The sequence below is a fragment of the Oncorhynchus mykiss genome, chromosome 12, assembly GCF_013265735.2.
Source record: "Oncorhynchus mykiss isolate Arlee chromosome 12, USDA_OmykA_1.1, whole genome shotgun sequence".
NCBI classification, from domain to species: domain Eukaryota; kingdom Metazoa; phylum Chordata; class Actinopteri; order Salmoniformes; family Salmonidae; genus Oncorhynchus; species Oncorhynchus mykiss.
The window spans coordinates 41,672,762-41,744,850 of NC_048576.1; the positions used below are offsets into that span (position 1 = coordinate 41,672,762).

At 41.3% G+C, this 72,089-nt stretch overlaps 1 protein-coding gene and 1 long non-coding RNA gene across 2 annotated transcripts; one reads left to right on the top strand and one right to left on the bottom strand.

Annotated features, from left to right (window-relative positions):
• Positions 1-6,781: 6,781 nt before the first annotated feature.
• On the top strand, positions 6,782-59,255 carry LOC110537617 (junctional adhesion molecule 3B). Its single transcript, XM_021623792.2, has 9 exons — positions 6,782-6,886; positions 54,737-54,805; positions 54,978-55,091; positions 55,310-55,462; positions 56,277-56,479; positions 57,142-57,241; positions 57,393-57,516; positions 57,721-57,775; positions 57,870-59,255. Exons 1-9 carry the CDS (start codon positions 6,802-6,804, stop codon positions 57,903-57,905), a joined length of 939 nt encoding a protein of 312 aa, XP_021479467.1. The 5' UTR covers positions 6,782-6,801; the 3' UTR covers positions 57,906-59,255.
• Positions 59,256-65,959: 6,704 nt separating this feature from the next.
• Positions 65,960-67,566, bottom strand: LOC118937883. The gene is made up of 4 exons (XR_005035295.1): positions 67,374-67,566; positions 66,911-67,007; positions 66,505-66,719; positions 65,960-66,171 (listed from the first exon to the last, which is right to left on the bottom strand). It is a non-coding gene; the product is annotated as an uncharacterized LOC118937883 (long non-coding RNA).
• Between the last annotated feature and the right edge of the window lie 4,523 nt (positions 67,567-72,089).

The following is a 72,089-nucleotide window of genomic DNA, read 5'->3' on the forward strand; positions in this document are numbered from 1 at the left end:
GCTCCAGAGTACAGGCCTCAATGTAACGCTCATTCCTTCGACGATAAACGTGAATCCGACCATCACCCTTGGTGAGACAAAACCGCGACTCATCAGTGAGGAGCACTTTTTGCCAGTCCTTTCTGGTCCAGAGACGGTGGGTTTTTGCCCATAGGCGATGTGGTTGCCAGTGCTGTCTGGTGAGGACCTGCCTTACAACAGGCCTACAAGCCCTCAATCCAGCCTCTCTCAACCTATTGCAGACAGTCTGAGCACTGATGGAGGGATTGTGCGTTCCTGGTGTAACTTGGGCAGTTGTTGTTGCCATCCTGTACCTGTCCCAAGGTGTGATGTTCGGATGTACCAATCCTGTGCAGGTGTTGTTACACGTGGTCTGCCACTGCGTGGATGATCAGCTGTCCTTCCTGTCTTCCTGTAGCGCTGTCTTAGGCGTCTCACCGTACGGACATTGCAATGTATTGCCCTGGCCACATCTGCAGTCCTCATGCCACCTTGCAGCATGCCTAAGGCACGTTCAAGCAGATGAGCAGGGACCCTGGGCGTCTTTCTTTTGGTATTTTTCAGTCAGTAGAAAGGCATCTTTAGTGTCCTAAGTTTTAATAACTGTGACCTTAATTACCTACCGTCTGTAAGCTGTTAGTGTCTTAACGACCATTCCACAGGTGCATGTTCATTAATTGTTTATGGTTCCTTGAACAAGCATGGGAAACAGTGTTTAAACCCTTTACAATGAAGATCTGTGAAGTTATTTGAATTGTTACAAAGTATCTTTGAAAGACAGGGTCCTGAAAAAGGGACGTTTCTTTTTTTGCTGAGTTTATAATTATGATGGTAATAATGCTTCTTGACGGTGTTATAAAGTGTATTTTCTTAGACCAAGTAAAGTGACACAATAGGGTCATAATGCTTCATGACAGTAAAGTGTATTTTCTACAAGTTATGTAAAATATGATGGAAAAAAATGACTGTAAAGAATTCATTACAACAACAAATGATTTAAGAAACAGACTTTCAAATGAAAGGAAACTTCTTAGCGGGGAAAAAAAAAAATTGAATAAACGTAGGAGTCATAACCAGCCATAAAATAACGCAATATATGTTACAACAGGTGTAAATATATGTGTTATAACAGTGTTATGCCCATATTATGACAGGTTAGGATAAGTTATGTCAGCTGTTATGACATATTATGACATGGTCATGACCATGTCATAACGTGTTATGAAACTGGGTGTTAAGTAAAGTGTTACTTTTTTTTATATACGAGATGCCTGAAGATAATTTGGATGACAAAAGCTTTCAGTTGTCCTGTCAATCACATTCTAAATATAACACATGAAACATCGGGGATATAAATACATTGACTGACTTGTTACCCTTGTCTCCACCCTTCGCCAATAAACTGTCACATTGGGCCCTGATTGCGTGCCTGCTTCCACGGCCCCTTGTGGAGACTGGAGATCCGTCTGAGTAGTGAGTGTTGTGACGGTTTTCAGATTTCTCCTTTGAGCGTCCTTGACTCTGATAAAGACTTCAAATGACGAAAGCCTGTAACGTTCGCACATCAGCAGGGTAATGTAATGGTTTTGCTGCTGAACACCAAGACCGAGGGGACATATTGTTTATACACACGCTAGTTGAATTACAGGGGGAACTGTTTTGAAGCCACTGCACCGACATCTTGGCACTCTCCCACTGTTGTAAAACATATTTTGGAAGCTATAGAAATGCATTTATAAATGTCTACATTTGTTTTGTAACGTTTATTCTATTACAGTCACCTTAGTGCATACTTTTAAATTATATTATGTAAGCTAAACATAAAACATTTTTTGAACCCATTTTTTGAAATGACTAATGTTACTATCACCACTACAACAACAAAATACTTAAATATATGTAATTATGTCTTTGAAACATTTAAATGAAATACTGTAGAATTCCATTAATTCCTATGAAAGACTGCTTTTCTGAGGAGTGCCAATATGGCTGATCGGTGACTTCAAAGCCTCTCATTGGCCAATACATAGCAATACAGTGTTCATATATATCATTGGAAGGGACAGATATGGCTCTTTTTATTTGATTATACTTTTCCTTTCTCCTTCCCTCTTCTACTGTCTTTGAGGATTTGTTATTCGAAACCGACCATTACTAAGGTGTCATCTCTGGGAGCTAATGTTGAGTCTCAGGCGAGGTTACTCACCAAACCAACTACTTTACACTGGAACTGTTGAATTGATTATGTACACTGAGTGTACAAAACATTAGGAACACACACGTTTTCCATGACAGACTGACCAGGTGAATCCAAGTGAAAACTATTATCGCTTATTGATGTCACCTGTTAAATCCACTTCAATCAGTGTAGATGAAGGGGAAGAGACAGGTTAAAGAAGGATTTTCAAGCCTTGAGACAATTGAGACATGGATTGTGTATGCGTGCCATTCAGAGGGTGAATGGGTAAGACAAAATATTTAAGTGCCTTTGAACGGGGTATGGTAGTAGGTGCCAGGCGCAACGGTTTGTGTATGTCAAGAACTGCAACCATGCTGGGTTTTTCACACTCAACATTTTCTTGTGTGCATCAAGAATGGTCCACCACCCAAAGGACATCCAGCCAACTTGACACAACTGTGGGATGCATTGGAGTCAACATGGGCCAGCTTCCCTGTGGAACACTTTTGACACCTTGTAAAGTCCATGCCAGATGAATTGAGGCTGTTCTGGGGGCAATAGGGCGTGGAACTCAATATTAGGAAGGTGTTCCTAATGTTTATACACTCAGTGTAAATAATGATTTGCTAATTTGACATGTGCCTTGAGGGATTTTACAAAAACTATGATACAAGAGATGTTATCCATTCACCTACAGCAGTGGTATTCAAAGCCGAGGTAGCGACTCCTCGGGCGATCTGCAATTGGGTTGCGGTTGAACTGCAGTAGGGTCGCCAATCTAATGTCCATATACTAGTATTAATATTATTATTATTTTTATTTATTCATATATATATATATATTTATGTATTTATTATGAACACAACAAATACAAAAACAGAAATATACAAAAAAGAGTACATAAACCTAACAAGAGGTATTACATACCGAGATACATTTTCAATTTGTCAAAACGTTTTATTGTGCGTTTTTTGTTTTTACATTTACAGATCATTTCAAAATGATATTTATTAAATTATATCTTAAATCATGTGAAGAGGGGATTGTTCTCTGCCCACTTCATTTAATTGATAAAGAATCTTCCATGAAAAATAAACAAATTAACAATGAAAGTTAAGGGTATTACTAGTATTATTACTTAGATGCAGTTGGAAATGCATAAATCCATGTAACAATCCCTGACGATGGCTGTAACAACGCTGAGTAGTAAAATCTAACCTGACGCATTACACATTTCAACATCAATGGTGAAGATACACAGAGTATACCAAACATTAGGAACGCCTTCCTAATATTGAGTTGCACCCCGCCCCTTTTGCCCTCAGAACAGCCTCAATTCGTCAGGGCATTGACTCTACAAGGTGTCGAAAATGATCCACAGGAATGCTGGCCCATGTTGACTCCAATGCTTTCCAAAGTTTGTGTTAAATTGGTTGGATGTCCTTTGGGTGGTGGACCATTCTTGAAAAAAAAGGGAAACTGTTGAGCATGAAAAACCGTACAGCGTTGCAGTTCTTGACTCAAAGGCACTTCAATATTTTGTCTTGCCCATTCACCGTCTGAATGGCCTACATACACAATCCATGTCTCAAATGTCTCAAGGCTTGAAAATCCTTCTTTAACCTGGCTCCTCCCCTTCACCTACACTGATTGAACCGGTTTTATCAAGTGACAGCAATAAGGGATCATAGCTTTCACCTGGATTCAACTGGCCAGTCTATGTCATGGAAAGAGCAGGTGTTCTAAATGTTTTGTATACTCAGTATATAAACAAAGTACACTGAAAAAAAATATAAACGCAACATGTAAAGTGTTGGTCCCGTGTTTTATGAGCTGAAATAAAAGATCTCAGAAAATTTCCATAGGCACAAAAAACGTATTTCTCACAAATTGGTTAATATCCCTGTTAACGAGCTTTCCTCATTTGCCAAGATATTCCATCCACCTGAACAAATGTGGCATAACAAGAAGCTGATTAAACAGCATGATCATTATTACACAGGTGTACCTTGTGCTTGGGACAATAAAAAGCCACTCTAAAATGTGCAGTTTTGTCACACAGCAGAATACCACAGATGTCTCAAGTTTTGAGGGAGCATGCAATTGGCATGCTGACTGCAGGAATATCCACCAGAGCTGTTGCCAGATAATTGAATGTTAATTTCTCCATCATAAGCCACCCCCAACGTTGTTTTAGAGAATTTGTCAGTACATTCAACTGGCCTCACAACCACAGACCATGTGTGTGGCGTCATCTGGGCGAGTGGTTTGCTGATGTCAACGTTGTGAACAGGGTGCCCCATGTTGGTGATGGGGTTAGGGTATGGGCAGGCATAAGCTGTGGACAACAAACAGAATTGCATTTTATCAATGGCAATTTGAATGCACAGAGATACTGTGACAAGATCCTGAGGCCCATTGTGAGGCCCATTTTCTTTAAAGTATCTGTGACCAACTGATGCATATCTGTATTCCCAGTCATGTGAAATCCATAGATTAGGGCCAAATGAATTTATTTCAATTGACTGATTTCTTTATATGAACTGTGAATCAGTAAAATCTTTGAAATTGGTGCATGTTTCTGTTTATATTCTTGTTCAGTATAAATAGAAAGTGTCTAAACCTTCATGGGAGGACATTCATTGTGAACTTTTTAGATAGCCGCCTCATTTTCCCCTGACCTTGCTGACTGCCACATAAGTGACTTGGAGCAACAGCCATGAGTATATAAAAATAAAATAAATCTGTATACTTGCGAGAGATGGAAAATACAGATTTTAAAAACATTTTTTGACCATGCAAGTCAAAGTTTCAGTCTGACTGTATACGTCCCTTCTGCTTAAAACATGCCCTGAAAGAGGAACCCAGGGATAAGAATGATGACCGTGAATACAATATGGGCTCAGAGCCAAAAGCTTGGACTTAAAGTGGATGGCAACGAAGAATGTTGTTGTCTTAAGTGCTGAAAGTAAACCTGAGAATTCAGGAAGTCTCTAAATGACTCAAGGCACCACCTCTATTATTCAAAAGATAATAGAAACAATGGAAACAAAAGAAGCTGTTACATATTGTTTGTGTGTGTCTGGGGGTAGGGGTATTTAAGGGTTACTTTCCAACACTGTACATTAAAAAGGGTGGTGCATTAGGTGCATATTTGTCACCTTTTGACCTTAGTTCCTTTGTTTTGTCTTTGTTTTAGTATGGTCAGCCGCGTGAGTTGGGTTGGGCAGTCTATGTTTGTTTTTCTATGTTGTATTTTGCGTTTGGCCTGGTATGGTATGGTTCTCAATCAGAGGCAGGTGTCGTTAGTTGTCTCTGATTGAGAATCATACTTACTGTAGGTAGCCTTTTCCCACCAGTGTTTCGTGGGTGATTATTTTATGTTCTGTGTTTTGTATTTCACCATTCAGGACTGTTTCGTTCTCGTTGTTTTTGTTTTGTGTTCATATAATAAATACAATATGGACACTTACCACGCTGCGCATTGGTCCTCCTTCTTACTTACTCCTCCTCAGAAGAGGAGGACGAGAATCGTTACAATATTGGGAATGCGTTTTACATTTGAGCGTTATTCACTGAGTGGACCTTGACAACATGGAACACATTAAACTACTAGTAAAATGACCAGTACTGTTCCATTTTCTGTATTACTACCTAGTACTTACATGGTCTGATATTTAAAAACCATACGAACTCATTAGGGGGAAGCCACCCTGACAACCCGAAAAGTGTAATGCAATTAATAGTTTTTATACCCTCCAGTTCATCAAAGCAATACACATTTAATCTGATATTGTCGCAATAAAATTGCAAGCAATATATTTGAGGCACATAAATGAGTGTGAATAAAAATCATACTTAAGGTGTTAACACTACAATCCAGACAATGTTTCCTAGTCCACACACCAACACACACACAAGCACGCACACACACAGAAGCAGGCACGCACGCACATGCACACACATTCACGCAATCCACACACATCCAATCAAATACTTTCTAGCAGACACTATTCCAATGGTTGGTTGAGCTATCTAAAAGCAATAGCGATTGCATGCAACCTCAATTGAGATTGACTAGGATAAGTAGCAGATTCCTTCAATCACGATCTGCTTGATGATACAGCTGTGGGGTCCTACTTAAGAGCAGTTACCACTGACAAGATTAGGCCAGTAAAAAGAGCCTCCAATCAATGCACATTAATCCCGTGTTTACTCTACACAACATGAATAGTCAACACAACATCTCAAAGTCATTTGTTTTAGGAAGGATGCCTATTGTTTATTTTTTATTTTTTAAGAATGGGATTTGTTTGGATATCTGATAATCATTTTTTTTATTATTGTCCATTTGTAATTTGTATCTTAATCTCACAGCAGAGTTTGTCTGATATAATATAATGGGTAGAATGGGTAGCCTAATACAGTAGTCTTCAATCACAGCTTCCACCGTTGTAAAACGTATGGTCCTCCACGTATTGTCAACCATTAATTCTTGACTGTGTGAGTGATGCTTTTGGTAGCCATGGAAACCTGATTCACCGAAACCTGATTCACCCCCGCCTCTCTCTCCCCGGCCAGTCCTCCTCTCTCCATCCACTGAAAAGCTCTTAACTTTGCGCATGTACGGCCAAACTGAACATTGCATCGACTCCAAGATGGCGTTAACACGTCTGGCTTGCATTCTGGTCCTGCTCTCAACTCACTGTAAGTAAATGCATGAGGACCACGCTTGATTTCCCTAGCTCAGATACATTCTGGACGTGACATTCGCAATTGTTATTCAGAATTAGCTACTTTGACATTTTCGAGCTACAATGTGATCTGCGTTAGGATATAACCTAAGTGATTGTTCCTGACCTAACTAAACTCAGCAAACTAGCTATAGTCAACCAGCTATCTTGTTATTCATGGATGATGTTCTGATTAAATGGAGATATATTAATGTATAAATGAAGCAATCGAAGACAAGAAGTAGGAAATCGTTTGGTAACGCACGAGGCTCAAGCGTTGGAATGTTTGATCCGTCGCGAGCCTGACAGTGCACCGTTATCTGAATGGCATTTGGAGGCATGTCTAGCTTCTCGAACTCTTCAGAGATAGAAAGCCCCGAAAACTGCTCTACATACAGTTAGTTTTCGATAGCGCATGTTTATTTGCTACAAACCTTACACTATGAAATAGCAAGAAGATATAAAATGTATACATTATTTTAGAGGCGTGTTGTTTCAACGGGACGAGTCGAGTCCCTTTTGTCCGTCTTACTTTCAAAAGTTGTCACCTATCAATTCAACTCTAAATGTGTTATTGTGTTGAATAAATACGTATTTGATAGTAACATAGGTTTTATCAAACGTTGTTTTAACGTGTTTGAATTGTGGTTGATAAAAGTTCAGACTGGCAATATTCAGTGATGCGAGATAGCGTTTTTCCCATTCGGGAATAAAGACAGTCCGCGGGAGGAGCCTGCCTGAAAGCAGCATGCAGCGCGCTTTGCAAGCGTTGAGAACTCATTGAAGATCGGTTCTAAAACGGTGATTTGTAACTTTTTATTAGCCATCTCAGATCAAGCGATTTGTCTCTGCACCTGGCCAAATTGTGGCGTTTTTTCATGTTTTGATTGGGCTATGTTTCTGAAAGGGTATGATGCAATTTGTTCCGGAAAAGTGTTCCCACGTGTTTTAGACAGCTCATGCATGGTCAGATCCTCCTCGGAAAGAACGTTTAATCATTATGTTGACATTTTAGAATTACGTTTGTATCAACTTTCACAACGGTTGTCATTGATGCTTAATGAAACCAAATAGAACTCAGATTAAGAAAAAATTTAACCAAAACATTTAGAATTGTTCCCAAATGGCTCCTAATAGCCTGTAGCAGGTGTTATAGTATAGCCTATGTCAAATTGATAGTGTGTGTATTGTAATAAGAAGTATAATCACTAAAGTTAATGATAACTAAGTTAAGGCTACTCGCATACACAATAAATAAGACTAGATCATAGCAGGATGCTATTAAACAGCACCACATGTGATGGACTGGTGGTGCTCATTTGCTTTGAGCAAGGGCTTGACTTAACTGTTTTCCTGGTGTTCTTTAAGCCTGGTTGAACCCTTCATGACGACAGACACACACAAGAAAAGGGGGGTGGGGGGGGGGGGGGGGGGCAGACCTCATTGTGCCTTCAGCCCCTCTGATCATCCAAGTGTGTGGATTGGCTTAATTCTATGTGGATTTAATTAGGAATAGCAAGAAGGCTGCTTCCTAATATGTTGCTGATGTCTTTTTCTGTTGCTCTGGATTTAGGCCTACTGACAATCTGATTTAGTGTGCTTTAAGTGGTGTATGATTTTACAGCTTATCCAGTTGTTATTGTCTGTAGGCTATATAGTAAAAGCTGGTTGACCCTGATTGTTGTTGGAAATACTATTTACCACAACATAATTAAACATTTCTGAGGAAAACAACTTTAATCAGCTTTGTACATTTAAACACTTTTTAATTTATTTTTGTTGCTTGAATCTAAAATTAATTAGATCTCTTGCTATGCATATTCTTTCATTTGTTTTAGGCTACTCATCATTGGCTTGTTTGTTCATTGTCAAAGAACTGTTTTGAACTCATGTCATAGTTTATATTTATTTTGAATAGTTATAAGAAATGTAGCTATTGTGTATGTATCCATTACATATCTTAGAGAACAGGCTGATATTTCGCTGTTGGATTTACATAAGTTATTTTACATCACATTTCCTAAGAAAGGTGTAAGTACTCAGGAACGCATTTTGCCTGAGAACTCCTGCCAATACTTAGAAGTGCCAAGATATGTGGGAGCTGAACAATGCTCTAAGTGGAAAAGTGCCAAGCCAATATAAACGTTGATCTTTCCTTGATAGGCACAGAAAAAGCGCCTGGGCAAAACAACCCTTTAGGTCCAGTCACTCCTATTTGAAGTTCGAGAATTATTGTTTTCTAAAATGCAAGTTTGTACATTGATTGCAATAAAACATGTTTCCAGTCTGAATACATGTGAAAGAAACATGCATTACAATCTACCATGTATTTCTTAAAAGCATGGTTGTGGCAAATGTTATTTCAGACTTGATAAATGACCTTTTAGCAAATAAGTGGCTACTCGTGGAGGCTTGGCCAACTGAAATGATTGACTCTGGTCTAGTTTTTTTTTGTTGCTCTATGGCAGCTCACAGTAAGTCTGCTTAAGCCTTATGCCTCGTTGGGTGAGAAGAGAAGTTCCTTATTTGAGGAGATAATGTAAGTAAAGAAAATAAAACACACACACACACAATGAAGGATAAGACGTCTGTCTTCTTTGAATTAAGGCGTCCGAGTGCTTTCCAGCCAAAACAGTTCAGAACAGTTTGTGCGTATACTATGATGACATTTTGTGATGTTTTGGACTTTGGCAATGTTTTTTTCGGCTGTTTGGGCACACAACATTTTTTCTCGAGGCAAACCGAAGACAGTAGCCGAAGATGGTAGCCAAAGTCTCCGCCCCCCTCGCCGGTGATTGGTCAAAAGTAGGGATTATTCAATGAAGTGCCTGTTGTCATTCAACGAGAGACGACTCGTCCTTATGCACATTTTTTCACTTGAGAAATACTGCACCAGACATCCTAGTCAGATGCAAAATTGCACTACAATTTTTTTTATTTAACCAGGCAAGTCAGTTAAGAACAAATTCTTATTTACAACGAAGGCCTACCCCTGCCGACGCTGGGCAAATTGTTCGCCACCCTATGGGACTCCCAATCACGGCCGGATGTGATGCAGCCTGGATTCGAACCAGATACTGCAGTGAGATGCAGTGTCTTAGACCACTGTGCCACTCAGGAGCCCTAAGATCTCTTCAAAACCGTTAACTCAAGAAATCTGTCATTCATTTTATCTTAGATTAATTCGGACTATTTTGAGAAAATGTATACTGGCTACGGCGTCTCAAAATGGACAAACAGTACCATTCCTGATTTTTTTATTTTCAAGCGAAGGTATTTTAAGGGAGTATGCGAGCGCACCCGTTCGGTTCTGCTAGCTGAGCCCGGCTAGGCGCCACCCGAACTGAAGCATGCTGACGACTTTAAGCACTACAAGCATCCATTTAAACAAGTGCCAGATGACAGGTGCTTTCTTCATTGTCTGAAATGTGTGGCATTACTGGGGTAGGCAGGAGTTAGTGAGCCCCAGGGAAAGTGCTGCTAGTGCTTCCCCCAGGAGGTGCTTGTTATCAGGTGCTTCCCTTCCCACCCACAGGTTGTGAGCAAATGTTTGGAGCACTGTAATAAGGCTTGCAGCTCTAGCCTACATTTCTATTTTGCATGTAAAGCTGTTTACAGTTGACCTATTCTTGGGTTAGGTTTTGACAACAATCTGAAATGTCATTTTGAATTATGTGATGTGCACGAAACATGCAGATTAATTTCAGCATTTAGAAGTTACACTCAAGTTGGAGCTAATCCATGGGCAACAACAAGATGATAACTGCGCTACAAAGGTCTATGCGTGGGATAAAAGGCAGCGCAGAAAATACCTCCTACATTGGAATGGCCTGAAACAGCTGAGCAGGAGTGGGTGGAGGTGTTTGGTGTGAATGCATGGGTGACCAGAAATATCTGTGGCGTCCCTCCCAAACCTCAGACGCCGTATGTTAGCACATATGGCATTCTGAATCAAAAGCATACGGAGGGGGGAAAAAAACATTCTAATGTACAGTGAATTACAATACCCCTCCCACTCAACAACAACGTCAGCAAGACAAAAGAGCTGATCGTGGACTACAGGAAATGGCAGGCCGAGCATGCTCCCCATCCACATCAACAGGACTGTAGTGGAGCAGGTTGAGAGCTTCAAGTTCCTCTGAGTCCACATCCCTAAGGAATTAACATGGTCCACACACACCAACACAGTCGTGAAGAAGGCACGACAATGCCTCTTTCCCCCTCAGGAGGCTGAAAAGATTAGTCATGGGGCCTCAGATCCTCAAAAAGTTCAACAGCTGCACCATTGAGAGCATCTTGACTGGCTGCATCACCGCTTGGTACGGCAACTGCTTGGCATCCTACCGCAAGGCGCTACAGAGGGTGGTGTGTACAGCCCAGTACATCACTGGGTCCGAACTCCCTGCCATTCAGGACCTCTATACCAGGTGGTGTCAGATGAAGGCCCTAAAAAATGTTAAATACTCCAGCCACCCAAGTCATAGACTGATCCTCTTGCTACTGCAAGGCAAGTGGTACAAATCCATCAAATCTGGAACCTACAGGACCCTGAACAGCTTCTAGCGCCAAGCCGTAAGACTCCTAAATAGTTAACCAAATAGCTACCCGGACAATATGCATGGACCCCCCCTTTGCACTAACTCTTTTGACTCATCACATACGCTGCTACTACTGTTCATTATCTATCCTGTTGCCTAGTCACTTTATCCCTACCTATATGTACATATCTACTTCAATTACCTTGTACCCCTGCACATCGACTCGGTACTGGTACCTGTGTATATAGCCAAGTTATTGTTTCTCATTGTGTATTAATTCCTCGTATTATTCTCTTTCTATTATTTATTTGAAAATGTCTCTCTTTATTGTTGGGAAGGGCCTGTAAGTAAGCATTTCAGTGTTATTCTACACCTGTTGTTTACGAAGCAAGCATGTGACAAATACAATTAGATTTGATTGACCTGTTTTGTTAAGAGATAGAAGGAAACCCCTGCGGATAAATTGGGCTTAATGAAAATGAAGGGGGAGTTAACTAAGAAAGCATAACAGTTGTGTTAGCTGAAGGAGTTACACATAAAAGCTGGATAAAAAAATGGAATGGTCTTTCATGAGATACAAATCCACATGAACTTCACACAAAGAGCTTGAAAGGTTATTGAAGTCGGCTCTATCATGCTTTAAATAAAAAATCTCCTCTTGGTAAGTAGTGGCAGATGCTGAGGGGAAAGTTGAAAATGACATGCTTACTGTGCGCTCCAGGAATGGCAAGCATGTACATTCTTCACATGTCAATAAGACTATCATGTGGAAGAAGCGCTGATAAAAAGAACAGGCCTAGTGCCTGGCTGTATAAGCTGAAGTACTGGCCAAACCCCACCATAAATATATATATATATATAGTAAATCAAACAGCCTGCTACAGCCTGCTATTGACAAGGGGAAATATCTCTTCCAGACGTAATGTTGACATATCTCACGACAGACAAAAGTGCAAGAAAGAGAAATTCCATGAAACTACATTGGGGCCTACAGTACCAGTCAAGTTTGTACATATATATATATATATACAGTACCAGTCAATAGTTTGGACACACCTACTTATTCAAGGAGTTTTCTTTATTTTTACTATTTTCTACATTGTGTGCCAAGAGTGTAAAGCTGTCATCAAGGTAAAGGGTGGCTACTTTGAAGAATCTCAAATATAAAATATATTTAGATTTGTTTAGCACCTTTTTTTGGTTTCTACATGATTCCATATGTGTTATTTAATATTTTTTTTATGTCTTCACTATTATTCTACAATGTAGAAAATATTAAAAATAAAGACAAATCCTTGAATAAGTAGGTGTGTCCAAACTATTGACTGGTACTGTATATATATATATATATATATATGTACAAACTTGACTGGTACTGTAGGCCCCAATGTAGTTTCATGGAATTTCTCTTTCTTGCACTTTTGTCTGTCGTGAGATATGTCAACATTACGTCTGGAAGAGATATTTCCCCTTGTCAATAGCAGGCTGTTTGATTTACTAAGACATTATTATGTTTATTCTGTGTCTGCGGGATAATCTTTGAAATTCTCTTCAATCGGCTGTCTGAGCAGTGCATGGCTGATTTCCTGTTTGGGCTATCTGTGGTCGCATGATCCCTAGGGGAGGAAGCACCAGAGGATTTTTACTCCCTGTGTTCAGTCACTGGATTCAGATAGAGCCAGCACATCAACAGGTCAGGAGGAACTGCCATTGATCACACAATGGGATGCTGTCAAATTGGTGAAATTATTACAGAATAATTGATGACATTGCACAGATAATGAAGTGAATGCTGCTGAAGAACTGCCTGTCTGAAAAGGCAAGGGAAGGCTGAGCTACATGCTGGGAGTCATAGCCAGATAATCGCTTTGGATTCCTCCTCTATTTACCATACTGTCACAAAGGCAATTACTCTCTCTATAAATAGCCAGATGCCAGAATCATGAGACACCCTCAGGTGTTTGAACACTGTTTATTCCGAAGCATTGGGCTTGTAATCAAGCAACTCTAAATATATGATTCAACTTGAAACATATGCATAGTGCTGACATCTAAACCATAATAAAACTACTATAGAAACTATTGGCATTATCAGACAAAATTGAAGATTTTGAACATCATTTTCTCCTAATTGTTTCTCCTCTTCAAAATTGGAGAATAGATTTGAATCATATTAGAAATTCCACTTGACCAAAAAAATAATTTATCAAAGACACATTGACGACAACTGGCTAGCTTCAGCGCCATCATCACTGCTTTTCTACCCTCCTGAAAATGCAATTTGTCTCTTTCAGAGAGAGCGGTGTTAGGCCCCCCAAAACAAGTCTATCACCAACAGCCAAGCTGACAGGCAAAACACTCTCCTTCCTGTGAATTGCAGGTGTGACGACGACTCCAATCCCTTAGAGCAGTGTCCTTAAGTGTCTTCTATGAAGGGCATACGACACCAGAATTGTGATAAAAAAAAGACATTCCAATAATTGTGTTGACCGTAACTAATCCACGCTGAGGCGTTCTCTTGATGTAGTGCCTTACCCAAAAAGGTCAGTGTGCAAGAGCCATGGTTGTACGGCCTCCAGGGAGGGATGTGCAATTCTTGTGTTCATCCAAAGGGAGTGTTGGGAGTTTACTGTGACTTCTCTTTATGTTTCTATCCAAGGTAATTGGCCCAGATGCTTTATCCACCCAGTGACACATTTGCCACAAATTATTCATCATCAGGGAGAAACCCTTCTTTACGACCATCTCAAGCTCTGGAAATGTACAGTAGTCACTGCAGACTACCATGCCATCGCAAATGAGATTTTTGATCAGATAACGCTTTGGTCCATCAAAGTTTGGTATTACACAGTTTTAGTAATTTTGTCCCGAGGTTCTTATTCACAGGGCTCGACATTCAGGTACAGGCCAGTGGCAACTGGCATACAGACAGTGGCAAGTCAAATTCAAAGATTTGTAACCTTTTTAAGCACTTCATTCTAATTCAATTACCAAATTTCTATGAATTGTTGTCATAGACTATAGGAAAAAAACTCTCAAAAATGTATGCAAAAAAGTATGCATTACCACTAGGGTTGCAAAGGGTCAGAAACTTTCAGGGAAATGTTCTATGGGAAGTTAAGCCCCAGAATTTGGGGAATTTTGCTTAAATTCATTAAAAAAAGTTAGCTTATAACAGTGACCCTTTTTTTGTGGGATACACACAAGGCAATTCTAGGTCTTGTGGCATATTTTGGTTAAACTATCCCCAATTCAATGGAATTGCAACCCTCTGCATGCACAGTGCATTCTTCCATCACATGTGCAGTGATCTCTGTAGTGCACAGCTGATTCTCAAGATCTTGTACACTAATGAGATGCTATTGAGCCCACACTACAACACTGTCTGAGCCAAGGACTATATGCTTTCTGGTAAGTTTTGATTACAATACTGGGTGGGGTGAATATATTTTATATGACATGCATGATTTTTTGTTAACTAGTAAATAGTAGCCTACAGCGAAGTGTGTTTAAATAATTTCTAACTTGTTAACAATTTCTGATAGTGTTTGCTACCATGTGGGTTTTAATTTGCTTGAGCCTGCTAACTGAGGGGTGTTAATTCACCAGTTTCCAAACATGTTTCACTTTAAAACATTTATTTTACAAAGTACTTGTTTAATCTAACTACTTTACTATTAATCTGTACATGGAAGTGTATATTCTTACTCGTTTATTTTCTAATCTTTACAGGAAAATGCCACGGTGTGGATGTGTGGAGACATTTCACTGCAGCTAATGTAGAAGGAAAAGCTGTGTACATTTGCAAATACTGTGCCAAATCACATGTGAAGAATAAAACAAAGATGCAGAATCATCTGACCGAGTGCATAAAGTTCCCTTAGCACTCACAACAAGCAACCACTGACAAATGTCCCTCTAGTTCTTTTCGAGGTGAAAATGATGAATCAGACACCTTATCCATAGCAACAGCTCATGGTCCTCCTAGAATCAGATGTTTTTTTTTTACTCAATGGAGGAACGTAGTCAGAAATGCTGATGAATGTTTTGCTCAAGCTGTGTATGCAACAGGTTCACCTCTGATGCTCACAGGCAATGTGAGTTGGAAGAGATTTGTGAATGTTCTTTGCACAGCATACACCCCTCCAACCAGACATGCTTAATCTACTCGTTTGCTGGATGCAGAGTTCAACAGAGTTCAAGTGAAGGACAACCAAATCATAGAGAAAGCAGACTGTATTGCAATCATCTCTGATGGGTGGTTGAATGTTCTTGGGCAAGGAATAATTAACTACATAATCTCCACCCCTCAATCAGTATTCTACAAGAGCACAGACACAGGGGACAACAGACACACCGGTTTCTACATTGCAGATGAGCTGAAGGCAGCAATCAATGACCTTGGACCACAGAAGGTATTTGCACTGGTGACAGACAATGCTGCAAACACCCATTGGCTGTGCTGCTCATGCATTGAATCTGCTCCTCAAGGACATCATGGCACTGAAAAAAATGGATCCACTCTAAAAAAGAGAGCCAAGGAAATGGTTATGTGTGTGAAGGGTCATCAAGTTAGAGCAGCAATCTACCTCAGAGGAAACTACAGTTCCGAAATGCGTCAAAAAGCTGGAGACTTCTGCCTGAAGCCCATACACACCGCAGCGTACACGTTGGACCCCAAGTATGCTGGCAAGAGCATCCTGTCTGCTGCAGAGATCAACAAGGCCTATGGTGTCATCACTACGGTGTCTCGCCACGTTGGCCTGGATGAGAGCAAGGTTCTTGGCAGTTTGGCGAAGTACACTTCCAAGTAAGGGCTTTGGGATTGAGATGCAATATGGCAGTCGTGCCAACATATCTCATCAGCCACCTGGTGGAAGGGACTTTGTGGATCTGAGGCCCTTTCCCCTGTTGCCTCCATCATCCTCCAAATCCCACCAACATCATCCGCCTCAGAGCTGTCTGATTTTCAAAGTAGGCAATTACATCGTAACTGAATTGCGCATTGCACATATTCAACCAACAGATTGAACTTTTTAAATACCTGGTTTGCATTCCCATTCTTGCCTTACCATTTACTGGTAGAGATCATAACTCCATGCAACAACCAGCTGTTTCAGATCTGCATGCTCTCTCTGCCCGACAGATATAGGCCTGTACGGCGTGCTGGTGAATAAATAACCGACAAAAACAAAATAACAGCTTTGGGAATCAGTTTTTTTTTAATCAATTATATAGCCTAGATTAAAAATAGCATTATTACCATATTGTTTTTACTGGCCCAAGTGGGCCACTGATTGGCCCAGAGAGTTTCCAAAATCTCCCCGGGCCAGTGGGCAGCCCTGTATATCGAGCCCTGTATTTGGGCAGCTGATAGGTAGGCCTACAACTACAGTACAGTTTCCAATTGAATATGGATGCGTTCGTAAATTCACTCTGGTTGTCCACCCCGATTTCAGAGCACTCTCGTCTGAGTGTGCCAGAGTTCAGAATAACTGATGAATTTACGAACCCTCAACACCCGTTGAATATGGGCGGTGTCAGTTAACGTCAGCAAAAAAGCATACTTCAATTGTTGCCAGCAGCACGGTTACAGTCACCAATGATCTGGATAACATGAAAACACATAAAATAGTGATAACATAAAATGGTCAGAGGGAGATTTTACTCTCATTTGTGTCTGGAAGTAGCTAGCCAACGTTAGCCAGTTGGCTTGACGACCGTTGTGAGCCCAGAACGCTCTGAACGCTCAGAGAGCGAAACGCTCTGAATTTACGAACTGACAATCTGGCAACTCTCTGAATTTACGAGCGCACTCTGAGCACACTCTGGCACTCCAGATTGAATTTACAAACACACACTATATTTCACATTATAAACTGGGTGGTTCGAGCCCTGAATGCTGATTGGCTGACAGCCATGGTTTATCAGACCATATACCACGGGTATGACAAAACATGTATTTTTACTGCTCTAATTACATTGGTAACCAGTTTATAATAGCAATAAGGCACCTCGGGGGTTTGTGATATATGACCAATATACCACGGCTAAGGGCTGTGTCCTAGCACTCCGCGACGCTTCGTGCATAAGAACAGCCCTTAGCCGTGGTATATTGGCCATATACCACACCTCCTCGGGCCTTATTGCTTAAATAATGCCTATCTCCATTAAATGTTAAAATGATGGTGAATAGGCGACAGAGAACAGACAAAGCTACAAGAAAATATTAATGATTTGTGTTAAACAAAGGAAGGCCTTAATAGCCTCAATAGCCTTTTTTTTTACTGTTGAAAATCCACCATTAGCATCTGACTTGCAATGTTAATTTAGCTGACTGGTCAGATAGTGTTGGAAGATTGTAACCAGACCATATGGTGTCCGGGCATTAGGGCTAACACTTAGGGGCTACAGTATTAACTGGTAAAAAGGATGATTTGATGCGGCAGAGGTACCGCAGTGTAACTCAGCAAGTATGACCTCAGTAATTACTTTGTCCGATACTCTTTATATTACAGTATGCTATTTACCTAGTACTTACTTAGAAATTACATGGTGAAATGGTAATAAATAATCAATAATAGCTTAATAACTTTGTTTGGTTTATGTGGGATTAATTGAAAAAAGCACCAGCATTTGGGCCCAGGTAATAGTGTTTTGAAGTATTGCTTTATTTGAATTAAGGACCGAAAAGTATTAATTGTCATCACATAATTTCATTAGTACACACCAGGTAAATATAGACAGAAACAGGACTGTAAGTATAGCCAGTAATAATATATTCACGGTGGCTTTCAACTGACGTAGTCTGGAGCACATCCATTAAAAGCTCATCAGTTAAGTGGGGAAAAAAGCCTGAGAAAAGTGTTCGGACAGAGTATATATACAGTAAATACTTAATGAGCACTGAAATATTTGATTAACATTAATGGCATTTTCTAATCCTGTCAGAATGTATCACAGGGACGTAGGCGACCCATGTTTTCAGGTTTGCCATGAGTTGTGCATGAGAACACGGTAGAAGCCCAGATACAGTATGCACACAGTACAGCTGCCACACGTGTGTGAGTGCATACCTTGGGTAAGTAAGTGCCTGAGATATTTGTCGACATGCCAGAAATTGTTGACGAGTTTGTACCATGGTGGCCCTCGACTGAGCTCCGGTAGAGGGTGTATATTCTGTAGTATTTGCCTGTCAACCATGTTACAGCAAGCTATACAAAAATAATAACAATTTGGGTCATTTTCATTGTGACAACAGAGCTTTGGCTGACATTTGTCATGGCTGTAACCGGATGCTGGACAAGGCCGCAGCCTCAGAGCTGGAGAAAGAGGGTTTAATCAGTCATGTGTGAAGCTTGCTTAAGAGTCCATTTTAGTAGCAGAGCTTATATGGGCTGATAAGGGTGCTTGCCTGAACTGGTGACGTTGGCAAGTTTAAAAAAAAAGACCAACGCATGGAAGTGCACAGTCATTTGGATACATTTTCATAAACACTGCTGCATCAGCCAGGGATGAGGGGGGGGGGAAAGAAAAAGCAAATAGGAGTGAAGAAAGTAGACAACTGTCGTCAAATGTGTCACATTTAGCTCAGGCATTTCCCGATTTCTAAAGCAAGAAGTTTGTAATTCAACTAAATTGTTCTAATGTGAAATGCAACGGAGACATCCCAAAATGACCACGCTATCTCATCTGCCATTTCCTCCTGATAGTCGCACTTCCCGAGTTGAACATGTTTACACAATGGTCCTGATCAACGCTTACAAGATTACCTTAAAAGGAGCCACCAAGACCTTGGAAGGGTTTTACACAGGCAGAATAATAAGACAGTATTATTGGAGGGGATTATGTAGCTTAAAAGAGATCCTCACAACGTGGAAAGATACCACAACAAAGATACTGGTACATTCACCATAGATAGCCATGTAGGTTGGACACGAGAAGAGTAACGCTGGAAGGAATTCAAGACCACTAGATGAACGGCTGAGATATAGAAATTACGACTTCTTGTGAGCAAAGCAACATGGGAGGTGAGACAAAAAACAGATTCAATTTGTCCCTCTTAAAACCCCTTTTTTCCTTTGTTTGTTGAAGCGCGAAGGCCCCCAAACTTTCCCCTTAACCTATTTGTTGTTGAATGTGTCGAATTGCTACGCTTTATCGTGGCCAGGTCGCAGTTGCAAATGAGAACTTGTTCTCAACTAGCCTACCTGGTTAAATAAAGGTGAAATAAATAAAAATAAAACAATTAAAAATCCCAATAGAAGCAACAATAATGCTTTTGAAGTCAGTATTACAATAGATTGTGATATAAAATGGCATGTTTTCTAGTTCTTCTCCACTGGAATAATATCCCTTTCTAAAATCAATGCTCTATATCATTGATTGATTATAAGACCCTCTATGCACGAATGCACATTTCACACACAGTCACAATTATCTGCAAGCTGTACAGGATCATTCTGTCATATCCTCCCCATTTCCTTATAGTCTCTGCATGGATTAAAGCTAAGATTAATATAGAACTTCGGATTCGTCCATCCACCCACTGGTCTCAATTGCAGACTTTAGTTGCCCTGAATCCCTGACACAGAAAATTGTGTTGTGACTTGTCAGACCCATGTTGAGTCAGTCTGCAGGCCTATATAGGCTTATTAAATCCCAAAATGTCATCAGTTGTGAGATTGTTATTGGTTGAAATAACACCCCTCACTGTACAAACCCCGATCTTCAAACAAAGACTTCCTGCATTGCAAGGTAGCATATTGATAACAAACCATGAAATTAAATACTTTTGAGAGATATATCCTGACAGTCCTGTAAAATCAGATGAACGTACTATGACCCTGATGGAACATCTGGTCAACCTGCACCAATAGAGTTAAGACACTGAGCTGATAGCAGTAATAGAGAAAGAAAAAAGTTGAACGTCGTCAGGGGCTTGACCAGTGTTCTTCATTTCCAGTATGCACTGCTGGTATGATGAAGACGTGACTTATAGTCTTTCCCGAAAGAACAATGCGAGCACAGCTGTGCGTCTCTTGAAATATTCAACACATAAAACAGCAGAGAGAAGGACTAGAGCACACACATCATTTATTGATTGAATAAATAAGAACGGTAGAAAACACAAGAACAAAAGCTTTTTACGCAGGACGAGTTATGTTAGCGCTCACGCGGGGCCTTAAAAAGTGAGTCTGTTGGATGAGAAGAGGAAAAACAAAAGTTTCTCGCCCCCCAAAAAGTTGAACCGCAGCTTCCTCAGACCCATCCATTCTGTCTGTATCCGGTTTGAGCCACAATAAGGATCTTATGGGTTTGTGCATTTTCACCACACTTTCAGAGGGAATCTACAGTATATCTCTTGGCTGACGAGTCCCTTTTAAACAGCCTCCTGCTCAGTGTAATTAATTCCCCGCACTGACGGTCATTCATGCGGAACTGGCCAACCATGCAGTTTTATTTCAGATCATCAACACTCAGGATCATCCCTCATATGTCCGTGGGCAGCATCCCTTTGGTTTCTGGGAGATTGTTAGTGCAATGTTTTGAGACCGACCTTGTGCTGGGAATGACAGAGCTTGGAAGGCCTCGTGGAAGGCCTCGTGGAAGGCCTTGTGATTAAGCATATATCTACAGGACGCCCCAGATTTGAGCAATGAAGGTAGTGTAGAGTACTGTATGTACAGTAGGTTAAACATACTGATACCCACTCAAAATCAAATACAATTTTAATTGTCACATGCTTCGTAAACAACAGGTGTAGACTAACAGGTAAATGCTTACTTACTGGCCCTTCCCAACAATGCATAATACAATATACAAATAAATAATCATATTTGAAAAAATAAATAAAAATAATACTCAGAGCAATATGCAGACCAGTGACACTCTCCAGTAATTGATATTCTCAATTACTGGGGATATTCTCAGTGTGACTAATGAGCTTGACCTTAATTATTTCCCATTAAAGGGCAATTTTTTTCCCCCTCGCGGTTAGCTGAGTCATGCTACAATTACTCAGATAGTACTGTAATAATAGGTTAAACTGTATCATTAAAGTGTATCTGCAAAGGAATTCTCCATTGCATGAGACACAGAAGATGAGAACAAGCATAGCAAGAAACCCTCAGACAGGTGATTGCTCTCATTGGTTGGGAGTTTGGGCTATGAACACACCTCAGCAGTGCACTGCACATCTGTATAGTGAATAAATAATGAGGATTACCTGCGGGTTTAGAAAGGTCCAGATCTTTTTTGTGACTCTGTCTTGACATGTAAACACTGCTTAATCTGCCAACTATATCATTCAGTCTTTCAGAGCTTCAGGGAAAGGCATACTGTTTATTTAAAGAAGTCCCTGCCAGGCAACTGTGCCAGAATTTCACGTTTGTATGCGACTTTAATCTTGATGTTTCCCCCTTTTTCCTCCGTTACGTTTGAGGCTAAACATAAAGGAGGGCTACTGACGGTGGAGCACTTTTGTTTATCAAACAGAACACCACAGAGGACGTTTGATGTAAGCAAAGACCTGGCAGGTGACAAAGGTCAACAGCTGTCCTCTATTCTTGCCATGAAAGCACTTCCGTGGCTGACCATTGTGTCCCAACATCCAGGTTGCATTGTAACATTGTACAGTATGTCTTACTTCCTGTAACGGCATGCGAGTGACTGCATTTCTAGCGTTAAAGCCAGCCATGGAATGGGGGGCACGGAGCGCTCAGCGGTTTTGCTATGCAGCGCGTTTATCCGGCATTCCCCATAGAAACCTGTGGGGAATTCCTCCCGAGCAGGTGATGGAAACGGGTATTGTAGGGAAGGTCAGTGGTAACATTCCCTGTCCTGCTCCTCAGACGGCCTATGCTAACTATTTCAGTCTGGAGTATGCCTTTGTGTTGTTCTGAAGGACTGCTCACTGGGTCAGTCGCTGGGATTGCTCACCGGGGAATTGCGCACTTTGAAGTCTCAAGTCTTTTTTGTTATATGAGAGCATTGTGTTAGTGTCTAGTCTGGAAATGGTTCTGAAATAGTCTTGATTGATTAAGTGATGTACCTTATGCTGTGGAACTTGGAAGACTTTAGAGTTTGGAGAGTGGGTGGTAAGAACGCTTTTTCCACCAGAAAAGTCAGAACACAGTAATTCTGGGACGTCAATTTGGGCTATCCCTGAAAAAATAAAAACACTTAATCGACAGAGTCATCTGTTCTTTCGACCAATCAATTGGTCAAAATGTTTAAATGTGCATTTTTCCATATACTGTATAAACACACCCTATATGTAGGCTACTGAGCTTGTCTGATGCACTGCATTCAAAAAATGAAGACACAAATGACTAAAGAGGGAGCCAGAGATAAATATAGCCTAAGCAGAAGAAGAAAAAAAACTGTTCCTGATCCTCTTCCTCCCACTTTCCACTGCTGCTGGTCTTTGCAGATTGTTCCATTACTCTCCTGAAGTCGCTGGTAATAGGCTATGCCAGTGGTCGGCAACCTTTTCCATTTGGAGTGCCAAGTAATCTACACACACTACCTCATAATGACGAAGCCAAAACAGTTTTTTAAAAACATTTTTGCAAATGTATTAAAAATAAAAAAACAGATACCTTGTTTACATAAGTATTCAGACCCTTTACTATGAGACTCGAAATTGAGCTCAGGTTCATCCTGTTTCCATTGGTCATCTTTGAGCTGTTTCTACAACTTGATTGGAGTCCACCTGTGGTAAATTCAATTCATTGGACATGATTTGGAAAGGCACACACCTGTCTATATAAGGTCCCACAGTTGACAGTGCATGTCAGAGCAAAAACCAAGCCCAGAGGTTGAAGGAATTGTCTGTAGAGTTCCAAGACCGGATTGTTTTGAGGGAAAAGATTGGGGAGGGGTACCAAAAAATGCCTGCAGCATTGGAGGTCCCCAAGAACACAGTGGCCTCCATCATTCTTAAGTGGAAGAAGTTTGGAACCACCAAGACTCTACCTAGGGCTGGCTGCTCAGCCAAACTGAGCAATCGGGGGAGAAGGGCCTTGGTCAGGGAGGTGAACAAGAACCCGATGGTCACTCTGACAGAGCTCCAGAGTTTCTCTGTGGAGATTGGAGAACCTTCTAGAAGGACAACCATCTCTGCAGCACTCTACCAATCAGGCCTTTATGGTAGAGCGGCCAGACGGAGACCTCTCCTCAGTAAAAGGCACATGACAGCCCTATTGAATTTTCCCCAAAGGACTTGCACACCATGAGAAACAATTTTCTCTGGTCTGATGAAACCAAGATTGAACTCTTTAGCCTGAATGCCAAGCGTCACATTTGGAGGAAACCTGACACTATCCCTAAGGTGAAGCATGGCGGTGGCAGCATCATGCTGTGGGGATGTTTTTCAGCGGCAGGGACTGGGAGACTAATCAGGGTCGAGTGAAAGATGAACAGAGCGAAGTACAGAGATATCCTCGATTAAAAACCTGCTCCAGAGCACTCAGGACCTCAGACTGAGGTGAAGGCTCACCTTCCAACAGGACAACGATCCTAAGCACACAGGCAAGACAACGTAGGAGAGGCTTCGGGACAAGTCTCTGAATGTCCTTAGGTGGCCCAGCCAGAGCCTGGACTTGAACCTGATTGAACATCTCTGGATAGACCTGAAAATAGATGTGCAGCGACACTCCCCATCCAACCTGACAGCTTGAGAGGATCTGCTGAGAAGAATGGGAGAAACTCCCCAAATACAGGTGTGCCAAGCTTGTAGCGTCATACCCAAGAAGACTCAAAGCTGTAATCGGTGCCAAAGGTGCTTCAACAAAGTACTGAGTAAAAGGTCTGAATACTTATTTAAATGTGACATTTTAGTTGTTGTTTTTTTAAACCCGTTTTTGCTTTGTCATTGTGGGGTATTGTGTGTAGATTGAGGGAAAAAACAAACAATTGAATCAAATAAAATAAAATTTTCTTTGTCACATACACATGGTTAGCAGATGTTAATGCGAGTGTAGCGAAATGCTTGTGCTTCTAGTTCCGACAATGCAGTAATAACCAATGAATAATATAACCTAACAATTCCACAACTACTACCGTATACACACAAGTGTAAAGGGATAAAGAATATGTACATAAAGATATATGAATGAGTGATGGTACAGAACGGCATAGGCAAGGAGATATGAGATGAGTAATGTAGGGTATGTAGTTTAAAGTGGCTAGTGATACATCTATTACATAAAGATGGTAAGATGCAGTAGATGATATAGAGTACAGTATGTACATATGAGACGAGTAATGTAGGGTATGTAAACATTATATTAAGTGGCATTGTTTAAAGTGGCTAGTGATCATTTTTTTCCCATCAATTTCCATTATTAATCAATGTTAGAATAAGGCTGTAATGTAACAATGTGGAACAAATTCAAGGGGTCTGAATACTTTCCGAATGCACTGTAAAGCCAACAAATAAAAATATTGCATCCCGCAGGTAAATATCCTGATGAAAATAAATATCCTATAAATCACGTTGGCTACACATGGCCTGTCTGCAACAAACTGGAAACATTGTATTAACTTGGTCCTGCCCGAAGCTCATGATGAGCAAAGCTCATGATAGCAAAAAACAAAATATTCAGGGTCCTCAAGAGTTTCCCATGCCAGTGAGCTCCGGACAGACAGACACAGCTGTAGGCTATTTTGTGAAAGGGATAAAAAGTAATCAGGTAGGCCCCTTTTATGCTGAGTGGTAATCAAAAGGGAGAGAGCTGGAAATATTTTTTTTAATAGGCTACGTTGAGGAACTATTGTCATGCTCAATTGATGTAAAAACAGACTGTTGACTTGCTGTTTGAAGCGAAGAAAAAATTAGTTTGAGAAGCTCTGCAGTGATGGTGAGTTAAGACCACCAGCAATAGTATCAGATCTCCAAATGGGCACATTTGTAGGCCTACATTTGCGAGCCGGCCAGGTAGACTAGTCCTACTTTTATATGCGTAATCAGGTGCGTGTCCTTAATCAAGATTGACAGGAGCGCTCCAAGCAAAAGCCAATGAATAAATTGAGAACTCCTAAATGAAATGAATAAAAAAAAACACTCCTACAATGACCACGATAAAACTAAAAATATGTTGAATGCATTTACAGAAATTACTGTAACCAAATAAATATTGCAGATTAGAAGTAATGTGAATGAACTGTAAATGTACTACTGGTGTGCCAAACCTGCGGCCTCCAATGGATTAGTCCACTCAGACAGGCATGTATCCGACATGTCTCGTGTTCCATCATTTTGTTTTTATACACTTGCCACTGCTCGACTAAAAAAAATCTCGACCAACAGTCTATCAACCAAACAATTGACCAGTTGACTAAATGGGGTCAGCTGTGATGTCAATAAACATGAAAATACAAACCCTACTGTAGTGAAGACTACATAGAATATATCACAGCAGAGCCATGTATTTACCTCAGCAAGGCACTTTAATCAGCTTTTTATATGTTGGACAAGTGTATTCACACTAACAAGCGAGGATTATAAAAAGGGACCGTAAACAAATTAACGGGGGAAGTTATGATTGTTGTCATTACTTGACCTCGTCCTGGAAGGACTTTCTCCCACTGAAAGTCTATGAGTAGAGTGTGGGTGCGTTTTAAAAAGGGACCCTTGTCCCTGTCCACGCTTGTCAAAACATCTGCATCACCTGTGACCGGTTGTCCCCACTGTGTCAAATGCTTTGGGTGACCTCACATTCTACACTCCTCCGCACTCGCTCCACATTAACTGCTTACTAAGGAACAATGAAATAGGCCAGAACTGCTGCCCACAGCATTTCACAAAATATATAACCGTATTTATTGAGTCCAGGTCTACTTAAAATCTGGTCAAAATATATATTCTTAGCTGAAGCAGTATATAACTTGTATGGCTGCTGAGTCCCTCAATCGATAGTAGCGATTGTGGACAGCTCCCCACCGGAATAAAAGTGTTGACACTACTATTTTGTCAGTAAATATTAAGTTAAAAAGAAAACAAGCAAAGTCTGAATAGTATGAATGCCTCAGACAATGTTTAGGTAGCCTACATCTTCCAACCTCTCCTCATGCTAGTTGTTTTCTGAGTACAGTCGTTCATAACACTCAATCATTTTCAGGAGTCTAGTCATGGGTCATTCATCAAAATGGGTTTTGTTGCCAGGACCCATTTTTCATTGAGCACTATCCTGCATGGCCAGCATATTTTAAAATAACAACTTTTATGAAAACACTTAACAGGGGTTATTTTTTACCTACAAATATACAGAGGTGCGAACCTTCATCTTTGAGTCATAAAAAAAGATGTGTAGCACTCACACCTGTAGCCATGAAATGCTTTGAAAGGCTGGTCATGGCGCACATCATCACCATCATCCCAGACACTCTGGACCAACTCCAATTGCCATATCTCCCCAACAGATCCGCAGATGACGCCATCACTATTGCACTCCACACTGCTTTCTCCCACCTGGACGAGAGGAACACCTATGTGAGAATGCTGTTCATTGACTAAAGCTCAGCGATCAACACCATAGTGCCCTCCAAGCTCATCACTAAGCTCAGGACCCCGGGACTGAACACTTCCCTCTACAACTAGATCCTGGACTTCCTGACGGGCCACAGGTGATGAGGGTAGGCAACAACATCCCCCACGCTGACCCTCAACACGGGGGCCTTCAGGGTGCGTGCTTAGTCCCCTCCTGTACTCCCTGTTCACCCATAACTGCGATGCCACACATGAATCCAACATCATCATTAAGTTTGCTGACATCATAACGGTGGTAGGCCTGATCACCGACGATGATGAGACAGCATATAAGGATGGGGTCAGAGACCTGGCAGTGTAGTGCCAGGACAACAACCGCTCCCTCAATGTCAGCAAGACAAAGGAGCTGATTGTGGACTACAGGAAATGGAGGGCCGAGGACGCCCCCAACCACATCGACAGGCTGTAGTGGAGCGGGTCGAGAGCTTCAAGTTCCTCAGTGTCCACATCACTAAGTATTTAACATGGTCCACACACACCAATACAGTCAAGAAGGCACAACAACACCTCTTCCCCCTCAAGATGCTGAAAAGATTTAGCATGGGCACTTAGTTCCTCAAAGTTCTACAGCTGCACCATTGAGAGCATCTTGACTGGCTGCATTCAACTGCAAGGCGCTGCAGAGGGTAGGGTGTATGGCCCAGTACATCATTGGGGTCGAGCTCCCAGCCATCCATGACCTCTCCTGGAAACAATGAGTCGCTAGGACGTCCCTGGGACCTCATTAAATGGTAGCCTTCGTCAGGACGTTGTGTCACGTACCCCTGGTGGTTTTGTCTAGTTCCTTGTTGGTCCCGGGTATGTCCCCGTGGACGTTTTTACAACGTTCTTGGGATGTTTTGTCATGGTCCCCTGGTGTTTTTTGTCTAGCTCCCTGTTTGTCCCAGGGACGTCACCTGATGGGTGCAAAGAAATAGCCAGGGCGCGCACACCCTAGTTTCACTACACATCAGCCCTTGTTACTGTTTCCAAGCCCATCAAGGTCTTGATTGGTGAACCACTGATTCAGTCACAGCTCTTTTTCTTTTGGCAATTCTATGGACATCCACACACAAGGCTTTTAACATAGCGTTTTTAACTTACATATTTGACACACTTTGACATACATGATTACATTGTGTTTATTCATACGGTAATGATTATTTAACATGTCCTCTCCTGGGATTTGAACTCACAACCTCTTGGTTTATGGCATTCCATCCTGTTACGTCACCATGTCTGTATCAATGGCTTATTTCACCTGTAGGTCTATTCATACACTTTGCACTTCAAAGTACATTTCAGCACTGTTAAAAATAACCGAAGAAAAACGATCATATTTATCATAGTGAGTAAATTGACATGCACACTAATAATTTGATATTAAACTGATTATGGCAGAAGACCGAGTATGGCACTAGTCATGTAAACACCTTACTCTGCTTGTCTTAATCGGCGTAAGGTCATAATCGAAGTAAACATATGGTTTTCTGGGCAATCTGTAGAATTATTAGGACATGTAACCAGTTTAATCGGCATTCCAGTGGTGTATTTAATCTGCGCATGTGCCAGCACCGGGTAGTGCAAGCTTCCATCTTATGCGCGAGTGAAGTAACTTTTGAAAAACTGAAATTATACATCTTATAAATAGTTTTGACATATAAACTTTATATGTCAGAGCTCATAAATCAAATGGTATTCGCAAAAATAGTCTCTGTGGTAGAACGTTTATTTTGATTGCCGATTTTCTGCATTTATCAAAGTCCCATCAGTAGCCTGATTTCAGATGTGTCCGTGTAAACAGGATTGTTAGGGAAATCATTTTTCTTGCAAAGCATGTAAACGTTTTAAACAAACTATATTAACCCGAATAGCCACAATAATCGCATTATTGTGTGCATGTAACCGTGCTCAGGGATTCAGAAGTAACATTAAAACAGCATAATAACTATACTGAAAACCCAAACTACTATTGCTGAAATAAGTCAATGAAATCAATGAGAGAATAGTCCGATTAACTGATAACTAAAATAGCAGTGCAGATGGCACTCTTTTGCTAAGTACAGAGAGATATTAAAGGTAATGAATGTGTTGGGGACTTCTGAAATTCAACAGTTTTTGTTGCACAGCAGAAAGATTAGCATACCTCAAATCCAGAGGTTGTGGGTTCGTCCAAAGTACTAAGTGATCATGTCAAATGTAATCATGTTGCCATTGATTTAAAGATTTGACTACCTTAGCTGAACAGCGAACCACTTACCTTAACCACAAAACCATTTCATTATTTTACTTAAAATGGTTTGGAACACCTGGGACCATGATATGACAAAAAGTTCCAGGGAAACATGACACAACGTCCAAAGAACGTTCAGGGGACCATGACACAATGTCCAAAGAACGTTCAGGGGATCATGACACAACGTCCCGATTACATCCTAAAAAGTCCCCGGGACAAATTGGGAAATAGACTAAGGTCCCCCAGAGAACATTCCCTTGGGACCATCAGGCAATGTCCTAAGAACTAGTAAAATGAAAGTCCTGAGAACGTCCTGACATGGTCCTCAGTGACATCCTGGGAACATACAGGGAACTAGACAAAGGTCCCCTAGACCAGTGCTTCCCATACATTTATTAAACATAAGAATGAGTGTAAGTTCTTGTCACAACCGGGCTCGTGGGAAGTGACAAAGAGCTCTAATAGGACCAGGGCACAAATAAACTCAGCAAAAATAGAAACGTCCCTTTTTCAGGACCCTGTCTTTCAAAGATAATTTGTAAAAATCCAAATAACTTCACAGATCTCCATTGTAAAGGGTTTAAACACTGTTTCCCATGCTTGTTCAATGAACCATAAACAATTAATGAACATGCACCTGTGGAACGGTCGTTAAGACACTAACAGCTTACAGGCGGTAGGCAATTAAGGTCACAGTTGTGAAAACTTAGGACACTAAAGAGGCCTTTCTACTGACTCTGAAAAACACCAAAAGAAAGATGCTCAGTGTCCCTGCTCATCTGTGTGAACGTGCCTTAGGCATCTTGCTAGGAGGCGTGAGGACTGCAGATGTGCCCGGGCAATAAATTGCAATGTCTGTACTGTAAGACGCCTAAGACAGTGCTACAGGGAGACAGGACGGACAGCTGATTGTCCTCGCAGTGGCAGACCACGTGTAACAACACCTGCACAGGATCGGTACATCCAAACATCACACCTGCGGGACAGGTACAGGATGGCAACAACAACTGTCCGAGTTACACCAGTGACGCACAATCACTCCATCAGTGCTCAGACTGTCCACAATAGGCTGAGAGAGGCTGGACTGAGTGCTTGTAGGCCTGTTGTAAGGCAGGTCCTCACCAGACATCACCGGCAACAACGTTGCCTATGGGCACAAACCCACCGTTGCTGGACCAGACAGGACTGGCAAAAAGTGCTCTTCACCAGGGGTGATGGTCGGATTCGCGTTTATCGTCGAAGGAATGAGCGTTACACCGAGGCCTGTACTCTGGAGCGGGATCGAGGTGGAGGGTCCGTCATGGTCTGGGGCGGTGTGTCACAGTATCATCAGACAGAGCTTGTTGTCATTGCCCGGCAATCTCAACGCTTTGCGTTACAGGGAAGATATCCTCCTCCCTCATGTGATACCCTTCCTGCAGGCTCATCCAGACATGACACTCCAGCATGACAATGCCACCAGCCATACTGCTCATTCTGTGCATGATTTCCTGCAAGACAGGAATGTCTGTGTTCTTCCATGGCCAGCAAAGAGCCCGGATCTCAATCCCATTGCGCACGTCTGGGACCTGTTGGATCGGAGGGTGAGGGCTAGGGCCATTTCCCCCAGAAATGTCCAGGAACTTGCTGGTGCCTGGGTGGAAAAGTGGGGTAACATCTCACAGCAAGAACTGGCAAATCTGGTGCAGTCCACGTGGAGGAGATGCACTGCAGTACTTAATGCATATTTTCAGAAAACTTAACATATTTAATATAATAATAATCAATAATTTTGCTCTTTATTTTACAATCTTACATATAAAACCTTATTTAGTCATCGAAAATTGTGAATAACTCACCACAGGTTAATGAGAAGGGTGTGCTTGAAAGGATTCTCATAAAATGTTGGGTTGTATTGGAGAGAGTCTCTCTTAAATCATTTTCCACACACAGTCTGTGCCTGTATTAAGTTTTCTTGCTAGAGAGGGCAGAGAATCCACTCTCACATAGGTACATGGTTGCAAAGGGCATCAGTGTCTTAACAGCGCGATTTGCCAAGGGTAGCATACTCTGAGGGCAGCCCAATCAAGAAATCTGGCAGTGGCTTCTGATTTTAACAGAACCGCGTGCTGCAATTTCGCTGAGGCTCTCTTATTCAGATATCGGTAAGTGGACTGGAGGCAGGGCATGAAAGGGATAACGAATCCAGTTGTTTGTGTCATCCGTTTCGGGAAAGTACCTGCGTAATTGTGTACCCAACTCACTCAGGTGCTTCGCTATATCACATTTGACATTGTCCGTAAGCTTGAGTTCTTTTACACACAAAAACATCATACAATGATGGAAAGACCTGTGTGTTGTCCTTAATGCAGACAGGGAAGAACTCCAACTTCTTAATCATAGCCTCAATTTTGTCCTGCACATTGAATATAGTTGCGGAGAGTTCCTGTAATCCTAGATTCAGCTCATTCAGGCGAGAAAAAACATCACACAGATAGGCCAGTCGTATGAGAAACTTGTCATCATGCAAGCGGTCAGACAAGTGAAAATGATTGCCAGTAAAGGGGTGGCTGGGTAGCCTAGTGGTTAGAGCGTTGGACTAGTAACCGAAAGGTTGCAAGTTCATATCCCTGAGCTGACAAGGTACAAATCTGTTGTTCTACCCCTGAACAGGCATTTAACCCACTGTTCCTAGGCTGTCATTGAAAATAAGAATTTGTTCTTAACTGACTTGCCTAGTAAAATAAAATGAACTTTAATCTCGTCTCTCAATTTTAAAAAATGTGTCAATACTTTGCCCCTTGATAACCAGCGCACTTCTGTATGTTGTAAAAGTGTTACATGGTCGCTGCTCACATCATTGCACAGTGCAGAAAATACACAAGAGTCCAGGGGCCTTACTTTAACAACGTTAACCATTTTCACTGTAGTGTCCAAAACATCATTCAAGCTGTCAGTTATTCCCATGGCAGCAAGAGCCTTTCGGTGGATGCTGCAGTGTACCCAAGTGGCATTGGGAGCAATTGCTTGCACGCACTTTACCACTCCACTATGTCTCCCTGTCATGGCCTTTGCGCCATCAGTACAGATACCAACACATCTTGATCACCAAAGTCCATTTGATGTCACAAAGCTGTCCAGTACTTTAAAAATATCCTCTCCTGTTGTCCTGGTTTCCAGAAGAGGAAGTCTTCCTTAATTTACCCCACATAAACGTAACGGACATATACCAGGAGCTGTGCCAGGCCCGCCACGTCTGTTGACTCATCCAGCTGTAACGCATATAATTCACTGGCTTGTATGTGAAGCAGTAATTGTTTCAAAACATCTCCTGCCATGTCACTGATGTGTCATGAAAGTGTTGTTTGATGAAGGCATTGTCTGTATAGTTTTATTGGCCTTTTCCCCTTGCATTGTCTCAGCCATATCCTCAGCAGCAGGAAGAATTAAGTCTTCCAAAATAGTATGGGGCTTGCCTGTCCCAGCCACTTGGTAACTCACCATATAAGTTGCTTCTAGCCCCTTCTTATTAATGGTATCTGTTGCTTTTATACATGTCTTACTACTCTGAAGTCGTCTTAATTCTCGCTCAAAAAACTCCTGTGGCTTATTTTTCAAATGGGCATGTTTTTGTTTCTGAATGCACGCACATTACTAAATGCACGCAAGAGTGAAGGTTTCATTGAGTTGTGAGATAGTACTTTTGCACATATAACACACTGTGGCTGAGAAAAGGCAATATAAATGAACTCCAAATCAATGTCGTTCTCATCATATTTGAGCTTTGATGGTCCAACGTCCCTGTCTGTTGTTCTGTGCTTTCCCGGGTAAGAGGGCAGTAGCTCTTTGGCTGCATCAGATTCACAACTGTCAGTGTCCATGCTAGCTTGGTTAACAACATGTAGAATTACTGATGCAAACATTGGATGTGCTCGTGGAAGCAGAACAACTTGTGTCGTCGACAGTTGCAGGTGTAGTACTGCTGGTAGTAGCAGTACTACCAGTAGAGTTGGTATGTGTCTCTATGGACGAGGGCCTTACTAAATGGACTGTTTGAAATCGTGAAGAATTGTTTTACTTTTTTTGTAAAGGAATGTATTTTTTAAATATTTAAAGCAATGTGAATCACATTTTTATTTGGCGTACCCCCAGCGGCATTGTGTGTACACTCTGGTGGGCAAGTCCTGCCCTAGACCATCACGCGACAAACTTAGAACAGTCTCAGAACGTCAGTGGGATAACATTGTGCCCAAAACCCTTAAGGGACCTAATGGGAACGTCGCCGAATGTCCTCAGGGCGTCCCCTTTTTGCTGGGTCTATACCAGGCAGTGTCAGAGGAAGGCCATAACAATTGTCAACTGCTCCAGCCACCCAAGTCATAGACTGTTCTTTATGCTACTGCAGGGCAGGTGGTACCGATGCACCAAGTCTGGAACCAATAGGACCCTGAACAGCTTCTACCCCCAAGCCATAATATTGCTAAATAGTTAACCAAATAGCTACCTGGACTATCTACATTTACCCTCTTTTGTTTGACTCATTACATACGCTGCTGCTACTGTTAATTATCTATCCTGTTGCCTCATCACTTTACCCCTACCTATATGTACATATGTGTGTAACTTTAGTATGAACAAATTCTTATTTACAATGAACTGTACCTCAGTTACCTTGTACCCCTGCACATCGACTTGGTACTGGTATCCAGTGTACTGTATATAGCCAAGTTATCATTACTCATTGTGTATTTATTATTTTTCTATTATTTCTCTCTGCATTTATAGGAAGGACTCGTAAGTAAGCATTTCACTGTTAGTCTACACCTGTTGTTTACAAAGCATGTAACAAATAACATTTGTTTTAATTCTGTGTAGAATTAAGTGTAGATATGTCTTGATTAGGGCTGGGAATTGCAAGGGACCTCACGATAATGTCACAATACTTAGGTGCCGATACAATATATTGCAATTCTCACTATATGTATTGCGATTCACTACTGCCATTTTTATTGCGATTTGATGTTCCAAACATATTTCTCACGATATGTCTGCTGCTGAGAGAGCACGAGAAAAACAAGTTTTAATCAGTCAGGGAAATAAAAGTTCTGAAAATATGTTGGACCACTATTTAAAAAGAAGATGGAGAACATGCTATAGGATGATTTTTTTTTGTGGGGGCGCAGGTTCAGCCAACTAGCGCTAGCTAATGCTACTTTGCAGTAGCAAAATATTTTGTATGTTCAGCCTGAATTTAGATGTTTTTGTCACTGGCCTACACACAATACCCCAAATGTCAAAGCAGAATTATATTTTGAGAAACGTATACAAATTAAACATTTTAAGCTGAAATGTCTTGAGTCAATAAGTATAAAACACCTTTTATTTTGGAAAGCATAAATAAGTTCAGGAGTAAACATTTGCTTAACAAGTCACATAAGTTGTATCGACACACTGTGTGCAATCATTGTTTAACATACATTTTTAATGACAACCTCATCTCTGTACCCAAAACATACATCTTTAAGGTTCCTCAGTCAGGCAGTGAATTTCCAACACACATTTCAACACAAAGACCAGGGAGGTTTTGTATGCCTCGCAAAGAAGGGCACATATTGGTAGATGGGTAAAATAAAACAGACATTGAAAATCCATTTGAGGTTATTAATTACACTTTGGATGGTGTATCAATATGCCCGGTCATTACAAAGATACAGGCGTCCTTCCTAACTTATTTGCTGGAGGCCAATGGTGACTTTAAAACATTTACAGAGTTTAATGGCTGTGATAGGCGAACTGAGGATGGATCAACAACATTGAAGTTACCTCACAATATTAACCTAATTGGCAGAGCGAAAAGGAAGCCTGTACAGAATATTTTTTATTCCAAAACATGCTTCCTGTTTGCAACAAGGCAAAATGTGGCAAAGCAATTAACTTTTCTCTCCCGAAAACAAAGTGTTATGTTTGGGGCAAATCCAATACAACACATTACTGAGTGCCACTCTCCATATTTTCAAGCATAGTGGAGGCTGTATCATGTTATGGGTATGCTTGTAATCGTTAAATACTAGGGAGGTTTTCAGGATAAAACATACATGGAATGCAGCTAAGCACAGGCAAAATCCTAGAGGAAAACCTGGTTCAGTCTGCTTTCCAACAGACACTGAGATGAATTCACCTTTCAGCATGACAATAACCTAAAACACAAGTTCAAATCTACACTGGAGTTGCTTACCAAGGAGATGTTGGCCGAGTTACCGTTTTGACCTAAATCTTCTTGAAAATATATTGCAAGACTTGAAAGTGGTTGTCTAGCATTGATCAACAACCAATTGACCCAGCTTGAATAATTTTTTCAAGAATAATCGGAAAATATTGTACAATCCAGGTGTGCAAAGCTCTTAGACTTACCCAGAAAGAAAGACAGCTGTAATCGCTGCCAAAAATGATTCTAACATGTATTGACTCAGGGGTGTGTATACTTAGGTAATGAGATTTCATTAACAATAAATGTGCAAAAAAACAACAACATGCTTTCAGTTTGTCATTATGGGGTATTGTGTGTAGATGGGTGAGGAAAAACAATTGAATCAATATTGATTTCAGACAGTAACATAACAAAATGTGGAATAAGTCAAGCGGTTTGAATACTTTCTGATGGCACTGTATATTTCTTTTTAACAAATTGAGTCGAATATAGACATATCGTCCAAAAATGTCATTGCAATATGTGACTGTATCAATTCCCTCCCCCCCACCCTTCACTATTCTTTATATAGAAGTGCTAGCTCATTTTTCTTTTAATGCCAGTAAGAATAACATTCTAAAAGGCATACCTTTCAACACACTATCTCATCAAATAAAATGGCTGTTGACAACCTTGACATGTCATGAAAAAAGAAACCACTTAACAGTGTCCAGAATAGAGAGGTGACTAGGGGGATGTATAGGCTATTTATCCATTCAACTAGCCTAACTGTCCAGGCATTCGACGTTGCTGTCCCACTGCACAAGATGGCTTTTGTTCAGGAGTGCAAACAAAAGGCAATTAATGGGATTAGCTATGGGGGGGGAACTGCTGGAGAGGAAGACAGTGGGGGATTTGTGCTTGGGCTGCTGTTCCAGGGCTGATAGCATCTCGATGAGTGGACTGAATGCTACCGGGAGGCCCATTATAGAGACTTCATGAGCTTCCTGCTGCCTTCTCACAGACTCTGCCCTGTGAACACCATGATTGTGTGGCTAACGAGTTCAGTAAGTGACTATCTTTGGCTGTGCTACAATGTGTTTCGGCCATTGTCACATTGTCCAATAGAAAACTGTTCCACTCACTTCCAACAGGATCTAAGCCTACGTAGTAGATAAATTCCATTGGGAAACACAGAGAGATGAATAGATAAAGCCAAACCACTTTGCTAGATTTAGATATTTAAGGTTGTGAAAAGTCTCAGTTTTGTGAAAAGCTCAAGCGAGCCAGTGAAGTCTGGCCAATGTTCTTGTCCCCAGAGGCAGTGTCACACAGGACGCCCTGTCAACTCAGCCCTTTTTCAGAGCACAGCGAGCATCCTTTGGACCAGGAAGTGAGGCGGATTAAGGCTTTTGCCCCCACTAAATCAACCCGTCTCTGCTAGCAGTGTGGCGTTATTATTCAGCTGTCAGACAAGCCTTAGCTCACCGGTGTCTGCTGCATACGTCGGCTGGCACTCTCAACAATGGCCGCTTATCACTGTAGTTCGGGCCAATGTGGCCAAACCTACCCCAGTGTATCGGGCCAAATAGGCCATTACGACGTAAACTATACGCTGAGGCGACATTCCGGAAACTCACGCATTGGTATCTCTTTATGCTCGTGAGGAATTATTAAGGAGTTGTATCTTGTTATTGGAAAGATTTAGGAAAGAGTTATTATCGCAGTTGGAGGATGAGAAGTACATGTGGGGGGTTGTGCATATGTCTGTGGAAGCTGGGATTATTATAGGATGATGTTATACATATTTAGCTCTTATTCTCAGGGCCTGTCTAGAGATTTAACCACAATAGTATTATCTATCTGTGTATGAACACTGTCAGGGGTTATGGAGTGAACTAGCATCATCCATGTGTCAACCCCATTGCTTGTTTCGTTTTTTCAAAATGTCATCACAATCACATTACTTGACCATAATATTTGGCCAAGAAACCTATTTAAACCCACAAAAAGCTATTTTTCCCTTTCTCGACAAAGCATAGACATTTATTTTCGTTGCAATGGAAAAGGCTGGGGTGGAAATTACATTCCTAATTAGGATTTAGGAAAAGGTCAGTCTGCTGACTAGAATGTGAGGCATTTGCAGCGAGCAGGGCAGATGCCATCTGTGCAGAGTGCTGTGAGCAGCTAATTCTGGCACCCGAGAGCAACACGATTTAACACAGATTTTTGTTGTAGGAGCTTCGCTTCGAGCACGGGATTGACTCTGTCCCCTGCCAAAACTCTGTGATGAGCTGAATTAGGCCCATGGATCTCTTAAGCCCCTACCACGGTCTGAGGGAGCTCCCCAATGTATTTTGACGTGCGAGATGTGTGGCGTGTCAGATTGTAAACACCGGAGTGCTACCTCAGGGGCGCCGTCCACTCAATTTGCCTTGGCAGAAGGTATTTTCAGCATCTTACACGGGCCAGCCGGGGGTTGAAAAATCAGCCACCTATTGATCTTAAGGGAGGATGCTCAAGGCTTCCCCAGCTGCCTGTAAAATATCAGGAAATGTAGTGCTGCGATGCTTACTTGAGAGTGCAACCATTTAGCAAACTATGGGGGCCACTATAGCTGCAAGGCTTCTCAAACGCTAACCCTACCAGACCCGCTACTGCTAATTGTCCACCACTAACCTGCACTTAATGTACAGTATTGACTCCAGAACAAGCTATGCACAACCCATATAGCATGGTGGCTTCCCTTTATGCACAGCAGAATGTCGAACTGGCGCACCTCTCCTCTCCATTCGCACTTTCATACCCACTAAAATGTGCATGACTTATAATGCTTCCTGTGTAAATGTGCCTGGATATAAATATGTAGATTAGCAGTTCCAAGCTTAGATTATTTTACCTGTTATCAGCACACCCTATCATTATTCTATTGGTGTTATCAGATTTATAGCACTGGCTGTTTTGAATTTCATGCTGCCCTTGGCAAGTAAAAAGAGATTACCTAAGAGGTAGTAATATAAACAGTATGCTTGCCATTTAATACAACACGGGGAATACAGTGCATTCGGAAAGTATTCAGGCCCCTTTACTTTTTACACATTTTCTTACGTTACAGCCTTATTCTAAAATGGATTATATAGATTTTTTTCCCCCTCATCAATCTACACACAATACCCCATAACGACAAAGCAAAAACAGGTTTTACATTTTTTTTCCAAATGTATTTAAAAAAAAACATATATCACGTGTTTTAAATGTTTCCTTATTAATTACAAATAAAAAACAGGCACACCTGCATTCTTCTCTGCAGATCCTCTCAAGCTCAGTCAGGTTGGATGTGGAGCGTCGCTGCACAGCTATTTTCAAGTCTATCCAGAGATGTTCGATCAGGTTCTAGTCTGGGCACTAGCGGGGCCACTCAAGGACATTCAGAGACTTGTCCCGAAACAACTCCAGTGTTGTCTTAGCTGTGTGCTTAGGTACGTTGTTGTGTTGGAAGGTGTTCAGTCTGAGGTCCTGTGTGCTCTGAAGCAGGTTTTTGTCAAGGATCTCTCTGTACTTTGCTCCATTCATATTTACCTCGATCCTGACTAGTCTCCCAATCCCTGCCGCTGAAAAACATCCCCACAGCATGATGCTGCCACTACTATGCTTCACCGTAGGGATGGGGCCAGGTTTCCTCCAGACGTGATGCTTGGCATTCAGGTTTCATCAGACCAGAGAATCTTGTTTCTCCTTTTTTTTACACCCCTTTTTCTCATGCCTCCTCCGATACACAACCCAACCAATCGCACTGCTTCTTAACACAGCGCGCATCCAACCCGGAAGCCAGCCGCACCAATGTGTCAGAGGCTACACCGTGCACCTGGCAACCTTGGTTAGCGCGCACTGCGCCCGGCCCGCCACAGGAGTCGCTGATGCGCGATGAGACAAGCCCTCCCTAACCCGGACGACGCTAGGCCAATTGTGCGTCGCCCCACGGACCTCCCGGTCACGGCCGGTTATGACAGAGCCTGGGCGCGATCCCAGGGACTCTGATGGCACAGCTGGCGCTGCAGTACAGTGTCCTTAACCACTGTGCCACCCGGGAGGCCCCGAATCTTGTTTCTCATGGTCTGACTGTCTTTAGGTGCCTTTTGGCAAATTCCAAGAGGGCTGTCATGTGCCTTTTTACTGAGGCGTGGCATCCGTCTGGCCACTCTACCATAAAGGCCTGAATGGTGGAGTGTTGCAGAGATCATTGTCCTTCTGGAAGGTTCTCCCATCTCCACAGAGGAACTCTGGAGCTCTGCCAGAGTGACCAACGAGTTCTTGGTCACCTTCCTGACCAAGGCTCTTCTCCCGCGCTTGGTCGGGTGGCCAGCTCTACGAAGAGTATTGGTGGTTCCAAACTTCTTCCGTTTAAGAATGATGGAGGCCAATGTGTTCCCGAGGACCGTCAATGTTGCAGACATTTTTTGATACACTTCCCTAGATCTGTGCCTCGACACAATCCTGTCTTGGAGCTCTACGGACAACTCCTTTGACCTCATGGCTTGGTTTATGTTCTGAAATGCACTGTCAACTGTGAGACCTTTATATAGACAGCTGTGTGCCTTTCCAAATCATGTCCAATCAATTGAATTTACCACAGGTGGACTCCAATCAAGTTGTAGAAACATCTTAGGGATGATCAATGGAAACAGGATGCACCTGAGCTCAATTTTGAGTCTCATAGCAAAGGGTTTGAATACTTTGTAAAGGTCTGTTTTCACTTTGTCATTGTGTGTGTGTGTGTGTGTGTGTGTGTGTGTGTGTGTGTGTGTGTGTGCGTTTGGATTGAGGAAAACATTTTATTTAATCAATTTTAGAATGAGGCTGTAACGTAACAAAATGTGGAAAAAGTCAAGGGGTCTGAATAATTTACAAATGCACTGTAGGTAGCACACAGTATGACATTTTTCTCTGTAGCTCAGCAGAATAGTTTATGGAGAAAAGTAAGGATAAATGCTGGTTAATTATGAGTAGGACTGATGTCTGACTGTAAATGTCTATGTATACAGAGGGGTCTGTTTGGTTCAGATAAGTATGATGAAACATACTGTGAATCAAGTGCCTGTTTCTTTACATCTAGGTAATATTGAGTGTTGAGATCTGATATCATATTAAGTCAAGAGGAATAAAGACTGCATTAAATGATCGAAACATGATTATCTTAACAACCTTGAATTTAACATAAATATTTCATATCTTTATAGGAGTTAATGCAGCAATGTTTCTGTTAAACAACTTTACAAATGTAAATCTGGTCAGGCATATCTCTGGACCTCTTAATTCAGTTAGGCCTGTAGGCCGGGGGATGCAAGTTTTAGTTATGCTTTTCTACTGGGTAAAGCTGGAATGCCATTATTCCTGGCACACAATGGCCATCGACAATTGTTCAGTTGAATTTATCATTCACTCACTCCTACTGCCTAAAACTGTGTCACAAAACAATGGTCTCAATTGGCATGCAGGAGGGCCTGGACCCTGTGAACCACCAGTAGGACACCAAACAAGAGCACTATTTTAATCCAGGAACAAGATTTTATCATGCAAAGACGCTGCACATGACTCAATGAATGGGGACGGCAATGCTCAAAGACCATTCAGAAATGTTTTGCATTTAGTTAATAATTCAATTGAATAGCACATTTTTGGAGCACTTTGACATCCTGTATTCTAATGTTAAGCGAGTGCAGATCACAACTGGTATGGCTGCGCCACCAAAGGTGAAGAGTGAAGTTTTGTGGACCAGCCTGTGAGTTAGTAACTACTCAGCTGGAGGACAAAGTGATAGCGGCCAGATGAAAACGCTGACGCAAAGTGACAGGTTCCCAGGCATTCGGTGACACCATCGCCCCCTAACCCCTCCACTCTCTCATTGGTTCTAGTCAGGCCTACTCTTTGACCTGCGTAGATCAAGAGGACCCCTCCCTGCCGTAAAAGCACAGGGGGCTGCCCTGAAGCGGGGCTTATCACAGCCACACATGCAAATGCAGAATAAATGAATGCGCAAAGAGCCCTTCAGGATAAAACTGAACTCTGCCAGAGTCGACCTGGAGAAGATGGAATGTAAATGAGCATACTACTGATTCCCAACCATAACTTCTAATCAGAGACCATTATACACACACAGTGCACACAGTTTATTTTCAGCAGTAGGTATCTTACTGGATATAGCATGTTATACAACGGCTGGGTCAAATCCTGGATGCTGATTGGTTAAAACTGCATTCCAGCAGTTACCTAAATCTATGTTGTTGAAATGCCTATTTATTCTGTTCCATCTCACTGGCACTGCACAATCCACTGTCTCATTAGCCCAGCTAGGCACTTTATAAACTTGAGCTCCACTATAAAAAGCATCCAGACATTATCTCCCATTTCTTTTACACTAGCATTTGGTTTTCAACAGTGGAGACTTGGATAAACTTTGCTGTCTGTCTCTCTGACATTTGCAACATTGTTTCAATATTGAAATTCGATATACAGCTGTCCCATAGTAAGAAACATGTCGGGAGTCCGGACAAAACAGATAGGCAGGCAGCTTTTCTCTGACAGTTGAAATCATGAATCAGCTGGCATCATTTTTATAGATATATATACAGATAAAACAAAATGAAATGCAGATAGTTTTCTGTCTTTCCAGCTTTAGTTTGAACTGTGTTGTTGGCTAGTTCCTCTAAACAACAGTGTTCTGACAAGAGAGTACATTTTCTATGCCAGGCGAAATCGTGCATCATTAGCTCATTATGGATTCGTCCAAATAAATGTCACTAAAAACAGCTTAAACAAACACAAAATGCAACTACTTACTACTGTTTTTCTGGCTGCACAGTTTGATGTACTAAGTTAGCTATAGTTGGCTAGCTAGCAAGCAAAGGATAATAATGTTGCCAGCCAGTATGTCATTTATAAAGAACATTTATAAAGAATACAGAAAAAAATACAATGTCTGGGTGATAGAACAAACGACCAGCCGGCTTAGGTAGCAAACTTAGATTTGTGTCAGGACTACATGGGGCGGCAGGTAGCCTAGTGGTTAGAGTGTTGGACTAGTAAATGAAAGGTTGCAAGATCGAATCCCCGAGCTGACAAAGTAAAAATTTGTCGTTCTGCCCCTGAACAAGGCAGTTAACCCACTGTTCCTAGGCCGTCATTGTAAATAAGAATGTGTTGTTAATGACTTGCATAGTTAAATAGAGAAAAAATAAATACATATCTTGTGGAAGGATTATGAATAAATTCATCAAAATAATGTTTTTAATGGAAATATGTTGGTAATCCCTTGTATGGCACGGTTTGCAACAACACCCATGACAATATATCCTCCGAACACGGACTTCTTGGGCATTATCATTTAAAGATTGCACATACAATTGAAGTTTGCTGCTCTCTTGCACTGTTACAACACAGCCCTCCTCTCCCATATCAAGCCTGGTGACATTTGCTCGGCAGCTGAAGGACTCCGAGGTATTTTCTTTGAGAGGCTTGCGTTATCTTTGCTTGAACTGCACTATATTTAGTCGCAATGGAATGAGGGAAGACCACAAAGCCATGTACATTTCTGAACTTGGAATTTGATTGCCTGTATGCATTACCATTAGATATCAAATCCTTTTATGACAGGAGTTAACATTCCTCCCGTGACTGTTTCAATCATCATATAGATGCAACCAATGTGACGTCATTCCCTGATCTGGTATCCACTAGCAACCCCAGCATCCTGGATACAAAAGGACTTTCTGCTGGTGCCATATTCAGTTGTTACCCAATACTGAAAAGAGAGAGGAAAACAGCAATGGCAAGGCAAGTCCAGCGACAACCTGTGATTCGAGGAGATGAGGCACAAAAATGATGTGTGACTCTTAGGGTACTATCACAACATATTGTGCAATCACAGCATTGCAATAGTGGTCAAATGTTAAAGTTGCCTAGGGTTAATTACACGGAAGAAATTAGGCCCTAATCTATGGATTTCACATGACTGGCATCTGTTGGTCACAGATAATTTTTTAAAGGTAGGGGCGTGGATCAGAAAACTAGTCAGTATCTGGTGTGACCACCATTTGCCTCATGCAGTGTGACACATCAGCTGCCAGGAATTGTGTACAGATCCTTGCGACAGTATTATCATGCTGAAACATGAGGTGATGGGATGAATGGAACGACAATGGGCATAAGGATCTCGTCACGTTATCTCTGTGCATTCAAATTGCCATCGATAAAATGCAATTGTGTTAGTTGTCCGTAGCTTATGTCTGCCAATAACATAACCCCACCTAGACCATGGAGCACTCTGTTCACAACGTTGACATCAGCAAACCGCTCGCCCACACGAAGCCATACATGCTGTCTGCCATCTGCCTGGTACAGCTGAAACCGCTATTCATCCGTGAAGAGCACACTTCTCCAGCGTGCCAGTGGCCATTGAAGGTGAGCATTTTCCCACTGAAGACGATTACAAAGCCGAACTGCAGTCAGGTCAAAATCCTGGTGAGGACGACGAGCAAGCAGATGACCTTCCCTGAGACAGTTTCTGACAGTTTGTGCAGAAATTTGGTTGTGCAAACACAGTTTCATCAGCTGTCCGGGTGACTGGTCTCAGACGATCCCACAGGTGAAGAAGCCAGATCTGGAGGTCCTGGACTGGCGTGGTTACATGTGGTCTGCGGTTGTGAGGCTGGTTGGACGTACTGCCAAATTCTCTAAAACGATGTTGGAGGCGGCTAAAGAAATGCATATTCAATTCTCTGGCAACAGCTCTGGTGGACATTCCTGCAGTCAGCATGCCAGTTACACGTTCCCTCAACTTGAGACATCTGTGGCATTGTGTTGTGGGACAGAACTGCACCTTTTACAGTAGCCTTTTATTGTCCCCAGCACAAGGTGCACCTGTGTAATGATCATGCTGTTTAATCAGCTTCTTGATATGCCACACCTGTCAGGTGAATGATTATCTTGACAAAGGATAAATGCTCACAAACAGGGATGTAAACACATTTGTGTATTTCATTGGAGAGAAATAAGCTTTTGGATCATTTCTGGTATCTTATATTTTAGGTCACGAAACATGGGACCAACACTTTACATGTTGCGTTTATATTTTTGTTCATTGTATTTCATTGCCGCCTATGCGCAGATGCTTATATTGCTCCTCGGGTTTCATCTGTGCCCATCTGTGACAGCAGACAAACCTTTCGTTTCAGAATATCTTGTCAGAGCTCAAGCTTGGAGGATGAACAGATGGATCCAGTGTTTGATTGAAACGATAGGTTATTAGTATCATCCAATAAGAAGAGAAGTGGCACTTTACGAAAGCAAATGGTGGGCGATTTTGCTTATCGTCCAAGAAACGGGGTGAAAATTCAACTAAATACCTCTGGTAATGGTGTTAGTCGGCCCATGGTGGTAATCTTCACTTCTTATATAAAGAGGCTTCAGTGTGCCCTCGCCACTATGTATCCCCACAACAATGTTAAACTGTGTTGGACCTGAAGCGTAAAAATAGGGGTGAGAGGGGATAACAAAGTTGACCGGTCAAGTCAGCTGTCGAGAGTGACCTCCACTGAGGAACTGGAGGTCACTGACACTGCTGGATGACCTTAGCTGTGACAACACAACCTGCGGTCACACGGCCTGCAAGCTTTGCCCTAAAACCGGTCCCTGCTATTGTTGTTGTTATTTTCACTGAAGACTTGAGGTCAGTTTGGCACATTTCTACTAAGGACTTACCACCAGTGTTTTCCCCAAAAGGCTGTTTCCATCTTATGGGCCATTGCTTCGGCGGACCTGGTCTAACCTGGGGCCAAGCCCAGGCCACTGGTACTTTTGAAAATAAGAATTTGTTCTTAACTGACTTGCCTAGTTAAATAAATGTAAAATATTTTTTTTTATAAAAAATTAACATAATCACTGGCAACACAATGGTGCTGTAATGGAAAACCCCCATTTAGCCACTTCCCCCCAGCTCATAAAAAAGGTGGGCCACCACCAGCAGGGTTGGGTAGGTTACTTTCTAAATGTAATCTGTATTTTTTTCTATTTTTTTCTTTAACCTTTTATTTAACTAGGCAAGTCAGTTAAGAACAAATTCTTATTTACAATGACGGCCTAGTAACAGTGGGTTAACGCAATTTTTGGATTACCCAAACTCAGTAATGTAATCTGATTACTTTCCCCACAAGAGGCAGGAAAGAACACAAATTATCCATCAAACACATTTGACTTGTGGTCAGATTCCCTCAGGTGGAAAATTTTTTAACTTGCACCTTTTTTCAATGCCTAATTTAAAGTCATTGAGAAAACAGAAATGTATCAGTCTTTTTTCACAAACGTTCTTTCTGAATTTTAAAAGTATTCAAAAGTATCTGTTATCTGATTACAATACTTTTTTTCTGGTAACATATTAGATTTACAGTTGTTTTGTAATCAGATTACATGTAAGAGATTAACTGTATTCAGTCACTCCCCAACCCTGACAACCAGAGCTCCTGGTTACTGGTGGGGGAAGGGAAATTTGCATGCTTTGGTATAGAAACTGTGGAAACTGGAACATGCTTTGTTTTGGGGTCAGGGCTAATCGTTTCTTAGAAAGGAGTTTATTCTATATGGAATATAAATGTCAATTCATGAATTCATTAGTCTGGCTGAGTCCAGACACAGTGTATAAATTTGCAGCTAAGCTAAGTGGGAATTGGCATCTCCTAGGGGTAAAACAAATCAGATCTGTATTTTTGAGAGAAAGCAAAGCATGCCACTGAGATTATAGGCTATTTTCATTTTACTTCTGTTGAACACTATCCTGTCTAACAGTATTGTGAAAGCATTTGGTTTTAGTGGGATAAAAGTAACTCAAAACACAATGTGGTTTAGCCTGCACATTTCATGAAGGGCCTCCCAGTAAATTGCTCACAGCACCGACCAAAGAAAAACAGACTCTCTGTAACCAGGTTTTTAGCCAACCATTCCATGCGAATGAATTACCTGACATATGAAAAAAGTCACGACCGGGCAGACAGAAACAGGAAATGCTGGGACAATTTTATAAATGTCGACAATTTGTTCGTTCAACATGGTGGGATCTTTTTGTGTCAGTAAAATTAATTATTTGAGAAATGGCGGTGGAAACACCTTTATGCGCAAATATCGATACAATTACCATCATATCAAAGTAAACTTGGAGTTAAGTGATTGATGTGTGGTCCTCCACCTACGAATTTTTAACCTTTATTTAACTAGGCAAATCAGTTATGGTGACATGTTGATCGATGCTTGGTTGCCGTTTGACAAATAAAAAAATATAATCTCATCGTGTAGGTAGTTTACCCGCGCTGTATCTGCGAGCTGTTGGCTAGAGTACGTGCCAAGATTTGAGTGGGCACATTGGCTATATACTGTAATGCAACAGTTTTTCTGACTAAACCATCAGTATAGTTGAAAATGTGATTGAAACCGATTTATGTATTTTTTATTCGGTACTTAAAACAAGTTATTTTTTTACGTGCCCTACGTCATCACGCACAGCCTTTTATCCGCAATAAGTCAGTTTGATGGAAACACATCTCTGGTGTGTAAATGTACATATTGTTTTATGCAGACTGTCAGCTTTAAGTTGAAGGTATTTACATCCATATCGAATGAACCGTTTAGAAATTACAGCACTTTTTGTACATACATGTAGTCCTCCCATTTTAGGGGACCAAAAGTATTTGGACAAATTCACTTATGTTTATTAAAGTAGTCAAAAAAATTATATTTGGTCCCATATTCATAGCACATAATGACTACATCAAGCTTGTTACTCTACAAATGTGATGCATTTTCTGTTTGTTTTGGTTGTTTCAGATTATTTTGTGTCCAATAGAAATTAATGGTAAATAGAGTATTGTGTCATTTTGGGGTCACATTTATTGTAAATATGAATAGAATATGTTTCTAAACACTTCTACATTAATGTGGATGCTACCATGATTATGGATAATGCTGAATGAATTGTGAATAAACATTCCCCCAAGATGCTAACCTCTCACCATTACAATAAGGAGGTTAGCAAATTCTTTTTTTGGGGGGGGGGGGGGAGATATTTATGCCTCTAACTTCCTCACTCATCATGATTCATTATTCCGTAATCATGGTAGCATCCAGTGTTTAGAAACATATTATATTCTAATTTACAATGAAAGGGACTCCAAAATGACACAATAAATGATTTACCATTAATTTCTATTGGGCACAAAATAATCTGAAACGCAAGCTAAACAAACAGCATATACATCCAACAAATTTGGAGATTCCCAAGCTTGATGTAGTCATTGCGTGCTATGAATATGGGACCAAATACTTAACTTTTTACTACTTTAATACACATATAAGTGAATTGTGTCCTAATACTTTTGGTTCCTTAAAATGGGGGGACTATGACCAACTCAGTGGCCTTGTGGTTAGTGTCCACCCTGAGATTGGAAGGTTGTGAGTTCGATCCGGCCGAATTATACCAAAGACTGTAAAAATGAGATCTGATGCGAACCAGATGCATCTCTGGGAAACCGATGCGTCTCTGCTTGGCACGCAGCATTAAGTAGATAGATTGGGGGTAAGGCCAGCGATAGACGAGGGTCCTGTCCAGGGGCTGTACTTGTACTTCAAGCTGCCTCACACTACAGAAACTGGAGATAGGCTCCTGCTCCTTTGAGTCATTCCAGCTCGCACACGCCAAGGCTCGCACATGCCAAGGCACACCAAGGCTACATACTTCTGTACAAAAAGTGGTTCAACGATTCAACCGATATGGATGAAAATACCCTCTGTAAATTTCTCACTCATTATTATTCATGATTCATTCAGCATTATCCATAATCAGTCTACACTTCAACCTCATAGTCATTGCATCATTTCAAATCCAAAGTGCTGGAGTACAGAGCCAAAACAACAACAAAATGTGTCACTGTCCCAATACTTTTGTAGTTCACTGTATGTGGTGACAAAAACTGTAACCTAGTTTTGCTTGCGAAGATAAATATTTACTCTCTTTGGGCTATTCCAAGTGTTCACATAGCCTCCCTCGACTACAAGTTAAACTCTCGGCAGGCCAAGACACTGTGGCGGTACAGAAGTGCAGTTACCCGAGTGGCTGAATTGGAGAATGTATGACCTTTTCCACACCTTGGCCAACAGGGAGCCATGCAGAACTTTTAAGAGCAGTAGAGGGAGAAGAGAGCTTAAGTCTTGAGGAGTGTTGTACTGGACAGTATTTCTTAGCACTGGGGTAGAGCCTAGTTTAACACAATCCACACATGGAGTGGAAGTTGCAGAGCACAGAAACACATCCCATCCAATGCCATCGCTAACTAAGGAGGATAATGAATTGCTCTGTGGGCACCACTTGCTCAGCGAACGCACAGCCTCCTCCTCCTGGGGGAACTGAACCAATGGAGCAGTTTAAAAATAACGAGGAATATTATCCGCTTCACGTGCTGTTGAATGTTCACTGAGGAGATGTGTCACATTTCTAATCACGTGTTTGTGTGCACTACTCAAAAAATTATTTGAAGACAGCAACTAGAAGATACTTCGCAAACTAGGTACTTAAATGTCTGGGGTTTTCAAAGGGGCATGGGAGTATCTTGCTGAGGTGCTAGGCAGCGTTGTCACTTGGGGATTTCACTGGGAAGCTTAATTGGTACCCTCCATTTATGACTTCACACTCCTCTATAACTTTCTTTTACTACCAGAAGGGGAAATATTTGTGCCATTCCAAATAGGAAAACACCATAGAAAGCTAGGATCCAATTCACATGCAGGCATCCTTTCTCTAGTCATCAGTTCAATCACCATCTCCATGTCATCTGCATGTATAATTTGAAATGAAGCTAAGGGATGGCTTTTTTCTCCAGTTGCTCTGCTAAAAATGTTATTCAGCACTGCTACGCCTGGGATTTTAAGATTACCAAGAAGAACCAGCCTTCCCTCTTGAGGAAGGCGAGGGAGATCGCACACAGATGTGCCCTGCCAGGAAGACGGGAAAGAGAGAAGGAAAGACAGGTTAATATAAGTCACAGAGCACCTTTATGGTTTGAGGGCTTAAACTACACACACAAAGGCACACACACTGCAAAGATCTGTTCGTCCACTGTATATGAACCCAGTGGGAAACACTAGAGCAGCCTCTCAGGCCCAGGTGTTAGGGGCTGCATCATGGCACTGGGAAGAGTCTCTCCCAGAGCAAGGCGGAGAGGGAATAGACAGGAAGACAGGCGTCATAGGGCAGGATGTGGCAGACAGGGGAAGAGAGACGGGAGATACCTGTCCCACAGCGCACAGTCATCACTTCCTCATTGCCGCCTAGACTCCGAATGCTTTACTGGCCACTGCCGCCGATCCGCTAATGCCCCCCATCAGGAAAGCTCCATCTGTTGCTGTGCAAACGCTAAGGAGGATGTCATTGTTAAGAGGATGTATGTTCAAGCAAGGGCCTGGCCTGCTGGATCCGCTCTATCTCTTGTATTGTTCAGCTAGCCTCGCCTGCCAAACCAGGGAAATGATTAGGAATTCAGACTTCCTGCCTGCAGACTAGACTATTTTGTGTGTAAATTACCAAACGTCGGGACTCGTTGGGGACAGTATATTTTCACAGTATTTAGTATGTTGTTTAAAAAGCTGCCTTCTGCACTCCCAACGAGTATGCTCTGGATGTAGATGGGAATTTATTCCTGGAGTTTTTGCAATTTTTGTCCTGGACAATTGTTTCTAGGCCAGACCTCACAACCTTTTATTGGAGTTTCAAGCTAACTTAAGCACTAAATATGCACTAATACTGTCTTATTTACAGCCTTAGCTAGTCTTTTAGCAAGTAAAAAAAAATAATAAAGCTGTTTTGTGAAATCAAAGACAAAATACTATTGTGTTTAGAAATATATTTAGGCAAGCTGATATGGGTTTATTGTCTTAAAGATGGAAGCAAAATAGTGGATGCAAAATAGCCCCATAATTTCAAAGATTCACAACTACCTGGGGCGGCAGGTAGCCTAGCGGTTAGTTGCTTGTTCAAATCCCCGAGCTGGCAAGTTGGAATAATCTTCCGTTCTGCCCTTGAGCAAGCAGTTGACCCCCACAACAACTGCTCCCTGGGTGACGATGACGTGGATGTCGATTAAGGCAGCCCCCCTTCAGAGATTCAGAGGGGTTTGGTTAAATATGGAAGAGACATTTTGGTTGAATGCATTCAGTTGTGCAACTGACTAGGTGTCCCTTTTCCCCTTCTATATTTTACAGTAGGTATGAGGTTCCTTATTGGATATGCATCCTTCTTTCGACGCTAAACCCCCCACTGGTGTGCATGGCCAAAGAGCTCTATTTTCATAACCAAGGGCATGTCTTCTTGTCCCTTGATATTCTGAAATAGAAGAATATGTGAATATGTTTCAGGCTTTGACAAAACAATTTGATGTTTCAGTTTAGAAATACAGTAAATTAGCTTTTCAGTCAAGCATTGTTACAGTATTAACAAAATACTGTATTTTATACTGCTTTTATGCCTTGTCACTTCTAATGCTTGTGGGTTTTTTAAAAGGCAAACTGAATAAATTTTTCCTCTCAGGGCCTAACTTTTGTTGTCTGTCTGAACTAGAACTATATTAAATGGATCACATCTCGAGAGACAAAGCCCAAAATACTGTTATTAAAGATTCATAGCCATTAACATTAGCAATGTGGGGAACATTAAAGTTTCAAAGGCTTACACTAAAGAATTACTCATAGTCCTTCCTTTCCATCGCTCCCACTCCTCAACTTTAGCAATGGATCGACATTTACCTAATGGTTACCTGGAGGAAAATGGAGTAGGGTCATGCTTTTTACATTTCAGTCAAGGGGAGGGTATAGTATTTTTTAAACGTAGTCATTTGTAATTGATTCCATTTCTGTATTTTTCAGTGTTTTAGAATTAGTTGCTTATTAAGTTTCAAGTTTTAATGTCACATGCACAAGTACAGTAAAATGTGTTTCTTGCAAACTCAAAACCCAACAGTGCAATAATCAATAACAATGTATTACTAGAAAAAAACACAAGAAATAAGATTAAGAAATATGAAAAACTTTATTGTGTATTTAAGTAAGGAAGCATACTATATACCGGAAATATTTAAAAAGTCAGGTCCAATACCACATTTACATACTGGAGTGACCAATGCCAATGCCGTGCTGCAGCAGAAATAATAGTCTATGGCTTGGGTGGTTGGTTTCTTTCACCATTTTCTGGGCCTTCTTTTCACACCGCCTGATATAGAGGTTCTGGATGGCAGGGAGCTCGGCCCCAGTGATGTTATGGGCTTTTTATTAAATAAAATGGCAAAAAGCACAGGCCTACCCCTTGTTAGCTAAACATTTTGAAGAAAATAAAATGGATCCGATTATATAAACTGATCTATAACAGTGCTTTTTGCCCAAAGAAGATGGCTGCCTAAATATGGTTCCCAATCAGAGACAACGATAAACACCTGCCTCTAATTGAGAACCAATCTAGGCAACCATAGACATATATAAACACCTAGATGATAAACAACCCTGTAAACCTACAAAACCCCTAGACAGTACAAAAAACACATACATCACCCATGTCACACCCTGACCTAACCAAAACAATAAAGAAAACAAAGAATTCTAAGGTCAGGGCGTGACAGGGAAAGATGTAACTCCGATGGATATGGGGATTTCATTGTTTAATTTTCTTTGACATTCAGAGGCTGAGCTACAACCTTTAACCGAGGAGACAAAAAATAGACTGCTTGAGAAGTAATCTAATTCTGTCACTATCAATTGATTAAGCTATTCACTTTCGGTACAATATAATGTTTTTGTTTAAACCCAGACAGCTTTTCGGTAAACACTTGTGACCTTTTTTTGTTGGGTTAAGCCACAGAAGAAGAGTAGCCAGCAGTTAAAGCTTACATTTTTCTGTGTTGGTCGGCCTAGGGTGGAAAGGTAGGCCTAACTTTTGAAAGTACCACGCTCAGATCAAAATGTTTAGAAACAGCGACAGGTTCGTTGCAAACAAGACACACTGATTTGGAATTGCAGAAATATGATAAGATAAACACATAGACCTATTTCTCTGTCCATCCTTAGCCTGCAATTTCAGTAATTTGTGTGGTCATAAAAAATAATCTCCTAATATGTAAAATGAAGTACAATTGCGTGAAATGTTTCTAAAAGGCAATTTTTTTCTCTGACCTGCAAATACGATGACAGATTCATGCAATGTTTTTACCATAAAGGCGATATTTCCACCCCTACTCTTGTCTACAGTGGTATGCCAACCTACAACATTCTGGCCCGCAGCCCTGTGCACTATCAAAATTCCTGTATTGCCATGTAATGCTGACAGGACGAAAAACAGTTTCTAAAACTGCATATCTAAGGCTCTGGTCTGTCCAAGAAGTGAGGGTAAACGGATCACTCCCTTACTACATCTCATTAATTGTTCAATATAAGATTAATGTAAGAGGGCGGATAATCACCTTTTTCAAAACGTGGGACAATAGCATGGTGTTTAAACTGACGACATAAGGTAAACAAGCTGTGATCTAGTAATGATCTCAGAGACATTAGGGTAAGCAGCTTACCCTGTCTGCTTTAGAAGGCAACCCCAGTCAGCTCCCTCAACCATGCTTGCATTGGATAGTGCATTGGATAGCAGGGAACTGGTATGATACCAAAGCAAACTGACCTTGACTTACAAGGAACTGGGTGAGTGTCACAGAAAACACACCTACTTTAATGCCTGGGTGTGAGTAGAATTTCCTGGGGAATGGTCTACCAAAGGATCCGTGACCTTACGCTTTCAGAAAGACTTCAGGTCACCGACTCGCCTTACTGTGTGAAAGAACTGTGTGGTGCTTTGCTAATTCACTGTGTCAGCAGAGGCCTGGTGAACTCTAAAACAGTAAAAGGCTCTAAATGGGCTCCTGTCTTTTTAATGGATTGGGGGGCTTAGGCCTCTAGCAGCTACTTGAGCCTAAGCTTTAGTCTCAGGGAGACTATTCATGGGTGTATGACTGGGTTGGGATGCATGTGTGGGAGCATGGCCTTTCTGTATGATTCTGAAGTGCACACGGCAAAAAGTGAAATCTAATCAAGCATAAATATCTTATAATGAGTGATAATTCATTTATTAAAATTAGTGTTTTTTTCTTACCAATCTACTATCATTGGCAGATATTTTTTTTGCCTAAAAAATGCCAGCACCAAACCAGTGTCTCTACATTTGTATGTTTGGTAGAAAACAATAATGTTAAAAAGTTCTAAACTGTGATTTTCAAACACTATGAGAGTCACGGTGATGTAGGGAGCTAGAAAATACCCTCCCTCTGGCTAAAAACTTGTTGCAGGTTTTGAAAATCATTTTTAAAAAAAACTTTTAATCCCACCCTGTGATGTCACAGAGAAGCATTTTTTAGGACTCTTTTTATCTTTTTAACCACAGATCATAGAAGCCCGGCCTTTTCACATATGTAGACACTGGTTTGGTGCTGGAAATAATGAATATGAGGTTGAAAAGTGATGGAGTTGCAAGTAATTTATCTCATTTAAAGATAAGACGATTTAAGGTAAAATATCTTGAAATTACATGTAAGATAAATGACTTGCAACTCCATCACTTTTCAACCTCCAGCACCAACCCAGTGTCTACATATGTGAAAACGCTGTGTATTTTTTTCGTTAAAAGAAGTGAAATTACCTGCCATTAATGTTAGATAATTTAGTTTGTTCAGAAGAAAACACATTTAATTGCTTCAATTAAACTTTTTATAGTACATCCCTCTGTCATAGACAAAAGCGGGCGTGTTTCCAGGGCACTCATGGCCCATTACTGCTACATGGGCACACGTGTCAGGAGCAGAGAGAGAGAGAGAAAGAAAGAGAGGGTTCGGGCAGGCGGCTAGGCTGCCACTGGCACGGGAGAGCTCGCACAGAGAAGGGCGCCCGTCTCCCTGCACAATTACCCACCGTGCGCAGAAACTGAGTATGTCCGCATTGGTTCGCCCCGCCAGACTAAAAATGGAAGGTAACAGATCCAGGTCATGGTACGCTGGAAAGAATGAAGAATGCGTCTGGGTGGGGTGGTAGACTGGGAGCAAGGGGATGGAGGGGTTGATGTTGATTGACTTTCTGGAATTTTGGATGAACTGACTGGTTAGAAACATCCCTAATGCAGGCATAACAGCCAGCTGACATACCACAGCACTGCAAACAGCTACCAATGGACATTGCACGTGTGTGTAATAGCAACGTTTGTTAGTAAGGCTCATATTTTTTCCTTTCCTGTTTTGCAGGCTACTTCAACGTATTGGCAGTAATACTGAAAACAACGAATGATGCGCCATGGGCCAACGAGTTTGAATGTAAGAGCCAATAGAGATGTCGTAATATATACACCAACATGACAATCAGTTACAGACATTTCCTGCTTGACCTTGACATGACACTAAGGAACCAGAAGTAGATAACATCGACCCTCTGCTTCTTCCTTTTAAAAAAACCTTAAATCTAATTCCCTCTTGTCTCCTCTGGCAGCTATCGAATTGTCCTGTTTGATAGAGTCCATCTCCACAAAAAACCCAAGAATCGAATGGAAGAAAATTAAGGATGGGGAGCCCAGTTATGTCTACTTTGAGAAGAAAATCTCAGGTAACAGACTCAACGGAGTGCTTTGTCATAATGGCGTCTTCACTAATATCTCCAACATCAATATCAAAGTGACAAAACCCCCCCAAAAAATGTTCAAATCCTCTTACAGACACAAACAACTTGGACTAATGAGGGAACGACATTCTGTTTTATACTCATCATGAATTATTTCTGTATTAAATCAATGGCAACTTAAAGCATGTTTTTTAATCCTGCAGGAGATTTGGAGGGCAGAGCAATGATCAGAGAGCCTGCGACATTAGTGATAACCAACGCCACAAGATCAGACTCAGCCAGTTACCGTTGCGAGGTCAGCGCCCAGACTGACCTTAAATCCTTTGATGAGATTTTGATCAACCTCGTCGTAAGAGGTAGGTCTATCATCCCAGCCAGCCACATTTCTTCACATCTGCTCAACACATCATCATCAGCTTCTTGCACCAGAAGCACATCATTAGTTGTATTACTACAGTAAACTGTGGTATAATATTGAAACCAGAATAAATTCAAGACTATACACCCACAAGAAGATGCATCACCTTGTGGCTATGACTGAAATGACATGTTTGGGGAAGGGAGCATTGCTGCTACCTCTGTGAAATTGCATGTTTGCCATCAGTCATTTGCGTTGCAATAATGCATCTCATCATCTCATCATGATTTAATGCATCTCATAATTTCACTGCTAAAATGTTTGCCGTTAGTCTTAAACCTTGAAGCTTTGAAAGTTGCTATGAAACATAACATACAAAACACAATGAACATGTAGTCTTTGTACCTAAAACAGCCATATCAGTTTACAGGGACTTGTTTTTCCTCTGTTTTACTAAAACGGAGCTGCATTAGTGGTTACAACTATCGATGCTGTAAGCTGAAACCGTGTTTTAGGTCACGCCAACCTTTTGGCACACGTAGTGTATGAGGATGCTTTTTGACAGGCCCGTCCCTGCCCCAAAGGCGTGTTCTGGGCTATATGGGGAAACCTCTGAAACTGCACCCTCAATCGCAGTGCTAAAGATGGAAAGTGTTGGCAGGGTTTGGCACGGGGCAAAAAACACATACCCACCCTCCGAGATCATTCATTGGCCTAGTAACTACAATTCAGTGTGTATCATAGGCTATGCTGTTTTTGACACAATCAGATGCTGAATGTTGCCATTGCTAAATGTGTGATTGTGTCCACAGTGAAGCCAGTGGTGCCGAAATGTGCTGTCCCCAAATCGGTGCCTGTAGGGACGGCGGCAGAGCTGCGATGCGTGGAGGATCAAGGTTTCCCCAAGTCTCAGTACCAATGGTTCCGCAACAAGGAGGAAATCCCAGATGACCCCAAGACCAGCCCTAAGTTCATCAACTCCTCCTACACGCTCAACGCCGAAACAGGCACCCTGGTGAGTGTGTGTTTGTGTGCGGTGACTGGGAGGGAAGGGGCCACTGTAGTGCAAGGCGAGGCTGCGGGGGTGGTGGCCTTGCCCCCAGCGGTAGGGGCAGATATTTTGGGGTGACAGTTGATGGTGTGAGGGGGCTTGGGCCATTAGGAGAATCTGCTGTCCTCATTGGCACATTCCTGAACTCCCTCTCCCCTGCTCAGCCAGATAGTCAGTGGCTCGGCCTTTTCACTCCACTCAACCTTTACACTGGCTTCTAAAGTTTGGCCTGGCTGTCACTGACATACTTTACTTCCAGGGAGTCACACCCTACTACTGTTCATATTGGCCGCTTGTCCTTGAAGACCACCAGCACATGCTGCCAAATCTGCTTTTCATATCCAACTGAAAGCTAACTAATTAGTAACAGGACTAGAATTAGAGGACAAGACCTTCATTAACGTGGGTTAAAATCTGATGGGAGACAGCATACAATGAGAACTGAAGGGATATCTGTTGAACAATAAAGCAACTCATTTTCGGGACAGTTCCACCCCCAATGTTATTCAAATTGAACCTCGTTATAAGCCTGCACTTTCCCACATGCAGTAAATACACCAGAATGAAAGGACTCCGTTTATACTGAGTGTAATTGAGACTTGCTGCTGTTGGTTTTTCCTCTGCAGAAATTCAGTGCTGTCAGAATGAACGACTCAGCAGAGTACTTCTGCCGAGCAAAGAACGACGCGGGCCACTCAGAGTGTGGACCGCAGACAATGGAAATCTGTAAGTCTGTCTGACAGCTGACAAATTTGTACACAAGACACATGTTGTTTGTTGAAGCATGTCATTCCAGTAGTCCGGTGTTCAATTCATAAAGGGCCAGTTCAAGGTATCTCAACATCAATTCTTCATTCTTCCTGTTGTTCTTCCCCAGATGATATCAATATTGCCAGGATCATCCTGGGAGTGCTGGTGGTGGTGCTATTGTGCATAACAGTGGGCCTCTGCTTTGCGTACAAGCGTGGCTACTTCGCCAGCCAGAAACAGACTGGAAACAAGTGAGTGAAACTTCCTCTTGAGCGGCAATAGTGATGGGTCATGGCTCATTGAGGTTTAACATTTGCCAATTTAGACTTCATGAACAAGCTTGACCTCACAACTTGACCTGGTTTTATAACATGCATGGAACAATTCTTTCTAGAAATGTGTTGTTTTTGCAACAGCATAATGCCTTCTGATCATGTCTCCGTTGTGTTTCACAGTTACAAAGCACCAGCCAAAGGAGAAGGAGTGGACTACGTCAGAGCCGAGGACGAGGTGCGTAAAGAAAAACTACAATTTTTTAAACTCCAAAAAGTTCAACTAGGCAGTCCTTTAACTTTAGCTTACTTGCTCTTCCTTTTTATTCCAGGGCGACTTCCGACACAAATCTTCGTTTGTCATCTGAAGAGAAAGACGAAGGGCATGGAAGTGAAAGGTGTGGTACTTTGGACGGAACTCATTAAGTGTGTGAGATGACCAGTGAGCTGCCACAGTACGTGCCTTGAGCTCTCAGCATGTCTGAAATGATTCAAGTTTGCCAAAGATGACAAGTTTTCACATCTATATAGAACTGTTAACCATTGTTACAGACAAGTTTTCACATTTGTATAGAACTGTTAACCATTGTTACAGACAAGTTTTCACATCTATATAGACTGTTAACCATTGTTACAGACAAGTTTTCACATCTATATAGAACTGTTAACCATTGTTACAGACAAGTTTTGAAACCAACTTGTTGACCGCTTTCATCACCAATCAACTTATTTTGCTAAATTATGGAGTTAGTTATTGCATGTTTTAAAAGGTATTTAACATCATCTGCGGGGGAAAAAAAAAACATTTATGTAAGATCTTCTGCTAGGAGGGAAAAAAGTATTTAGCTAAGTTCTGAAATAAATCTAACACAACACATTTCTACTGTAAACATTTGCTTCAAAAACCTGTCATTTATAACTTTTTTTTTCTACCAGCAAAATGTCAGACTATTTTTGATGGAATATATTTTGAAACGCCTATAGATAAAGGTTTACTTTTTTAAATATTTGTAAAATACTAACCGTTTTTTTTATTTGGTTTTGGGAAAAATATCTAAGTTTCAACCACTCAATATTCAGCTGTAAACAGTCACCTTTCCTGATCATGAAAAAAAAAAATGTAATTACAAAACCTAGCATATCAAGGTTTTCCTCTAGAATGGTCTTAGATATTTTATTTACTGCTGGGATTTCCATGTTAATATTGAAAGAAAGTTACATGTTGATGTTTTGTATTGTAGATATAGTCTTAGACAGTAGGAGGCTTCAAAGAGTACCAGCCAAAAGCTAGGAAACACTGTACACAATCAGTGGTGCATATCCTTGATTTTAAAGTGTCCTTCTGTGCTTTCTGTTTATCTTGTATATTTTGAATATACTGTCCAGGTTGGGTTTTTTGCTGTATGTCAGGAATATGTTCAGTATTTGTAATAATACAGGGTTGATGTTGGCTAACAATTGTACTGATTGTATATAGATAATTGTTTGTTCCCTCCCACCCCCACCAATCGAGACTATGGTGAAAAACATTGGAGAATAATCAGATATAAAACTACCAAAAGGAGGCAATATGAAACTCTTTCCATGGTTTGAAAAAGACATGGTCATGGTAGAGCTGATCTGCCTAATGTTAGCACATAGGAAGATATCAATACTGTTCAATCATCTCTACTCCAGGCAAAAATAACTGAAAACTGAATTTGAAATAGAAAATTGAAGGAAACAACTTTTCCCAAATTCATTTCAGACATTTCCAAGAGTTACAAAACATTCTGAGATACATACACAACAATTGCCTGATAAACAAATAGTTTTTCACAAAACAGGTACTGAAGTTTTTCCTTTGTACATTGATAAAGATCATTCCTTTTAAGTGCCTTCTGCCATTACAACAATAGATCAGCTTCAACACTTTTAACATAAACTTTAATGGCATTTTTAACTCTACAAACAGCGTTTGAGAGGAATGACATTGCCACCTATTCTTAAGACAAGAATAGTGTAACATTTTCCCACCCAAATAATTTGTACATATCTGCTTTGCTTTGTAAATAGATTCTTGTTTCACATTCTTTGAAGGATTAAACTCATTTCCATTGGAGTAGAAATAGAGATGTATTAGTGCCTAAATATAGTGGGAATTATTTTTGGTAAAGAGTAAAGACACAGCACTAGTACACAAACAGAAGAACATACAAAGTTTAACAGACTAAATGGATGGAGAAACACAAAAGCATGTGGCCTACATTTACCATAAAGCCAGAAAACACCTGCAACTTCCAAGGCATTGAAAATAGATGTTATCTACAAGCCCTTTCTTTAAAACCTACAATTTAGTTGTAAATACACAGTGAAAGATGTATTCCAATACATGTTCTGTGGTTGGGGCTAGCTAAGCCAAATAGTAACTGCCAATCACATTTCCTCCAATCCAAAGATCATGAGGTTCCATCTATCCAGTGTTGAAAATCTTCCTCTAATTTCCCCAATGCTGGAGGTTGGCATTGAAGTCATGTCAAGGTTCAAGCTTTTCAAGTGTTCACATGTTTAATTTATTGATTATTTTCTGAACCACACTCATGTATCACCCATCTCAGGCCAGGTACAAATCCTCTGAGAATTCTTAAACCGTATGTCTATGAATAATAAAACTCACTTCTAATATTCTGACATGTGCAGTGGATTTTAATTTACAAAAATAAAAACAGTAAATATTAGATAGGACATTGAGTGTGTTCAGTGCGGACAGAAGAGAACATGAAAAAGAGAAAAATAAACAACTATTGCTGGATTTGTCTTGTTGTTTTATTATTGAGTGGGGACTGCAAGTTCCATTACCTTGACACGAGTTCTGAAAATACAAGAGAATAATCAGGTGAAACATTCGACCCATTTAAAATGGTTTAACGCTTTACAATTTTTACTTGCTGCTGATCAGGTGACATCTTCCCCAGTCTTTGAACCTGTTAAGAAAAAAAACAAACAGTCAAACCAAACACATTATCACAATGTTCTTATGATCAATTGGCATCTGTCGAAAGATCAAAATTTAGCATACCTGTTCTCCGGTCACTGAAGATGGTGCTGACTCCTTTCCCGAATGTAACTTAGTTTATGTTACCTGAGTAACATGTAACAAGGATATTATGTTGGGAAATTAGCTTTTTGGTCTTTAACATTAGACATAAGGTTAGCAGTTAGGTTAGGATCAAGTGTAGGGTTTGGCATTAGGTTTAGCAGCTTTTAAGATAGTAGAACTTCTAGCGTTGCAGCTTAGTGCCAACTGATGACTTTAGTGACTGGGAAATGGCCACCTCCGGACACTGACACAAATTTATCATGGGGCCGCCAGCCATTGATTTGTGGCTTAATGGCAGCACTTTTCTCTCTACATTAAGGACCTTTCATTTAGTCAGTAAATTGTTGACAGTACCTGAAAATACCACCCGTGGTGATTTTACTATGTAAATCTTGGTGAGGCAAACTTCTTTTTCATCACCAATGCATGCCAGCAAAGCCACAACACAACACTAGACTTTTCATTAATTTCGCTATAATGGTGACAAACGGTGTCCACAAACTGTTAGGGCCTACATAAATCTGTCCCGACAGCAGAGCTTTCTTTGCACCGATACGTTTTATCTATCATTTCTCTTCACATGACAAGGATTGAAAAGGATTTGCCAGTAGATTGTCGACTTGATTCATGATGACTGCTAGCTAAGATTTTGAAAGTATGATGTTGACACGATAAGTCCAATCAAATCTACAGTAGATATAACTTGATTTGACGTCATTTTATCTGTGGCCAATTACCTTGAGCCTTCTTGGATGGGTACTTCTGATGTAACTCTATGGCAGCACCCAAGGGGCTTGAATTGTCTAGCTCTCCCTGTAGATTTTGCGGTGACGTAGTGTCCCCATGATTGACAGAACACTGAGCCAATCACGGCGACACTAGAGAACATTCCCAACCCCTACTCTACGTATTTTCCGCTGGCTGCCCCACCACCACAGACAGGACTGAGCAAGGCTGAAACACTTTAATTCTGGAGCTGTCTTCCTCAAGAAAGCAAAACATTTTTGTATGCAGTTTTATTGACTAAAATATTATTATTTTTTACATTGTTTGCAAACTGATATGTGACAATAAATATACAGTACCAGTCAAAAGTTTGGACACACCTACTCATTCAAGAGTTTCTTTATTTTGACTATTTTCTACATTTTAGGATAATAGTTAAGACATCTAAAATAAGAAATAACACATGGAATCATGTAGCAACCAAAAAAAAGTGTTAAACAAATCAATACACATTTTATATTTGAGATTCTTCAAAGTAGCCACCCTTTGCCTTGATGACAGCTTTGCACGCTCTTGGCATTCTCTCAACCAGCTTCATGAGGAATGCTTTCCAACAGTCTTGAAGGAGTTCCCACATACAGTGCGTGCTCATCCACCCCTTGTACTCCTTGTTCACCCATGACTGTATGGCCTCGCACGCCTCTAACTCAATCATCAAGTTTGCAGACGACACAACAGTGGTAGGCCTGATTACAAACAACAACGAGACTGCCTACAAGGAGGTGGTCAGAGACCTGGCCGTGTGGTGCCAGGACAACAACCTCTCCCTCAACGTGATCAAGACTAAGGAGATGATTGTGGACTACACGAAAAGGAGGACCGAGCACACCCCCATTCTCATCGACAGGGCTGTAGTGGATCAGGTTGAGAGCTTCAAGTTTCTTGGTGTCCATGTCACCAACAAACTATCATGGTCCAAACACACCATGACAGTCGTGAAGAGGGTATGACAAAGCCTATTCCCCCTCAGGAGACTGAAAAGATTTGGCATGGGTCCTCAGATCCTCAAAAGGTTCCACAGCTGCAACATCGAGAGCATCCTGACTGGTTACATCACTGCCTGGTATGGCAACTGCTCGGCCTCCAACCGAATGGCACTACAGAGGGTAGTACGTATAACCCAGTACATAACTGGGGCCAAGCTTCCTGCCATCCAGAACCTCTATACCAGGTGGGGTTAGTGGAAGGCCCTAAAAATTGTCAAAGACTCCAGCCACCTTAGTCACAGACTGTTCTCTCGTGTTCCGTATGGCAAGCAGGACTGGAGCGCCAATTCTAGGTCTAAAAGACTTGTTAACAGCTTCTACCCCCAAGCCATAAGATTCCTGAACAGCTTCCTGAATAGCTAATCAGATGGCTACCCAGACTATTTGCATCCCCCCCTTTTACGCTGCTGCTACTTTGTTTATTATTTATGCATGGTCACTAACTCCTACACGTACATAGTACCTCAACTAACCGGTGCCACCGCACATTGACCCTGTATATAGCCTCACTATTGTTATTTTACTGCTGCTCTTTAATTATTTGTTACTTTTATTTTCTATTTTTTACTTATTTATTTTTCTTCTTAAAACTGCATTGTTGGTTAAGGGCTTGTAAGTAAGCATTTCACTGTAAGGCCTACTACACCTGTTGTATTCGGCGCATATGACAAATGAAATTAAATATGTAGCTTGTAGACAATTGAAATTCTGATTCAGACATTGCTTCATATTCTATATTTAACAGCCAGATATCTTTCAAAATGCATTTGTAATACCAGGATTGACAGGGATAGATACTTCTATATTTGAATAAAAACAGCATTTTTTTGTGTATTTATTTTTCACCAGGTAGGCTAGTTGAGAACAAGTTCTCATTTGCAACTGTGACCTGGCCAAGATAAAGCATAGCAGTTTGACACATACAACACAGTTACACATGGAATAAACAATGTGTTTGGCACTTGTGCCGCTGTAGCAGCAGCTGAAAATAAATCCCAAAGTGAAAATTAAACAGAAGTTATGATTAGCTCCCAACAGCTCCCTATTTCGCAACAAAGAATCATTCACTCATGCTGCCAAACATACCCTTGTAAAACTGACCATCCTACCGATCCTCGACGATGTAATTGATAAAATAGCCTCCAACACTCTACTCAACAAATTGGATGCAGTCTATCACAGTGCCATCTGTTTTGTCACCAAAGCCTCATATACTATTAAGTATTAAGAAAAAGAAGAAAAAAAATAATGTTTTTTACCATTTGCTTTCATTTGATTAAAACCTCTCCCTCAAAGAAGGCTACTTGTGTTCGCCAAGTAGCCAAGCCTAGCAATAAACGTTTTGACTCGAGACTGCTTTGAAAATTCACCCAAGCTTTATTCAAAGATCAAATTTGGAAGCAGCAAAACAGTGAACGGACATCGCCTTTTTATCTAGGTATTGTGTAGGCCTACATGATTTTCGCCAGCTTCCGTTTTGGATGTACGTAAAAACCCCTCCATGTGGGCTACATGTGTCCATATGCTTATCATGAAACGAGAGATGAGATGATACTGGTGACCCTCGTATGTTCTCCATACTACTGTCCAGCAGGCGGTACCGGTGCATCAAGGTTCAGCTAGACAAACAGACTTAAAATGGATCAAAACTACTGCTCTGCCTCAGACTATCCAAACAGATTCTATGCCCATCCACAGGTCTCTACCCACTCAGACAACCTATCCTGCTGCTAAAATGGTAATTGATTAGATGTATTACTCCATTACACTGCTGTTCATTAATTGATTTCCATTAACATTAGTATTTATCCTGCTACTGGTCAATATTACTCCTGTTCACATGTATATATTACCATAAGTAGTTATATATTCCTGCTACCAGTCACTTTTCAGCCCTGTTTAGGATGTATTAGAGATGCACATGTTGACTCATAACCTGCAGTCCCCCAGGCGGGTTTAGGGTCATGAAACGTTGTGTGGATTGAAACCTTGTGTGGGTGGCAGTCGGGTTGAAAGAATCCATAAATGTATTGTTTTTGACAAATTAAAACGTGTCAGTTTGTCACTTTCACGAGGTTGGAGAAGTAACATGTTCAATTACTTCAGACATGGGCTTGAATCTAGGTTGTGCCTTTAGATTGAGAAAATTAACAACTAAGGAAGAACCTTTCACTTCTCTCACTGACTTCTCAAACCTAAAACCTTGGCCTGGTCTATTTCGAAAGTGTTCCTGTAAGTATGGTGATGTTGTGCCTCTGGGTTTAGAACACACACACACACAACCAAAATATTGTGGTGAAGCTGTGGGACAGCTTGTAAGGGATGTTGTCACTAAATCATGAACTTTTTGCTTGCAAGACTCTGAAACTGATAAGGCACTGCAGAGAGATCAGGCAGTTCTTGATGAATGTTAGGCTTATAGGCCTCGCAAGTATCCACATTGCACTCACCTTAACAGGGGGGTTGCTGTTCGCTGCTGGGTAAAGCAGCCTGCGACAAAAACAGGTAGTGCGGAGGGATTTGGGTAACCAGGTAGGATAGTGGGGTTGCTAGGAGTGCAAGCCTTCTCCCCGGCGTTTGTGAACAGAACGCGCTGCGCGTTGTAGCATGTTCTTGGACATGCAAATTGATTAGCTAAGCTTTATCAGTGTTTGTGAACACAGCGTGCTCCTCTATTCTACGTAATGAATCAGGCTAAAACCTACAGTGATCAACCTGAATCCGAGTATATCCTAGTTGATGTTCCTGTCCAGTTTCTAGGAGAGGTATCCACTGCTATTCTGCGAACCCAACGGTGGTGTACACCACAGACCTCATGTGGAGGTCCGTCAGCTGGAAGAGCTAAATATTCTTAAAATGCTACATTTAAAATGTTAATGTCCATGTCCTCTGTCATGGCCTAGCTAGTCTTGTTAAATGTTTTTAGAATGTATAGTTGTTAAAATACAGCATGAGTTATGTGAGGCGAACAGAATGGGGGGGTTCTATGATGGTATTATCAAGAGTGAGACTCCGGACTGTTTGTATTATGTCACTGTGTTGCTGCGGTAGTCCGGAATACATTTTGTATGGCAAATCATACGTAGTCTTATGTTTTTACTCTTCAAAAAGTGTTTTAAACATTTAAGTTTAGATTGACTTTACGTTTCTACACTGAAAAAAAAAGTAAAATAAATGTAAATGAGCTGAAATAACATACACACAAGAAAGCTTATTTCTCTCTCAATGTGTTTAAATACCTGTGAGCACTTCTACTTTATCAAGATAATCCATACACCTGATGGGTGTGGCATATCAAGAAGCTGATTAAAGAGCATGATCATTATACAGGTGCAACTTGTGCTGGGGACAAAAGGCTACTAAAATATGTAGTTGTCACACAACACAATGCCACCGATGTCTCCCTACCTTTTTTAAGGTATCTGTGACCAACAGATGCATAACTGTACTCCCAGTCATGTGAATGAAATCCATAGATTAGAGCCTCATTTATTTATTTCAATTGACTGATTTCCTTATATGAATTGTAACTCAGTAAAATTTTTGAAATTACTCTTTTATATTTTTGTTCAGTATAATTTCTAAGGTCGTTATCAGAGACGTTATCCTTGACAATGGACTCCTTGTCATGATGGTGGCTGTCCTCTCTCTCTCTCCCTTACCTGGAGGGAGCCCATGATGTCCTTCAGAACTGATGTCCTTCAGAACTGGCCAGCGCTTCTGTTTCAGCATGCTCTTCAGATTGATGATGATGGGAATCATGTTATCGATCAAATCTTTCTTCTGAATGTGGGTGGATGAAATGATGGATGGGGGTTTGTTTATTAGCCGTTGGCGCCCTCTAGTGGCTTGGAACACAAGTTGTGGTTTTAAGTACTGTGTGGGACAAGTGCATGTATATTGTAAGTCACTGGATGTAAATTACATAGAGTGATAGTATCACTACTACAACAATTGTTTAATAATAAAACAGTGTGTGTACTATTAATACATGTTGCTTGTAAAAGTAAATAATTAAAGCTTCAATTGCAACCAAATGATACCCTTTTGTATTATTTACAAGTACAATTATCATAATCTATTTTTACTAGTACCAATATTCAAAGTTTAACGTACCTATGAAACTATCTTCTTCTGGTCCACCTTGGCCATGGCAATCTACTCGTCGCCACCAGCCCCTGCCGCCCCAATCAGCGCTGACGGCTTGATCTCCTTGAGGCTGAGTATCCCAAAGGTCTCACCAGGCACCGCCGCCCCACCACTGTCCAGGGGCAGCTCCCCATCCACAAAGCATGCATTTGAACTCATATTTTGCAACTAACTGCCATTTCCTGCAATGTAGAGGAAACAAAATGTCCTTAAATGATAACAAATCAAGCAAAAAATGCTATATATATATATATATATATATATATATATATTTGTATTTACATAGTGATGCAGCCAGTCCACAAGGTGGCACATCACCCCTCTTACATTCTTTGGAGAGAACCCTGCAATTTACCACAGTTGTTGCTCTTACCTAGGATGTTCTAGCTGATCTTGATGGTAATGTTAAAGGTGTCTAAAGTGCTCCAGCAGGAACTTATAGATTCTTACCCTCTCTTTGTTCTGGGCTCCTTTCAGGAAGAACAAATAATCAGACATTTACAACAGTGTTTTCCAACCTGTTAAGGACCAGGCACTGGCAAGCTACATAATTGCTATTGAACATAATGGCACCAGCAGAAGTCTGCTGTGTTGTGATTCTGGATAGCCAGATTGCTAGCAAGAATGACAAGAAACTGACGTGGGGAAACGTAAGTGGCTCGTTTCATCTTGTTCTTGATACCATGCCTTGTTTTGACTGATTTCATGTCAATGCTAATATGGCAAAAATTAGCTAGTTAGCTAACCAACAACTGTAACGATGCATTTGACAGACACGTGCTCATTGTGCAAATGTATTTGTTTTCAATAAACATTGGTGACGAAATATATCTTACATGTTGTCAACAATCTAAACCAAACCCGTCTGTTTGGCCCCAAAATTACGCACACTTCAGTTTTGTTGCGAATTATATAACGGGTGGGTCTAATCCTGAATGCTGATTGGTTAAAAACGCAATCCAGCCAGTGTCTATTCCACAAATTACCACCGGCTAAATTTATGACGTTAAAATGCCTATTTACTCTGTTCCATCTGACTGCGCAATCCACTGTCTCATTAACCCAGCCAGGCAAATTATACATTTGATCTCCACTATAAAAGGCATCTAGACATTATCTCACATTTCTTTTAGACTAACATTTCGTTTTCAACAGCAGAGATTTGTATAAACCTTGCCATCTGTCTCTCTGACATTTGCAACATTGTTTTAATATTCAAATTCGATTTCCAGCTGTCCAATAGTAATGAACGTGTGGGGGTCGGGACGAGACAGACAGCAAGGCAGGCAGCGTTTGTCAGCAAGTCGAAATCATGAATCAGCTGGCATCATTTTTATGGATATATCCAAAAAGAATATATATTTGTTTTTTAAAATGAATAAATAATAATAAAATATATATATACATACAGGCATATACATACACAAAGAAAATTACTTTAAAAAAAGGTGAAATGAAGTGCAGCTAGTTTGCAGTCTTTCCAGCTTCAGTTTGAAGTGATTGAGTTAGCTGTGTTGTTGGTTAGCGCCTCTGACCAACAGTGTCAGTCCTGACGAGTGAGCACATTTTCTTTATTCTTTTAATAATTGTTTTATTTACCCCTTTCTCTCCCCAATTTCGTGGTATCCAATTGGTAGTTAGTCTTGTCCCATCATTGCAACTCCCGTACGGACTCCGGAGAGACGAAGGTCGAGAGCCGTGAGTCCTCCGAAACACAACCCAGCCAAGCCGCACTGCTTCTTGACACAACGCCTGCTTATTCCGGAAGCCAGCCACACCAATGTGAAGGAGGAAACACTGTACACCTGGCAAACGTGTCAGCATGCATTGCGTCCGGCCCGCCACGAGTAGCTAGTGTGCGATGGGACAAGAACATCCCTCGCGGCCAAAACCTCCTCTAACCCGGAGGACGCTGGGCCAATTGTGCGCCGCACCATGGGTCTCCCGTTCGCGACCGGCTGCGACAGAACCTGAACCTTAACCAACATCTCTAGTGGCACAGCTAGCACTGCGATGCAGTGCCTTAGACCACTGCGAGCACATTTTCTATGCCAGGCGAAATTGCGCCTCATTAGCGCATTGTTATGGATGTATCCGAATACATGTCACTAGAAAACAGCTTAAACAAATGCAAATGCGGCTATTGTTATTCTTTTTGACGTGACTGTAAGTTAGCCGTAGTTGGCTAGCTAGCAAGCAAGGGATAAGAACGTTGCCAGCCAGTATGGCAATGGAATAATAAAAACGAATGACTGGGTCGCGTCCATAGATACAGAATTAAAAGACTTAAGGACTGGGTCACGTCTCTGGCAACAGAACCAATACAACAAATGACCAGCCGGCGTGGATAGCAACCCTAGATTTGTGTCTGGACTATATCTCGTGGAAGGATGAAATAGTATTAGTTGTAGGTCTTGTGTTTCTCATAGTAGTTGAAGTGGAAGACGCACTCGATGAAGTGCTGAGAGAATCTCACTGGGTTCTTCTTGAGCAGGAGTTGGACCGGGGATGGGATTGATTTAACAGTTCCCTCAGTTAATTAGGTTATTTCTTTATTGGAACTGGTGACTGATGAATGATCATCACGTACCTAGCGGTAATAGGGTCAGGATCCACTAGCACGGCAACGAAACGGAAGAACAGCGAGCCCTTCCATTTGACAAACTCCTACAAACAGCGATAGGCAGGATTCATCATTACACTCTTTACACTCTTTCTGACAGTGACAGGTTTATTGGGAAAAACTTTACATTGTGGCTTTGGCAAGCTGAATTTAGGTGTAGGAATTGTTTTATTTTATTTATTTAACTAGGCAAGTCAATTAAGAACAAATTCTTATTTACAATGAAGGCCTACCCCTGCCAAACCCTAACCCGGACGACGCTGGGCCAATTGTGCGCCGCCCTATGCGACTCCCAATCACGGCCGGTTGTGATACAGCCTGGAATCGAATCATGGTCTGTAGTGACACCTCTAGCACTGAGATGCAGTGCCATAGAGCGCTGCGCCATTCGGGAGGATTAGAAAGAAAATAGGATTAGAAATAGGATTAGACAGTCCTATGCGTTGAATAGGAATCCCATGTATATTGACACTACTGTTCAAAGGTTTGGGATCACTTAGAAATGTCCTTGTTTTTCCATGAAAACATACATGAAATTAGTTGCAAAATGAATTGGAAATATAGTCAAGACGTTGACAAGGTTATAAATAATGATTTTTCATTGAAATAATAATTGTGTCCTTCAAACGTTGCTTTCGTCAAAGGTAATCTGTTGAGGTAATCTGAAGAGATTTCACCCCATGCTTCCTGAAGCACCTCCCACAAATTGGATTGGCTTGATGGGCACTTCTTACGTTCCTTACGGTCAAGCTACTCCCACAACAGCTCAATAGGGTTGAGATCCGGTGACTGTGTTGGCCACTCCATTATAGACAGAATACCAGCCGACCGCTTCTTTCCTAAATAGTTATTGCATAGTTTGGAGCTGTGCTTTGGGTCATTGTCCTGTTGTAGGAGGAAATTGGCTCCAATTATGCGCTGTCCACAGGGTATGGCATGGCGTGGCAAAATGGAGTTCTTCCTTCTTCAAGATCCCTTTTACACTGTACAAATCCCCCACTTTACCACCACCAAAGCACCCCCAGACCACCACATTGCCTCAACCGTGCTTAACAGATGGCGTCAATCACTCCTCCAGCATCTTTTAATTTTTTCTGCATCTCACGAATGTTCTTTGTGATCCGAACACCTCAACTAAGATTTGTCTGTCCATAACACTTTTTTCCAATCTTTCTCTGTCCAGTGTCTGTGTTATTTTGCCTATCTTAATCTTTTCTTTTTATTGGCCAGTCTGAGATATGGCTTTTTCTTTGCAACTCTGCCAAGAAGGCCAGCATCCCGGAGTCGCCTCTTCACTGTTGATGTTGAGACTGGTGTTTTGGGGGTACTATTTAATGAAGCTGCCAGTAGAGGACTTGTGAGGCTTCTGTTGCTCAAACTAGACACTCAAATGTACTTGTCCTCTTGCTCAGTTATGCAGCGGGGCCTCCCACTCCTCTTTCTATTCTTGTTAGAGCCAGTTTGCACTGTTCTGTGAAGGGAGTAGTACACAGCGTTGTATGAGATCTTCAGTTTCTTGGCAATTTCTCGCATGGAATAGCCTTAATTTCTCAAAACAAGAATAGACTGACGAGTTTCAGAAGAAAGTTATTTGTTTCTGGCCAGTTTGAGCCTGTAATCAAACCCACAAATGCTGATGCTCCAGATACCCATCTAGTCTAAAGAAGGCCAGTTCTATTGCATATTTAATCAGAATAACAGTTTTCAGCTGTGCTAACATAATTGCAAAAGGGTTTTCTAATGATCACTTAGCCTTTTAAAATTATAAACTTGAATTAGCTAACACAACATGCCATTGGAAAACAATAGTGATGGTTGCTGATAATGGGCCTCTCTACGCCAATGTAGATATTCCATAAATAATCTGCCGTTTCCAGCTACAATAGTCATTTACAACATTAACAATGTCTACACTGCATTTCTGATCAATTTGATGTTATTTTAATGGACAAGAAAATATGCTTTTCTTTCAAAAACAAGGACATTTCTAAGTGACCCCAAACTTTGAACGGCAGTGTATTTCCAGGGTTACATTGGCCATTAATAACATTTAGGAAGGCACAGTCATTTTCAAGAAGATTGGTATTGATACATTTTAATCATATCACAATCCAGTCATAGTAGCATAGTAGTGTCACTTCTACTCATTTTCAGTCTGTTTATTTTCCTTCGGCCACTAGATTTACATTTGAGTCATTTAGCATTGAACTATTTTCCAGAGCGCTTTACAGTTAGTGCATTCACCGTAAGATCGCTAAGTGGGACAACTACATATCACAGGCATAGAAAGTACATTCAAGTTGAGGAGGAGGATTATTTAAGATACTGTTTGAAGGGTTTCAGATATTTTCGGGAAGATGGGCAGGGACTCAGGGAGAAGGGAGAAGCTGGTTCCACCATTGGGGTGCCAGAACAGAGAAGAGCTTGGACTGGGCTGAGCGGGAGCTGCCCTCCCGTATGGGTGGGAGGGCCAAGAGACCTGAGGCGGCAGAACAGAGTGCTCGGGTTGAGTGTAGCGTTTGACCATGTGAGGATATGACAGAGCCGAGTGACTTGGTGTATAGAGTGATGAAAGCCTAGAACCGAGCCGAGCCCTGGGGGACACCAGTAGTGAGAGTACATGGTGTAGACACAGATCCTCTCCACGTCACCTGGTAGGATCGGCCTGCCAGGTAGGATGCAATCCAAGAGTGTGCAGAGCCTGAGACGTCCAGCCCTGAGAGGGTGGAGATGAGGATCTGATATTTCACAGTGTCAAAGGCAGCGGATAGATCTAGAAGGATGAGAACAGAGGAGAGAAAGTCAGCTTTGGCAGTTTAAAAAAAATATATATATATTTCACCTTTATTTAACCAGGTAGGCAAGTTGAGAACAAGTTCTCATTTACAATTGCGACCTGGCCAAGATAAAGCAAAGCAGTTCGACACAT

Bases quoted from the DNA above. Each gene is read 5' to 3' on its own strand.
- LOC110537617 (XM_021623792.2), top strand. From the start codon at position 6,802: ATGTACGGCCAAACTGAACATTGCATCGACTCCAAGATGGCGTTAACA. The intron at 54,806-54,977 runs GTAAGAGCCAAT...CTCCTCTGGCAG, and splicing joins ATGGGCCAACGAGTTTGAAT to CTATCGAATTGTCCTGTTTG. The intron at 57,242-57,392 runs GTAAGTCTGTCT...GTTCTTCCCCAG, and splicing joins ACCGCAGACAATGGAAATCT to ATGATATCAATATTGCCAGG.